The sequence below is a fragment of the Chaetodon trifascialis genome, chromosome 10, assembly GCF_039877785.1.
Source record: "Chaetodon trifascialis isolate fChaTrf1 chromosome 10, fChaTrf1.hap1, whole genome shotgun sequence".
NCBI lineage: Eukaryota > Metazoa > Chordata > Actinopteri > Chaetodontiformes > Chaetodontidae > Chaetodon > Chaetodon trifascialis.
In genome coordinates, this window is record NC_092065.1 from 9,278,702 (window position 1) to 9,329,813 (window position 51,112).

The 51,112-nt window shown below is 42.9% G+C and overlaps 1 protein-coding gene across 1 annotated transcript; it reads left to right on the plus strand.

Moving 5' to 3' along the window:
* The first annotated feature begins 1,276 nt into the window (after positions 1–1,276).
* Positions 1,277–34,136, plus strand: tspan18b (tetraspanin 18b). Its single transcript, XM_070972039.1, has 9 exons — positions 1,277–1,594; positions 20,033–20,113; positions 27,606–27,701; positions 28,805–28,999; positions 29,297–29,371; positions 30,819–30,917; positions 31,179–31,355; positions 32,081–32,164; positions 33,267–34,136. Exons 2-9 carry the CDS (start codon positions 20,111–20,113, stop codon positions 33,312–33,314), a joined length of 777 nt encoding a protein of 258 aa, XP_070828140.1. The 5' UTR covers positions 1,277–1,594; positions 20,033–20,110; the 3' UTR covers positions 33,315–34,136.
* Positions 34,137–51,112: the final 16,976 nt, after the last annotated feature.

Here is a 51,112-nt window from a genome sequence, read left to right on the forward strand (position 1 = left end):
TAGCTTAGCTTAGCACAAAGACTGGAAACAGGTAGCCTCGCTCTGTGCCTACCAGGCACACTAAGCTAGAAGCTCACTAAATAACAATGAACTCATGAACAAAGACGAGGCGCTAGAAGCCAGATTTCCTTATTGCTGGACATTGCTGCTAGGCGAGCTGTTTACTCTGTTTCCAGTCTTCATGTCAGAATAACTTTAAATAAAAGTCTGTGAGGTCACTATCTATCGCCAAATGAGGTAACACAATGGTGGTTGAGCCTACACTGATGAGAGTTTGCAGTAGGCCTATTACGAACTGGGTGTCTGTGGTGACATTTGCAATAAAAATCAAAGCAGACTCGCTCTTCCAGGGTGTCAAGTGGCGTGCTGGTTTTTTGGCTCTTTGCTGGTGTTGTGAGTAAAAGATTACTATGGCAAAGAAAAGACTGATGGCAGATGATGAAACTTCAAAAAACAAGAGCGACTGACCGATGTTGCACAGGCAAGAAACACACCTGAAATGACGACAAAGAGAACAAATTGGTGATTCTTACTTTGAAAGCTAACTGGCTTGTATCACACACAGACTGTATGAAACATGGACGCAGTCTCTCACCCACAGGTCATTTGGCAGACGCTTTTATCCAAAGCAACGTACCTATGAATTCACACACTGACAGCACAGCATCAGGGGCAGTTTTGGGGTTCAGTATCTTGCCCAAGGATACTTCGGCATGTGGACTGCCGAGGCCAGGGATCAAACCACTGACCTTCTGATTGGCAGACAAATGCTATACCTCCTGAGCCACAGCTGCCCCCAGAAGGAAGAAAAAGTGTTTTTGTACCAGGCTGTAAACATGTTTATTCCTGCTGTGAAGCTATTTTAATATGGGAGTCTATGGGGATTGACTCGCTTTTGGAACCACCTTCAAGTGGCCATTCAAGGAACTGCAGGTTTTGCACTTGCTTCATTTCTCAGGTGCAGAAGTTGCTGCTTGGCATCAATCCTCTGAACAGTCTTAGAAAGAAAGCGAGGACTTTCCTAAAAGACTGTACTTTTTAATCTGGAAACTCATTTAAAGCAACCTCACAGTGAAAGAAACAAATCAAGAAGAGTGAAGCGAACTCCTTTGATGAATTAACCCCAGAGACGTTAGTTCCACCTGAATTTGACAGGTGATTCTCTGCTGTTGGCTCAGCATTTTAAAGGCATCACTTCTGCCGCACAGACTCTGTTTCCCACATCCAGCTCGCGCAGGAGAGCCAGTGGAGAAGGTAAACCGGAGGCGTGTGTGTCGGGGGAGAGTCTCCGCCCTCCGGAGCAGAGCAGGCTGCTGGATGAGCCGCTCAGGATTCAGCCACTTCACAAAACTGTTTGCGTACCAGCCTCTCCTCAACACTGCATGCTGTGCAAATTGGGATCGCAGATCTCGGAGCGGTGGATTTTATTAGTTGGACGTTGCGGGGCACAGTTCACCTCCGCGGACATCCCAGCTGATCGGCATTATTTTTGGTTTCATTTGAACACTCACCTCCGACGGTTAGGCTTCTCAAACCGGCTGTTTGGTGACATTTTCACAGGAGGCAGCTCGTCGGCACTGAGCTGCGCTTTGAGGTAAGAAACGCGTCGCTGCTTTAAAAGTGTCTCCAACTACAATGTGCGTTGAACTGAAAGCTGAACGGTCTTTTTCTGGGTCCCTAGCTTGTTTTCGGGACTTCTGTTGAACGGGCTCATTATTTACAACAGCGGGTCTAATGGGCGGCTGTGCGCAATGTTTGACTTGTGCTCACTTTGTTGCCGCAAGTTACATTTTCTCCTCTGACGAGCCGCTGAACGCAAATGAACGCGCTGTAAGAGAAGTTAAATGAAGGAGAAAGCTCATCCTAATGTTTGAAGTCGTTTATTACGGCATGTAGATTTGGGTTAACCTCAGGTCAGGTCCGTGTTTTTTCCTCTCAGGAATAAAACGCACTAAACACCCTCTGCGCCCTGGATCAGGCTGTGATATGTGGTTTAATACGCAGTCTACAGATAATAGTGGGTTACAGCATGAGAAACCTGACATCAGGGGAAATCCGGACCGATGTGTGTCAGTCTCCAAGCTGGCATCCTTCCCACGGGGGTGCAGCCATAGCCGAAGAGGAGGCTGTCTGCAGAGATGTATGGGGTCACCAGATGGATGTCTCTGACGGCGCTACCTTTGCTGTAGGGCAGGAGTTCACTGTCAGTTTGCATTAATCACAGAGATTCATCATCCAAAACCACCTCACCCGTCTCTCTGTGTCTGATCTCCACTGGAACGAACATGACACATTCAAAACTCCCTAAAAGGAGAACTCACCAAGCTTTAGCATGCTTTATTATAAATCTGACTCTTGAGTGTGATTTCATCCTTGGTTCACTCAAACATTTGGACGCCCACAGCTGAAGAAAGTGCAGATTCAGAGTAAAAAGTTTCTACCAGTTGTCTGGTTACAGTAACATCTGGAAATCAGGTTATAATCAGATCTTGCCCCAGGAGACTGGCTCCAAGGGACCTATTAACACACACCAGTGTCCAGGTGAGTGTGCTATCCTGGGTTTTCTCGCCTCAAGTTAAATTCACAACTGCTCTCTCTCTGGCTCCCCATGTCCCCGAGGCCAGTGCAGAGTGTCAGGACGGAGGAGAGGAGAATCGTATCACACCCCAGCAGCTTGGACAGACTGACAAATCAGCTCCTGTCACGATTAATGAGCTGGGCTGCTATCCTGCTGCATCATGTAAAGATTTCTCTGTCTGTCTCTTTTTGTTTCACCCTTTTTTTTTCCTCCCCAAAACCTAAACGGTTGGGAGTTCAGAATTTGTAGAGAGAAGCACACAAACTGCAAACAGAGGCGTGTTTGTTCACCATGTTGTGGGTGAACATTTGCCTTGTTTAAAAAGAAAAAAAAAGAAAAAGAAACAGTAGTATTGATGCTTTTGGAGCAGCTGCCAACACGGATGACTAAACTCCGCCTGGAGCCTTTCTCTTCTCAGCTCGATTCACATGAGTGTTGGGAAATAGTTTTGTTGCACAGACACACAAGTGATGTCTACAGGATAAATACAAATGCAAACAACAGGGTTTGTAAACCTACAGTGTAATTTACACGGGGAATAAAGGTTAGCAGCAACAATGCGGAGGATAGCAATTAGGAGGGAGCATGTTTGAGTGGATTCAAATCTCCTCCGAGCCAAGCTGGTATTTATTCCGCCTACAGACACAGAGCACCTGGTGTGAGACTTGCCACTGGTGATCAGTGCACTCATTTTAATAGTGCCTCTGATAATGTGTTGCTCTTAATCACACAATCGCATCGCCAGCGATGAAACGAACAGCGAAAACAAATGAATAGGAAAGGAAGTGTGAGATGGAGACGGTTTGTGTGTGTGGTGAGTTCGCTGCTAATCCGCCACCCAGTCCTTGGCAGGGACGGAAAAGTGAGAATTGCACTGTATGGCAGCTCCCGCTGAGAGGGACGGGGTGACTGACTTGATGCCGCCTGGCCTGGCAGAGCAGCGCTCATTAAAGGCTTGAAATTAATCAATCTGTGGTTCCACATGGTTGGGTGCCTCTGATTTCTCTCTCTCTGTCTCCCCATCATTTCACTCTCTCACTTTAGGCCTTTCTCTCCTTCCTCCATATCCACTGATGTGCCTGCAAATGAGGCCGCTGCCTTTTTGGCCAGTCATTTGATCACTGGCCCTGATTTCACATCCCTGATTTATCCGGCCTGACCACGGCCTCCTTCCACCTCCTCTATCCGCCTCCCCCTGTATCATCTCATCTATTATCCTTTCTTGTCCCCATCCTTTCTCATCATCCCCTCATCCAGCCTGCAAAGCACGTCTGTGTCCATATCGATGGGTTCAGAGCAGCAAGGCAAGGCTGGGTCATCACTCTGCACTCGCTCTCCCCTGTATCAGCCCCACTGCAACAGCAGCGGTCCACAGAGAGCCTGGAACTAAATGGAGTATCTATTGGCTCAATGAGAAAATTGCTTTTTTCGATTGCTAGAGGACCCTTCATTTAATGTGTGTGATGCAGAAGCCTCAACCAGTAATGGGTTCACCATCTTTGTTGTCAGGAGACATGAGAAAATGAAATTTGCTTTTCAGCTGGCAGAAATAATTTACTCCTGCAAAGGTGTATTTTTCATCAGCTGTTTAAAAGCCATGTAGGTGTGTGTTGTTATTATATATGTCTGCATTATGTGCTGTGAGTGCTCAATGTCCAGAGCCTGGGGTCGTCTGCTGAGGGCAGTTTTAGCTTAAGGTCAGGTACTGATAGCATAAAAGCAGCCTGGTTTGGTGTCTTCCTAGAGCTGGCTGCTTTCAGTTGTTTGTTCAGAGGTTATGGGGCAGCTACAAAGCCCACGCACACCATAGCTGACATGCACCTCCTCAAGAATATAACTACTCGTTGGGGCTTTGGTGTCCAAATATTCTTATTCTTATTTGTTTATTCGGGGTATGCCATATCATATAGTTCGTGATAATATCGCTCAAAAAAATTCATATCATCATAATGCAGATCTTCTGACTTGTTACACACAGCAGCAACAAACGTGACTGAAAGCGAAAGTATCATTGCTGCCGGCTCCATGGTGGAGGAATCAGGTCCAAAAAGGTGAGACTAGTGTTTTGTTCCAAAAGATCAGACGCACAACAAACCAAGGTAATATGTAAGACGTGCAAGAAGACTGAAACACCTGGCTTAGTACGAGAGCCAAAAATCCTCTGAGGAGAGCTTAACGGCTATTCTGTGTTCTCAACCCAAAATATTTTTCAGTATATTGTCCTATAATCAAGAATAGCATTACTACAGAAATACTCTGAAATATCATGATATTATTTAAAGGCCATATTGCTCTCACCAAGTGTTTGTCTGGATGCATTCAACCTCCTTTCTGAGAATTTGGTTAAAATTTGGGCTAAATTTGAACTGAAACTTTGGGCTCATTGTGTTTCTCTGCAAGTTTCTGATGATGATGGTTGAGAGTGAAGACAACATGAAGCAAGCTTAAAAAAAGACTCATCTTCTTTTCAGTAACACACATCTAGAAAAGACATCTCCACTGCGATTGTTGCTCTCTTTGATGAAAGAACGTAAACAATTTATTTATCATGGGACTCCTATGATAACCTCTTGAGTCAAGCATAAACTAATCTTTGGATTATCTTTTGGTCACTTTCCCACCTGAACACAAGAGAAAATGCTCCATAATCCAGTGATATTCACACATGCACGCATTCCTTTGGCTCTAGCGTGTCTCCATATGGGCCAGGAAGCAGCGTGACCTAATAGCGGGGCAGCTGGCGGCCCCGGAGTTCACCGAGATCAGGAAGCTGAGGGGCCTCTCACTGCTGACACTTCCTTTTTATCAGGAGGAAGCAGGCCGGCTGTTTGTGCTCAGCCCAAGAATTCTTTGTGCTTATCTTGCGTTTGCCCTATTTCCCTCAATAATGGCCGTGCTGAGCAGGTAATGAGGTAAAAGGTATGTATTTGACAAGCTGGGCTCTGCAGATAGCAGGCTCCCAGACGGGCTCGTGGCTTGGTAGGCGCTTAGTTGAGGGTACGCTCAGCCCCGTCTCGGGATGTTCAAATCACATCTATCTCAAAATCCCCCCAGCCATCTTTGCCTCAACATAAAGTCTTTCAGAACTAATAAACCGTGTCACTCAGGTGTCCATTAAAGGCTGCTGCTGAGGACCCGCTGGTCATTACACAGAGCGAGGACACTCAGTTAATCCCTGTGCCTTTGCTGGAAGGCTTCTCCATCACCTCATGCTCTTTTCATCCCCAGATGTAGTCAAAGCTCAGAGAGGGGCTTAGGCTGGCCGGGGAGTCTGGCACTGATAGGTGTGTGACACAGGAGGAGATTACCTGCCTGGCTTTAGAGAGGCTGGAACACAACTCTGATCCACTGAATGATGCTGAAGTTTAAGCACATCGCTGCCCGGAAAGAACACCGAACAAAATACACAGCAGAGCAGAGCACAGCTGAATGCTTTATGTGAGCACAGTGGGAGTATTTGTTTCCCAGATGAACAACCAGTTCTTTACGAAGTTCACACAATAGCGCTGGGTTGACTCACATCGGGTTCAGTGTTGGCACACTGGGCAGGAGGAAGCTGGGTGCTAATCAAGTAGCACCAGGGAGGAAGAGCTCATTTCATGGACGCGTGATTGTTCTCCACACTCGCTGCCTAACACTGGAGCTTTTCACTATAGATGCTGCTTAGTGCCATTTTGAACATTTTACAGATAAAGAATTATTGTAGAGACTCGCTTCTTGCTTCTTGCCTTAATTGCTTGGTTCCTGTGAAGGATTTTGATAAAGACTCAATAGTCAGAGGAATCATTTTCAGCATAAAAGATGGATTGTGTTTTTGAATCAGTACAGGAACGATGATGTTTGATGGATAAAGCGAATCACTGTATTTCCAGAGTACACACTGTGAGTAGACTCCATGTCAGGGAAGCTTCTTCATCCGAAGGGAAGCAAATGTGCACAGGTGTCGTTCAGAGATGCTGTTTTTTTAACGCTTTTACAGATTTTGGGTACAGTGTTAACATAGCTGCTTGTTTGACAGCTCAGCACGTGTTGTTGAGATCTGGGGGCCATACTCTAGATATGAGAGTGCATTAGATAATGTCTATTAACAATTAATTGATGGAAATCTTATTTGAGTGTTTCGAGTGTTTATTGAAGTCATTTTGCATTTTGCATTTTATTGAAGTCATTTTGCAAAAAAGCCAAAAATTTTCTTATTCCTGCTTGCAAAAATTCTATTTGCTCTGTTTTAAATACTGTTAAATTGAATCTTTCTAAACATCTTTCTACAGTTTTCCTCACCAGACAGTTAATTGATTAATTGAGAAAATGATGAGCTGATTCAGTGATAAGGAAAATGATTGCACGTTTGCCCTCTGCAAACCTTAGTTACCCATAAAACCCTGCTCTGTGCAGACCTGCACAGGCATTCACATGCACTTTTACAGGAGTATAAATAACATGGGGATTCACTGCTGGAAATCCCTCATTGTGCTTGATTTTGGGCCACTGTTCTGCTCCTCCTTGGCTGTTTTTCGGGGATGGTACTATGAACTGAGCTCAGCCCAGATCTGTTTTTACAGCCTCTCCCTGTGACTCATTGGGCCTAATGGTTCTCCCGTCTCCTGACTCAGGCATTTTTCTGATGAAATGGGACTCTCTCCCGGCTTCTGGTCTTTCTCTTTTTCTGTTGGCCCAGCCACAAGTGTGTCCCAACTCTCCTCTACTCCACCCCTCTATTCCCAGGTTCTCCTCCTCGAGTGCTCGTGCTCTTTCCATCCAAGTTTCTGGAATAGGAGAATATAGCTTTGCAAGAATGCCCTCATTAGTCATCTGGGGATTTTTTTTTTTAATGTGTCCTATTTTGTTACATGTTCAGCTCTGCATTTTTATTTCCTCTGCCTAAAGGGGATCTGAGCCCCTTTAAATATCCTGTTTATTTTTAATCACTGACGATGGCCTGCACAGTATAATGTGATATGGTAATTGTTACCCACAAATACAAACACACACATGCTCTCACCACAAATTGATGTGGTAATTTAGAGTTTATTGTTGGGATGGACAGTAGGTTGTTAATGATGACCTAGATAATTAGCCCATTATCATTTTAAACAAATCAAATGCATGTCAGGCATTGGAGCTGCATGCTGGAGCTCATTAACTCACTTTCTCGTGTTTAGATCATGATTGGAAGTTGTGATATGAAGCCGAGATGCTGCCGTTTCATCAGATTCGTGGACGCACGACTGTTAGCTGGTACATATGACGTACTCTTGTTTGCTGTCTTGGCTTTTCCACTGTGGCTGAATTATAGAGTACCTCCTAGGAGATTTATTTTGAGCTTGATTCGGGTTTGCATCCCAGGCTGCTAATAACACTTTGCCGTTCCAGTCAGTGATAACCGTACAAACCTCAAATACACAAATGTACATCAGGCTCTCCCACACACGCACACACCCCTGCAGTCTGGGTGCCTGCGGCAGAACTCAAGCGGAAATGGTGTTGTTTTATATTTACGGTATAATATGGAACTCATATCTTCTTGAATCTAGGCTAAATGCGGTGCATCCAACTTGTAAACATGGCACAGGAAGACCTTAGCTAAGCAGAAGTGTCTTTATTTTGTGAATGTGAACGTTGTAAACTTCAGACGTAACTGGGCTAATGCGATTCTCCCGCTCCCTTCAATCTTGCAATTTGATTATGTGCACTTGTATTCAAAAATCATGCCAATTTGAGGGTAAGTAAAGCTCCAGCATTTTTCTTTCCGCCAGGCTGGCTGCTTTGTGCTGCCTTTGAAGCCCACACACCTTGTCCACGACGTTGCTCCCTGCAGCTGCTGTGGAATAACAGCGATGTTACAGTCCCTCCCACAGGGCGAGACTCACCGCAGGTCTATCAGACATATGGACTCCTTGTCAGCCTCCACAGCATCAGGGAGACAGATCAGTGTTTGATTTAAAAAAAAAAAAAGAAAATCCACAGCAGGTTCCAGCGTCTACCTGGGGAAGCTTGGAGGAAGGGCCGGCTAATGATGTCTCTCCCGCCAGGATCACAAGCCTCGCAGAAAGACGTTTGTGTTCCACCTCAGCTTGTTAAAGACCAGGAAGTGAAATCTTTAAAGCTTATAAACCAGTAGCTGTGTAGGTGAGGGCCATCTGTCGGTTTGCAGTTAGAGCCTCTCTTGTGGTTTGCTTTGCTTGTGTGCAAATGTTATTTCATCCGAGGCCACATAAAGTCCCCTCGCGTTAGAGTGTGATACAGGTGTGCTTTTTTTTTTGGTTTTGTTGGATTTGTTTCTTCACTGTTGTTCTGTTTATTGCCCACAATCACACCAATAGACCACCTGTGGTTAAAAGTAAAGCACGAAGAGGCTGACAATGTAGCCTTCAAGCCAATTTAGGTCGTTTAAGCGACCCAGCACCCTCCAGCGACCCAGAGCGCTTTGCATCAAGATTGCAGTGATGGTTCCTGAACAGCTCCCCTCCGTGCTTCTTACAGTGATGAATTTGCCCGTCTGAGCGGCCTCTGCATGTCTGGCTGAATAATAGCCTTTTCCTTTTAACAGCAGATCAAATGTACATGTTGTAGACAGTTATTTTTACTCCTCAGAGGGGAAAACAATTAGACAGCAAAGACGGAGTGCCTCACTGCCTCATGACTTTTTGATGGTGCTTTATGAAATTTTTAGCCCACCGCCACTTTAAAAGCACGCTCCTCGAGACAGCGTTCCCGGGTCACTGCACTAAAACACGGCCTCTGTCCTCTGGGCAAACAGTCGGTCAATGCCAGCCGAAGTGTTACGGCCACAAGCAAACCACGCTGACATTACTGCAGAGGGAGCATGCTGCCTTTTATAAACTCAATGGAAGGACGTCAGCAAGGAATGCTTAAGAAGCTGTGGTTTTCTAAGAAGAAAAGAGCAAAAATAGATATGAGGTGGTATTTGCTTCGCTGTAGAAATTGCTTTGGTAATAGTTATTAGGGTAAACACATGCACACTGTGAAGCATAATTCATTTTTTCTCTAATCCTTACCTCGCCCCGTCTTCTTTTCTTTGAAGCTTAGGGAAAAAGGAGAATCCACTGCATAGGAAAGCAAGCCACTGTTTAACCATTTGAAGTATATTAAAGGAGTTTGATATTTTCATGAAAAATGTATTTCAGTCCTTACATTTATGACAGTAGAATCCAGGGATCACCTTCACATGTGTTTTTCAGAGATAGCACAGGCACAGCAGGTGTCTCCTTTTTGTGAAATTAAATTGGCTGCAGTGTTCATTGATTTAAGTGTCAAAAAAAGAGTACAGATGCTCCGAGGGATTTTTTAGTTTTTTTTTCCAGTTTAACATCAGGTTATCTTGGATGGCTTCCCGCTGATTTGTCACCTGCCCCACGTCTGGACGCCAGCAGTAAAGTCATCCAACCTAATCTTGACCACCTGGGTGTGACGCTCAAAACTGTGAAGTGTTTTGAAGAAAAAACAGACAGCTCGGGCATTTCTCCAAGAGTTTGAGCCCTGGAGAACCGGGCCCAGATCATGTTCCCTGATAACACTTGGCAGGAGTCAGCTCCCATGTGAAATGCCTCAGCACCGATGCTGAAGCCAAAGTAATTTTGTGGGTGTCTCTGAAAACCCCTGGATGTGTAGAGGCTTTATCTGCCGAGCCATGCAGTGAAAAAAGAATCATCCGTCTTCTTAACTAGTGGCTCAGGTGGTGCCTCCAAACTGGTGCTTTTATTGGACAGATGACAAAACAGGATTCAGCACAGATAAAACGGCTTTCAGATTAGTTTCTTCAATTGTTAAATAAAATTTAGTCCCAGTCAATAACCGCATATGGTCTCATTTGATCTCGCTGCATTAAAATGATGCACAAAAGAAACAATGAAGGGGAGGAAGCCAATGTTGTGAGCAATTACCAAAACCACTTTTGCTTATCTCTGCAGGCAGTTTGGACAAGCTGATTTTTTAAATGTAATAAGGAACAGATGTCCATCCTTTTCTTATTCTCAAAAACATCTCTGGCTAAGCTTTCCATTCATTTGCCACATCTAGAGCAACCCCCCCACCCCAACCCTGATAATTCAGCCTATACTGCAAGCTCTCAAAACACCCCCCTACAAATATTTGGCCCGCTCTTCATGTGTATGTATTTATTCTGTTGCTTTTGGCCTGAACTAAAGGTCTGTTGTGTTTCCAAGAGGCTTGAGACTTTGCAGACGGTTGGATGTTTTGCAAACTTAAGAAAAAAAAGAAGCATTTAATATCTCCTACTGTAACTCCACAGCTCATTATACTGAATATTTTCTGTAATCTGTGTTCACATCTTCACCATTTGGTGGCTGGTATCAAGTCTCATGTTGAGAAAATTAATGAGTTGCATTTTTTTCTTTGTAGTGTCGGCTTATACGTTTTTTCTGGCTTTTTTTTTTTTTTGCAAAGACTAAATGACAGAAATCCTGAATAGATTCGCTTTCTACAAAGACTTCTAACGATGTGCAGCATTTATCTGTAGCACTTTGATGAACGCTGCTTCGGTTACCTCTACAGGTGATTAGCACTTAAGTCACACAGTCGCTTGGCGTCAGCTAGCAGGACTGCTGTACGTGCGTCTCCAGGGTCATTTTGTCCTTTAACAGTTTGAATTCACATGCATGTGTAAAGAAGCAGAAGAACAGGAATGTGTTTCACCATAAATATCCCAGCTGTGGTCACTCCTGTGGTCCTGTTGCAGTAGTGGAGAGCACTAAATGGGCTGTTTATTTATAACTGTTAGGTTGCAGTGGGCTGATGGGAGATATGCTTCCCCCACTAACGCTGCAGTGCACGCTTGGGTGCATTACTCACAATTTCATCACTACTACCCCCAATTAATACTCAACACAGCATCAGCAGCAGCATCTGCTTGAGCTTGTCATCAGTTCTGTGGAGTTGAAAGAATTTTAAGTGGTGTTTTTGCTTTTCTGTACTTGTTCACGCTCCATGAGCAGGTTCATGGAGAAGCTTCTGTATTGCAATTACGGTTGTTTTCATATTTTCGTTTGTTTCCATCATTTTAGATAGGTTTGACCTCACCGTGTTTCTTTGACCGCATTCATCCCCACACAATTGTCTCGGATCCATCGTGTTTTGTGGTGTAAACCTATCGACTTGTGTTTCTTCAGGGACCTAATCTTGGAGCGCCTCCAAGTAGCTCAGTTTCCATCCTCTCCCCATCTTTCCTCTGTCTCCCATAAATCAATGTGATGTAATTGCATAAACTCCCTTTCCCACAGCTCAGGCCTGGAGGCAGAGTATTCTCAGAGTGAAAGTGTTTCACTGTGGCCAGTTAACCTTAACCCACTGATTCCCACAACTGCAGTGGCTTCCTGGCTTGTGAAAGTTTTATGTTGGCCTTTAAATATCTTTGTTTGCAGAGTTTCTCGCATTGCTAATGTTTGATGTTCCATCCATTGTTTTTCCAAGCAGCGTGGTTGTGGAAGTTATCCTTCTCACAGCTGGTACCGCCTGTTTACATCTGGCTAATACACTGTAAGCTCAGCAGATTAAATCTCATTTCTCTGAGTGCTTTTTGTGTTGAGCCAAGCATGATTTCTCCTGACGTCTCCCCGCTTGTGGCTCCGTCAGCCTATCGAAGGAATGTTTCTTAAAGCACTGCTGCATTTTCACAAGATTGTGCCGTGGAAAATCTCCAACCCCCTTTTTCCACATTGCAGTTCCTCCCGGGGCTCACTCACTGGCAAGATATCTCCCCAAAGGATATCTTTCAACTCCTTGTCCTGGAAGCATCGAGCTTAGAGTGAACCTATGTGGAAAGCAGTGCATCTGAAAGTTTTTGGAGGTTGCAGAAGTCTTACTTACACGGTTCAGAGTCCTTCTTTATCCTGGTTTCATCACCGCTGCTCCAGTAATCCTCCTGCCATCAGTCTCACTCTGCTCTGCTGAAGAACACCACTGATAAAACCATCTTTTTGCCCCCTTGCGCAGAAACACATTTTCAGGCTGTTTGGCCATTAGTGAGAGCATATTTGACAGTGTGAGAGACAGAAAGCATGAGTCATTTTCACTGCTCCCTCTCTCTGTGATGTTGTGAGTTTGTCACAGCTTGTTACCTGCTTTCGCCGCTGCCACCACATACAGGCTGACATAGACGGAGGATTCAGAGGGATTTGGGGTTCTTTGGCACATGTGCAGCTTTATGAGGAGGTTGCAGTGTGGAGCCCCTGTGGGCTGAGGAAATGATCCAGATGCAAAGCTTCTGGCTCTCGTAACCCAGTGGGACAGCTGCCCTGCTGCTCCTGAACAGCCCCCTGCAAAATATACACATAAATGCCGACTACCATCTCTCTGTTTGCAGCAACTTTGTTAGAAAGTGCTGTTTCATACTGGTTTTCTACACAGCTTGTATGATGCTTGTGTGTTGGCTTTTAGTCTTGTTATGAAGTACTGCTTTGTGCTTTTATTAAGATCAAGTCAAACAATGTTCGCACTCAAAACGTCTGTTGAATCAGTCACTGCTAAATGCACCTGAATATAAACTCTGGTAAGTCCAGATTTTAAAGCAGTTTGAATTGTTTCACCAAAATTGATAGTTAAATTGACGTTTACAACATAAGACTTATTTTATTCAGGGATTGCATAGAAAGGCAGTGGTGGAAAGCGCATTTACTCAAGTTACAGTACTTAAATGCAGATTTTAGGTACTCCATTTTATGCAACTTCATACTCTTATTCTGGTACATCTCAGAAGGAAATATTGCACTTTTTCTCCACTACATTTCATGTGACAGCTTTAGTTAGAATTTTTTAGTATGTTTGTGATGAACTGAAGGATTAAGTGTTCCTTTATGGGCTGATAAAATCTTCTCCTTCTTAAGATAAATACTTAAAAACCCTCTGAGATTAGCTAGAAAATGCACAAAACTGAAAACAGGCTGTTTATCTGAGCTCAAGAAAAGTTGACAGATCAAAACATTATTGCAGGATTTATTTGACGGTCTTTATACAGTGACGATAGATGTAAGACTGAGATGATCAGGGGCTACCCGATATATGCTATTGATTCTTGAGGTGCTGATTCTGTGAACTGGTCACTGTGTACAGTCCAATCAGCAACTTGACTTTAAGACTTGACAACAGCTCAATATTTGAGGTAACCTCTATAAACATGCATGTACAGATAAATTAAAACAAAGCTAATAAAAAGCTAAATTATCACATGATAGCTGATAGGTTCAGTGCATCTCCCTCCTTAGCGCTCCAGATGGACTGTTTACCTGCGTTCAACCAAACTCAAACCTGATTGGTCAATGCCACTCTGACAACAAACAGACTACAAGCAGAAACCAGAATTCTTCCAATACCAATATTCTGCACCTGCCGCCAGATTCTGCATTCAAATGCACATATCTGTTTATACAGATTAACATAATTCTGTAAATGTAATTCTTAAATCTGGATTAAGTGGCAGGTTGCTTCTGACTTCTCCTTCTACTCTTACCTCAACCTTTGGGAGAGATTTTGGCTGTGATATCGATGCCATGACAAAGTTATGAAATCCACAATACCACCAGGTCTTGGATATAAACTGGGCAGCAATCCTGCACTTTTCCTCCATGTTTGTTTATGCATTTGTTTAGTAATGTGACCCACATGTTTGTACTCATAAACAAAGAAAGTCAATGCTTTGTTTCAGCCCAGACTTTACTGTGATGTTTTACCTTGTCTGAACGTGGTTGAAAACAACAATTCTATGCCTCAAATATGCCAAATGAAAATATTTGTTCTGGAATCAGTCATTCAGTGACGGATGCTCGCCACTATTATCTGATTTTCAGAATGGTGTGTGAACAAAGTAGTTAGCTTTGCAGGGTGTGCTCACTGAGGTATGCAGTTAAAACCACCAGCAATGGGAACCAGACCCTGTGGGCCTCAGATTTTGGGCTGAAGTGATGTTGTAACTACCAGGCAGCAATCCAAGTGTCCCTCGGCCCATTTCTTCGGTTATATTGCCTTTACTGCAATTTATATTTTATAGTAATCTTAGTTGTGTCAACGTTTTTGGTCATGGAGCAAAATCCAGATTAACAAAAGCAAAACATCACTGCTTTGGCATAGTTTTTCATACATATGAGCAAAGTATCTATTTCAGACAAGCAGTTTGCTGGTGGAGTCCAAACTCAAATGCCCTCCACTGGTTTTAATTATGAAAATAAGTTGCATCTGGTCCCATTGAGCCAAGAAGCTGTTTCCACTTCTTGTGTATCTTCTGCATTGAGATGTTTACCACATTGTTTGTCAGCACACTAAAGCCTCATGAGTCTCAAGCAGGCAAAAGGTGAGGGCACATTAAGGACAATAACAGGTAACCGTACAGGTGCAGGACAGTTCCCTTTGCTAAGGACCATTGCTAAAGTGGCCTTTGCTACAGAATGCAATTTCAGCAAATATACAGAACCTACTGCTCTATGGTATTTTAGCAAAATATAAATGAGACCTAGAAATGGTTCCCAGATGTGTTCATAACACATGTTTAAGTGGCTGGTTTGACTTAAAGGACAACAGTGGCTGCATATTTCTGGATTCAGTGTCTTCTGGAAAATATAAAACCATATGTTTTAGTCCAGAATATGGATTCCCATTGGTCTTCAGGCGTAGCAATATACAAAAACATCAAATGTACTCATCAATTATTGTGATTGAAGTGTTATAACTGTGTTATTTTGGGAGACTTGAACTTGAAGCCTCTTTTTTTCAGGGTGAGTTGGTTTGTGTGTAGTTTCACATGCGCAGGTTGACTGACAGTTTGTCTGGAATGAGTCGTCAACTAATCAGTCATTTCACAAAATTAATTGGCAATTATTTTGATAATTAACTGACACAATTTGCTGCTTTTTTAAACTTGAAAGTCTGTTGGTCAGATTAAACAAGCAAATTTAAGACACTTTTGGCTTCGTGACCAAATGATTCATCTGATAATTGACGCATTCATCGACACGCTAATAAATAATAAACAATCATTTGTTGCAGCTCTAGTTCAGCCAAAACTTCTTTCATAAAAACATTTCATTGTCCCATCAGTTCTCTAATTTGACTTGACTGTCAATCTGGCGCGCTGTCTTTTGTGCACTCGTAGTGTTTTAGCTGAGGAAAACATCCTGGGGGAGGCCTCTATGCAAACTTCCTCTTTGTGCAGGCAGCCTGGATCTTCATCTCCTCTCTAAGGTGGAGCCTCTGTGAGCTGTAAGCTGCGTGATTCTCAAGTCTTACTGGGCTTTAGGATTTAACAGGGATGGAAATGGTTATCATGCGGCTGTTCATCAGCTCTCAGGGCCTGTGGGTGGGGGGCTGTCGATGTACAAACTGGCGAGATCTTAACAGCCCCAGCCCCTTCTGTGTATGTCGTAATGAACTCTTACCTTGGCTTGGAAAGCTGCGCTGCTGGTATCCTTGGTGTGTTTTTGTAACCCTCACTAAAAAAGCCTTGCTCTTAATTGTATCCCACGGGGCCCCGAGCTCTCAGTATTCACAGCCTTTCCTGTCCCTCATACTGATCCTCCCCCTCTTCCAACCTTAGCCCCATCATCCCAATTCGACAGGTCTTTCCTCTTTAATCGCTTGACTTCAAAGCAATGTTGTGATGCCCTCCAGGCCCCTGGCTCCTAAGAGACAGGGCGGCTGGCCTTTGGGGCCCGGGAAGCAAGGTGAAAGTGGTGGTGTATGAGGCAGCAAGTTAAGTTAGACAGGCATGGGTTAAAGAAAATAACAACAAGCGGTGTAGCCGCTGTTCTTTATCACAGTTCCACTAAAGAGAAGTTGGTGATGTGTAATTATAGAAGCAGGTTGCAGATGTTTGAAAGGGTCTATGTAAGATATTTCTCACAGTTCTTTGATGAGGGCATCCTTGGGGAGGTGAAAGATGCTGCCTGCTGCTGCCCGAAGAACCTGCTACAAAGAGAAGAGGCCTGCCTAATGTTTGCCGATGACTTGCCGAAGAGGCGGACACGGCGTCGGCTTTCATCAGCCTCAAAATAACACCCTCCAAACACATTTCCAAAGGCTGCATTCTTATCAGGTTTCCATTTACCCCAAAACAATTAACAGTGAGAAAATAGATGACTGCGTAATGAGTTCAATCTGCATCCTTAGCTGGAATAATTGTGTACTCCAAATGAGTGAATACATTCTTGGCCGGTGTGCAAGAACATGAGAGCACCTACTGTAGTGCAGAGAACAAAGAAAACACTGGGTTAGCGCTGGCCGGAGAGGAGAGAGTGATTAATTGAGCGATGCCCTCTGATCAGAGTTGGGATTGTTTCTCCATCATGGTGGTTTATCTTTATCTCTGGTGGTTGACTCACACAGTTAGATCAATAAATCCAGATGGGGTAAGGTGATAATTCTGCCTCAGTATTACCCTCATTAAAGCAGCTGTTCAGGAGATAAATGGCTGCTGGCAATTGCCTTCTTTCTCATTGCTGTAATGTTATCACATGATGTATATGGACTCTGTCAGAGTTTGCTTGGAGATGACCAGGGCGAGCTGCCACCCAGAGCTGTAGATTTTTCCTTTTATTAAGTGTTTTTACAAAGGTTTGATTCAGGGCGTAAAAAGGCCCCGTAGGTCATTATCTCTAAATGTGGAGTTGCCTCTGCAGTTTAGAGGTTTGCTTTTTTTCAACGCTGGTGAGAAATTGAGGTCAGAACCAGCTGCGAGGTGTAGATGGAAGAATTGTCACTTCCTCTCTTGTTTTCCTGTCCCTAGAGGAAGTGTCACTGATCAGACTCCCTGCTGTTCTCTGACCTATGACATCTCAGTCAAGGTTGCCCACTGATTGGCAGGATGAGGTGACTTATGGAGGCAAACAGAAAAACATATCTGATGAGTCCCTGATGAGGCAATAGATAGTAAAAGCCAGGGTATGCTTGAAATGATGGCGGGTTCGGACAGACAAACGTGACCCGAGCCACACTTTAGTGTGCGGAGTGAAAAACAAGAACTTGGGAGAGAAGTTTAAATCCCTCCTACTTTCATCATCATCACATTAGAGGTCTTCATGGGGCCAAAATGTTGTGCCCAAACCAAAACAGACCTGTTGAAAACCTACTCAAACTTAAAAAACAAACACCTGAGCAGTCAGACCCAACCTAACTTGACCAAAAATGCAAAGTGCAGTTAACCTGTATGGAGCATAATGCAGAGAGAACACCAACACTGCAGCTGCATGAAGTCCAGTACAGTCCTACATGGACTGGATGCCAGTGGCACTAAAATGAGACTCAACCCGACCTGATTAGATTATAATAGCATAGTCTAATTTAGACCTGGTCTGACTTGGTTCCCTTGGCTCAGGTCTCTGATCCTCAGAACAAAGTAGACCGGTGAAGACCACACCAGTTGCTGTGTGAGGTGGATGTACTGTGACGGGTGAGGAACCCTTTGTTCCTCTTAGTCCTTTATGTGCACTGCAGTTTCCTCTGCTATCTATACAGTGAATTGGACTGTGGGGGATAAATACAGTATATACTGTATGTAGAAGTGGATGCAGCTGTCTGACACACAGCACAGATGCTGGTGATGCAATGATATTGTCAGAAGCTGAAATATCAGCAGAGGCTAATCAATTAGTGGCTGCCTTGATGTTTAAATTGCCCACAGTGCTCGTGAGCTTAAATGTCAATGACTAGTTGGCGAGAGAGCTTTATTTAAAAGGAAAGCCATTGAGTGGATGTAGATGAAACCTTTTTTCTAGTGTTGAGTCGTTCCCCGCTTTGTTGGACCCTCAGTGGCCTGGCCTTTATAGTCTCCCCCGAGGGTTCGTCCTATTGTTGTGCATTCTCAGCCGTCTGCGCTGATCTCTCTTCTCACCCCCATAACTGATTCAATGAGGCTCTGCAATCCTATTGGTGCTCCACTTTCCTGTGAAAAGGTTTCCATGGAAACCAAAAAATAATGCAGACCCTCACCACTGTTGCTCTTCACCAGCTAATAGCTCTCTAAACAGGGGTTCAGGAGAGACTACCTCTGCAACAGGCTTCAGGACAAATTTTGACCACTCTGCTGCTCAGTGCCAGATTACAGACATGAGGAAGGCGATTATGCACCTATCTGCTGCTGCTGTAATAGACTGAAACAATGTAGAAAGGGATTACAGTGTTGTATTGCTTGGGGATATGTTTACTAAGCCATATGGTGAATATTTTGTAGATGCTTCCTTCAAACGAGCTCCATCCTTTGGCTCCCCCTGCCTGTGCAGCCACTGTGCAGATGATATTGATTCCCCGAGCGTGCGCTTTGTAGTGAGTGAATTCACGGCTCAGTGATAAGAGAGGGTATCATTCCGGTGCATCTCCCTACTTCTCAGATCTGTCCGTTTCCTCACTCAGGCTTTGATTGCCTTTTCTAGATGTAATCAGAGCCCTGTATTCTGGATGGGGGAGGGTGTGTTGCTTCCACTGTCAGTTGGGTTTTGCATCCTGGTGAATCTGATGTCTGCTGGCAATATGGTGTGTCGGCGGGATGATGTGGCTGACTCCATCAGCCAGAATTCTCCTGGGATATTCTCCATCCCCAGCCTCTGTCAGAATGAGAATATCCTGCCTGTATTCCACCATCGAATGTGGCAAGAGCTGCATGCTTTTTATGCCTCCGTGAGGCAGCTCTCGCCATATTTGACGCTGTCGTTGCTGGTGCCAGTGCTTTGAAACCGGCTCCAAAGTATTGTCAGTCAGAACCGTGCTGCTGACTATTTTTTGCAGATCGAGGCTGGAATACCAGCAGTTTAATTGGCTCTCATTGTTATAGTGTTATTTTCAGATGGGAGACACTTGTGGCAAAGCAGTTTAGAAAGTTTAAAGCGTTTATGGTCATTAGACACACTCGGTTGGAGATATATTGTACGTTGACAGTTAAAGCCAGCAACGTCTAGTAAGAAAGCAAGGTATTCTTCTTTCTTTGAATAATGCATGACTTCAGATGCTCATCAAGGTCACGTCAGAAGATCTATGAGGAGACTGTGGTGTGTTAGGTCTTCTAATAAATGATAATTAACCAAGTGAGAAGGTACATAGATTCTGATACCCCAAGGCAGACATTAAATTTTTACCTGGCCAGAGCACGCCTGGATCGCTGCTGTTAAAGATGATTCTTTTTTTTATTCTTTCCTTGTTAATTTTGCCTTCCAGCTGAGAAGAGGAATATTCACACAGATAAAACACAGTTGCAGTCTTAAATTAGCTCACTGCTGTGAGCCAGTGCTTCATACATAATAAATGCAAACTCTGTCATTTTAAGTGTCCTAGAATTTTATTTTCTCTTATTGCAGCTCGCAGTCTTATTCCGCTTAAGTGAATTACACGTTCCAAGACAAATGTGGCACTTTTCTGCCTTGTTGCCGGTGCCTCACTGTTTATTCATCTCAGCAGCTCAGTCCTGACCTCTGCTTCTTCCCTTGTACTTGTGTCCAACAGCCCATGAAAACAGGGGAGGAGAGAAAACCGTGAGAAGTCATCAGCTTCACCTGAACAAAGAGGCACACGAAGATACACATGGTATGATGCTTTTTTTCTATAAATTAAGCACAAAACCAACTTTTTATTTTCAATGCATGTTCCTGCATGAAATGCATTTGAGCCCTTAGTTTTCCCTCTGTAATGTGGGGGTGTTGCCACGAATGATTTCCACCAAATCCAGCAACAGAGAAATTGGCGAGAGAAACAGCAGAAAGAGCTTGCTGACAGACTCTTTTCAGCAAGATGCTGACAGCACAGGCGCAAAGCCATTGTTACCGTCGACAGGAGGCACGGTGCAGGCGAGAGCTGGTGCATGAAGCCGGTCCTGCAAACAGGCAGACAAGTGCTTTTGTCCCATTCCCCTCACAGCAGGCCAGCACTGGTCTTTGTTAGCCTCTGATTTGCATTGGCATTCGTAACATTAGTATTCCAGGCACGGCTGAGTAGCAGACATGTATAGATTGAGAGGTTAAAGGGGAGTTTAGACCCAGACACATCAGCTGTAGCCAGTCATAGCACATAACCATAAAGGCAGCCAACCAGACAAATACATGCGTGGGCTACATTTGCAAGTGGCATGTGAGATTATAAGAGCTGACCACAAGGATAATACTGGTTCATTACAATTTGAGCCTTGTTTTCTGAGTTTTGGACACTGGTTGCTGATACCTGCAATGCTGCAACATGTTAAAAAAAGAGGTCACACAGGGTAAGAAACACAAGCAGTCTGATGACCATACCTGTTTGAAACAACAGTTTTCCTGTGCAATGAGAGATTACGCAACATTTTGGGTGCTCACTCTCAGTTTATGTGGTTTAGATAATCAGGTTATGACACTGAAACTGCTTATGTTTGTTGCCTTGCTGTACTAAGTAGTAGCAATATCACCAAAAAAATGAAAGGGTCATCAAAATCAGTATAGATTAATGAGATTCAAAGTTCAAAACCTTCACTTTTCTGTCAGTATCATGTAACTCAACAGGCCCTCTGCAAACTCCATCAGCTGAGTAAGATTGTGTGATACGATTAAAAGCTCCAAAAACAGCTACTAAATGGACCTTGCGGTGAGATTGTCTTGTCAAATATAAATGAAAATAAAGTGTAATAATGCAAAATGAGTCATAAATCCCTCTAGCAATCATGACCTCCATTGATATCTCCAAAACCATGCAGTCTCCTAGTCATGGAGTCACATTAATAACCATGTGCAGTACAAGGTGCTTCTGTTGCAGCAAAAGGCACGAACATGAATATTTTGTGCTACACTGTTGATGCACAGACATTAGCACACTTTTGATTTTTTTCTATGATGTAGTTATTTGCAGTGGGGTCTCCAATGTGTCTGGATATCTCTTTCATCTGAGGCTCCCAGAAAAGCGCAACCGTTCACATGCTTTATCCTCAAGGCTTTGTTTTAATCTTTGCATTGCGCTTGAAACGCCAGCCTGCACGAAAAATTAGGTTACACTGTTCCTTTTGCTGTTTTTCTTTTTCTTTCGTTGAACTTTAGCACAGTGCATAAAGGTTCAGATGTGTGTATGCCATCAGTAAGCGATAGCACATCTTCAAGGCTCTCTGTATGGGGGGAATCTAGTTTTATTCTCACATATGGCCTTGCAACTGGGTGTGAGTGATCATTGGACAAATGGCTGGCCAGGCTGTCCCCCCGTCGTAAAGTGCTCGGCTCTGCTTCCCTTTGTTTTCCAACAGGAACTAGTGTTAAGTGGAGATGCCAAACACATCTCCGCAGACAAAGGCCACTCTCACCCCATATCCGGGTTGCCGTGGAGACCAGAGTCCTTATTGGAGGGCTGGAAAGATTCCAACATGTGCTAAAAACAACCACAACAGCTTTCAGAAAATTATGTATTTCAAGCGTAAGAAAGTCACAACTCTGATTACTTGTTTCATCATAATGCGCATTTTTCTGTTCTTTGTCAAGATTTGGTGACGTATGAGCACTGTTGTGTGTGATTACCTGTGTATTTTGTGCTCCTGCGCATGTTTACACTCCTAAGTGTCCTTTTGTGTTTAGTCCCCTGAGGCTGAAAGCGTTGTCTTTCCTTAAATCTCCCATTGTCTGTTTCAGCCAAGGCCATCTGTTGACCTAAACTCTCTTTATATGTAGATTTGAAGAAGATGAAAACCTCAACGTGAACGGTGTATAAAATACGGTCTGGAGAGAACATCAGCAACATTTGAAATGTCCCTTGCCTGAGGGTCAAACAGTGGTCAAAGTAGAGTTGGTGAGATTATTGATTGGATTGAGATTGCGGGAACTTTGTAGAAAAACCCACTAAAAAAAGAACAAGTGAAGGTAGGAGGAGGATCGCAGTGAATGAGTCCCTTGTTGTCGTCACAGTAATTATTGAGCGTTCAGTTTTGAATTGAGTTATAGCTCATTTTTGTGAAAAGCCCCAATGGCAATGTGTCATCCTCCAGAGCACCCTGTGGGAAAAGCCTGAGAAGAGTCCTAACAGGCGGCGGTGCAGAAGTGTTTATGTGTTCATTGTGTGCTGCTACCACATGCCCTCAGTGCCAGACAACCAGCGGAGTAAGAGCTGGAGCTCCGGGGGATCAATGCATCATTGATCAGGTGCCTGGGCCTGGTATTGATCCAGCCCCGTGCAGCCAGTTTGTATCTTCACTCAGCCAGATAGAGGTGCCGACACAATTAAGTGAGAATCTCTGCTTTGAGAGAGCGAGCATCACACATGCACACACGCATGCACTAGTGTTCGATAGAAGCCAAAATCTGCTCATCTCAATCACATCTCCCTGCTCAAGTTAACCAAGAAGCTATCGCTGCCCTTCCTCCTGCCAACCTTTCTTAACCAAGGAGCTGGAGAATTGATTCCACAGTAGGAGTATGAGCAACTGCTAGCACTGACCCGAGAGCTGGATGTGTGCCCAGTTGGGATGTCAAGAATGTAGCCTGCAGTGCTGTTGACAACACATGGCTCGTCTGTTTCTGACTGTGCGTTTGTTCATTCTGGGAGTCTTCTCTAAGTTAATCAGCCTGTTGTTCAGGAGTGTGTCAGCTGCCTGGTCAGAGGACTTCTGCCCTCGGGGGTTCGCACAATCTCATTTCCAAACCGAACGGGTCAGGAGAGCGCCACGCACAGGCTCAGATAAGAACTGCTTTACATTCACAGCACGTCTCGGAACAATGGACTGAAATGATAAATGGCTTTGCACGGCAGAGCAAATTCATCAGAGACTGCCCACTTTTTTGTGGTGAACTAGCAATGCCCATAATGTGGAGAGGCTGATAATGTTCACCAAGCCTATATATGTACTGTGAAAACTCATTAAGCTAAGCCTGCCCGAGGGTAGCGTATTTGTATGTTTCCACCTGAGCATCTATCTAACATTAGGACCTCTGCTGCAAGCCTAGCAGTTTCTCCAACTTCCCAACCCGGCTGAGTTTCTACGCTCTGCTCTCTGTGTGAGCTACACCCACACACACTGTATGCTGGGTTGCCTTTGAGCTACTTTCATACACTTTCTCTCTGTGGTTGTTCCCTGTTGTCTGCAAGCTGTATGCCCTCTAAAGCAGCATACAGTGCTATAGCTGCTTAGCATTCAGTGCACTTCAAAGCTCCTCAGTGTGACAGCACAGCCCCGGGCTCATTCTCTCCTAATTGGAGGTTCATTAAGGGACATGGTGCGCCTCAGGGGAGCCCTGCTCACTGCCAGAGGAGCCTGTCTTTATTCGGATTTTGGGGTGTTTACTTGCTGTGGCTGATTTAGGAAGTCATGGAGAAATATGAAAATGGGTTTTTAATTGAGATAAAGGGTGATGTGGCATGTGTGTGGTCCCTTAGTGTCATTATCAGAGGGTATTAGCACACTCCAGAGAGAGCTTAAGAGTGGCATTGGGTAGATGGAGAAACACACCTGCTCCAGCTGCCTCAGGGAGCCAGAGGACAAAATGTGTCGTCCCCAGGGTTCAACTACAGGTGATCATTTAGAGGGTCAATGGCATTTAAAAGGGTCAAGCTCCAACCCTCATAATCTCAACGGGGTTTCAATATTAATGATTATTTGTTATGCAGGCTCATGCTCAAGATGAAGTGGACTGGCTGGTTATTGGGGGGATGGAGGGTGACGACAGTTTGGTGAGGAAACAGACACAGCGTCCTTGTCACACTGATCCATTTGTCCGGGGCGGTGGCCAGTGGAGCGGGGGAATATGGACTCACTTCATTAATCGTGCTGAAAGTGTCAACTTCAAGGAGAACCACCCAAGGGTGTAACTATTTATACATGGCACACTCTCAATGCAGGACAATGTCTTCCTTATCTTTTAATTACAATGAGTTGACATGACCAACATGGTTGATTTTGTAGATGTCAACCAAATAGACCTCCGGTTTTCTGAGTTAACCATGAAAACAGGCCTGTAGCAGTGTCTCAGAATTCCTCATCCTCATTCTGAAGAAGAATTTAGGTCAGATGGGTTTGCCCTCATTACAGAGCTCTGGCTTCTGTCGGTACTGTGAAGTTGATTTAGAATCAGTTCTCGTTAATCCACTATCAAACCCAACCATACCAAGCTGCACGGCCCAAACTGGCTGTGCATCAGTCTTTGCCAAGAGTAAACAATGGGATCTTAGCGCCGTGTGGCATTTCATGATGTCAGTAACGGGAGATGCTGCAGACGTACAGTTGGCATTTACTAGATAGCTCAGGGCAAAGACTGCCACTCACATTGTCAGATTTAGGACAAACATACAGTATTCCCAGCCAACAAACACATTGTCTGCATCTATAGCAGAGCAGCCTTCCTGACTGCTGTGTGTCATGTTTGTTCATAATGGCGTTTTGTTTTTTTTGTTTTTTGTGTATACAAACACAGTTCCACACAGCTCCTTATCTTGACACACTGCGAGCTTAGCAAAGCAGTACACCTGAGGAAGATCTGCCTTTAATCACGCAGTAATTTGTTGATGTTGTTGCAAAGCTGCAACTCTCGGGGTGTGAACCACGCTTCCCTTGTCTAAATAATGTACTCTGCAGAATATTCAGAGAGACTTAGTGGTCTGATCTCTACGGCTAGGCTGTGATCGATGAGGACCTGCGATCCCATGAGAGTCATGGGAAAGACCAGTTTGTTTACTCTGCACTTTCTCCGAGGTCCCTGTGGCAGTTTGATTTATATCATGCTGGTCTGCACCATAGGCTCGCTATTTACAGCCCGCCTCGGCTCATATAGTCCACTTCATGCTTAAGCATCCAATGCATTTTAATGCAGAAAATAAAATTGGCTCCAGATCTGACAGTTGGTTTGACCCAGAGACGGATGCAGAGAGCAAAAGGGTGAAGCTGGAAGAGAAATCAGACATTTTGTTTGGAGAATGAGATGTGAGCTGAGCCCTGAGAGTTTTTCCAGCAGACCCCTGCCTCCCCCGTCTGCCTCCTCGTTCCACTCTTCATCCCCTGCTCCAATAAATACAGTTTGCACTCCTCATAGGGGCCCAGGACTAACAGTGGAGAGCAGGAGGGATGAGAGAGGCCTTTCTGATGCTTTTTTTCTGTGAGACTGTAATGTATGCAAATCTCAATTAAGACCTCCTGTGCCCTCATTAGGCCTTTCAGTGGGGCTTAGGAAAGGGAAGGGTTAATTAAAACCCATCTCGGGCAATGAGGCTGTTGGTTGCTCTCAGAATACCACGAGGAGGGTGATCAATACCTAAGCATATCATTATGATTTAGAAGAGCTGTTTAACCATAGCTCTAAATCAATTTCCTTGGGTCTGGGGAGGGAAGGAGAGGAAAATAATAAGCCCTCAGGCTGGTGAGAGGAGGAAATGTTCTCATTCTGTGTTCGCCCGCTCCCACAGCAGACAAAGACTGCCGTCACATCTTTAGTATTGTTCAATTTTATTGTCACGGAACTTACACAACTCGACAGCGCGACAAAAAAACTTTCTCCGGAGCTCTCAGCACATTGAAATTAGAAGCAGAGGGAAAGGGAAACCAGTGTGAGAGACAATAAAGGAAAAATAGACCTGAAGAAGACATGGGTTATGACTTATTCGCACAATTGCCACACTTCTGTGTGGAATAATTGAAGCAACCAGTTGAGCAGCTCTTGTTAAAGACAGTGGTTTGGGGAGATTATGGTTTATTTCACCCGAAAACGGGAATTTTCCCGCTCGAAGGGCTGAAAGGGTCGAGGCTGGATCACATTTGAGTGACAGCAGAGCCCCCTTCAAAGATGGATAGGACTCAAAGCTGGCGTTGATCATAACCCGAGCTTCACCGCTGCTTCAGAGAGAGATCACCCAGAGGAGTCGTTTGACAGCACATCAGGTGCTGGAAGACTGCCTGGAGATTATGAGATTACACCTGACGTACGTGCTGCAAAGTCTGGACAAAAGGAATGAAAAGAAGGCATTTCGGCTTTTTTTGTTTTCAATTAGAGGCGTCATTGTGTAGCTGCCTAGTTGTGTAAACCTATTTACAGTTCCTCAGAGAAATCGCTCTTTAATCCGTTTGTTACCCAGACTCAATCCTGGATATCACTATGGGAGAGCAAATTAATAATCACAGCTACAAAGCAGAGTGCCGGTTCATTTCTGCCAAATAATTAATTTTCGTCTTTGACTGAGACAGCAATTATAGCCACCCCACAGACTGTGTCCATTTCAGTTTTTGCAGAATATGTAGCGATGATTCCTTAGACAGTCCTGTCTTCCCTGAGGCAAAGTCCTGTTCATTTGCAGCACGGTAGGTTAAGCTAATGCTTCAATGAAGGCTTTGTGGTGCATCCGATATACATTATATAGGCATACAGGGTCATGGACACTGAGACTCCTATGTTGTCTCCTAATATTGGAGAGGCGTTCTTCATTAACCAGGAGTGCTTCTAGGATGGACCCTCATCAGGCAAAGTGTGTCCATGTCAGATAGAGGGCCGGCTGATGGGACCACCGGGCTTTTGCCTCTCATTACATTAAGAAGACGCAGAAGCTCCACAGTGAAGGCCATACCTTGTTTGTTAATGCACATGGGGCCCCAGTCAGGACTCATATCCTTAAAATGCTCTGAGATAGACAGCCCCTGGAGTCACACTGAACCCAGGGAACCCATCTGTCCATGGACAGGAAGTGCTGATAGGGAGTCAGGCCATCTGACTGCGAAAGGGCGTTTTAAAATTACCTAAGTTGTCACTGAGTGTGGTGAGATGAGTTGTGTCAGGTTGGGTTGACATTGTGGAGCCTGAACTTGTAGTTACTTAGGGATTGCTGAGGAACTATGGCTTGTACAGCGCGCCTGAGGGGATCATACAAGGATTTTCAGTTGAAATTGAACCAAATGAACTGACAGGCCGGTGTGCGTGTGTTTTATGTTTGAGTGGCAGAACTCATTAAAAATTTGAGCTGGTTTTTGCAGACTATTATTTACCTGGCAGTTTTGTGGAAATGCGCATCCAAAGTGCAGGAGAATGGGAATACTGTGAGCATTTGGCAGGATTCATTAAGTGGCACGTTTTATGTTGTGTTTTGTGTTGTTTTCTCTCAGGGGCAGGGAGAGGCTTCAGCACGAGGGACAACCATGGAGGGGGACTGTCTCAGCTGTATCAAGTACCTCATGTTTGTCTTCAATTTCCTCATCTTCGTAAGTATTTTTCATTTCTATCTCAAAGACACTTAATCTGGCTATCTCAGAAGTTAGTGTCAATCTCATGATTTAAGATGGGCTTCTGGCTGCCCCTGCCCGACTCACTAATGGAGCCACATTTGCATTTCATTAGACGGAGGCAATCTTGATTCTATCAAATTCTCTTTTGATTAGATTTTAGTGTGCTGACACACATCTGAGGCACACTGTGCCAGGAAGACTTTGTGACTGGCACCTGAGTTTATCAGTCTTGATCAGACAATCAAGAGTAATCCTGTTAGTCTGAGCCTGTAAAGGGGGGGGGGGGGGGTCAGAGTAAGAAGGTTTGTCTCTTTTGCTGCTTTATTAAGCGCAACCAAACCGTTTAGAGACTCCACTCAGACGTGGCTGTTCAAGGCTGGGGCAATAATGCAAGCAGCAGAGCAAAGAATGAATTTGGCTGCTAGCATCACTCAGTAATAACTACTGTTTTCCGCTGCCATCTCTTTGCTTCTTTCCATGACCATTTCACACTCAGGTAGCACAACAGCATTTTTCAATCCCACTGAGCTTTCAAAATGGCTTCCTCCGCTCCTCATCCCACAACCCCTGCCTCCGAGATGAAGTGGCGTTCATTTGCAGAAGCACAGGTGTCTCTCTATGACAGGAGGAAGGGGGTTGGTAGAAGTATAAGGCTCAGATCTCTTCCCCCGCACTCCCTCAGTACCTTCTTTTCTTAATCACATGAGTCACCCCACGGTGGCTGCAGATTGGGCTTTAGTGAAAGAGGATGGAGGCTGCAGTGCTGTGCAATTCTGCAGGAGGTTGGGGGTTAGTTGAAGCAGGGAAGATATCTCCACCCACCCCCCACAAAGGCATTATGGCTCTGTAGATATCCAGCCTTTTATCTGCCCTCAACTCTCACCCCAACCTCTCAGAGATTTGCATTACCAGCATGTTTTCCTGGAAAAAAGCTCACATTTATTTTCCATTATATGACATCTTGTTGAATGTTTCGTGTGCCACTGGGAATGCAGAGCTATCCTCTGAGTTCCCATTAATTTTTAAAATGCAGCCAATTTCTGTTTTGTCTAACTCCGGTCTTCCTTTCTCTGCATCAGCTGGGAGGCTCTTTCCTCCTGGGAGTGGGCGTGTGGGTGCTGGTGGACCCCACAGGGTTCAGAGAAATTGTAGCAGCCAACCCGCTGCTATTCACTGGTGTCTACATCATCCTGGGCATGGGAGGCATGCTCTTCCTTCTGGGCTTCCTGGGCTGCTGTGGAGCCATCCGCGAAAACAAGTGTCTGCTCCTCTTTGTGAGTCATTGGACAAATTTAAAATGTGGTACTGTTGCTAATCTTGTTTGTGTGCATGTGTGTTGATTATTTTATCTGTCAGTTTTTGGACTGTCGTGCTTTAAGCAGAAAGCCAAAAGAGCAAAATGCCCTTCGATTTGCCTTCGTGCCTCGAGCTTCATGCATAGTTAATGCTGAGTGAAACGGGCACATCCAGAGTGTGATTTTTAGTGACTGACGTGCACTTTTTCTGACACTCGTCCACTTTGTCCTCCTCTCTCTCACATTCTTTGCCTTTTTTCTTTTGTCTTGTTGCAGTTCTTCATGCTCATCCTCCTCATCTTCTTAGCTGAGCTGGCTGCTGCCATCCTGGCTTTCATATTCCGGGAGCATGTAAGTTGCAGCAGTATTCACCTCACCTTTGATCACCAGTGTCCAGTCGGGCTGGGTGTCAAATTTCTAAACCAAAATGTGGTCATAGGACTGAGGATCAAAGTAGCTGACATTTATTGCCCGCTCAGATTCATACTTTTCTTTACTTATTCTTTCAATAGATAGTTTTATATACCATTCATCATCCTTCTTGTATGATTGTTTGTGCCTAAAGGTGCAATATATAAAATATGGCCCAATTTTTTGTTAATTGTTATGAAGTAACAGTTCTTACATTATGTCAAAGACCAGTAATATCTACCAAAGTAAGCATGCTAACATGCTAGCCCATCCTGTCTCATAATACCACTTAGTAGCCCCACAAAATGTCAAGAAAGGAACTAATCTTACACCTATTTTCCTTATTAAACAGAAAAATACAACCGTACACCTTCCGAATTCAAGTGTCTCTCTTTTACCAGGCTAAGCTTAATTGTGAGGTTAACTCATCATAAAACACATTTCATTCAGACTCGACAGAAACCAAGTTAAACTCGCCAAAACTGTCTTGTCTCTGCCAGTTCACATCCCTCCTGTCCCGGCGTGCTGTGTCATTCGGTCCTCGTCTGGTCATGTTCACTGGGAGGCTGCTGGGCCCAGTTCCGCTAGCCACAGTAAAAACCAACAATCCCCTGGGGCTTTCACTAGCTGCATGGCTAACTGAGCTAACTAGCAGCTAGTAGCTAAAGCCAAAGAAAGCTAATGCAAGTTAAAGGTTGCTTTGGTGATATAATGCACCCTATATGTTTGAAATGACCATCGACAGGTGGCCAGTTCTTACACATTGTAAGTTAAACCACATTAAAAGAGTAAACCGCCATTTTAGCGTTGCGCTCCTCATGTCTGACTCACGATGAACAGTGAAAAAAGGATAAACATCGACACAAAATCAAATTCCATGCGTTCTACTTCCTTTTCAAAACCTGGTGGCTACATTACCCACAATGCAACTTGACTGCTGAGAGTCGGTCAGAGATTTAGGTGTCCTATGCTAGTAGCAGATAATGTAGCCAGATAGCCTCAAGATGCTAGCCTCAAGCAGAGATGATGAGTGGGCTACAGAAGTCTGGTAAGATCACTTCACTTTAGCTGAGTGTCAACAGATTTTTTTCATTTTCAAACTTCTTCCTCAACTGACTGACTTGTTTCAGTTTGCGTCACTCAGCGACATTTATCAGATTTCCTGAAGCTCCGTCTGGGGCCACAAAAAGCTTTATACGTTTTTCACATATGCAAAAGTTCTCCACAGACCTAAACAGACTTTGATGTGTTCAATTGGTGCAGTTCCCCATGAAAAAGGTACCCAGCCCTTGTGTCCAGTGATCTGTTCTATTGTGAAAGAAACAGGTATTACCCTGCGGTGACACTAACCAATGCGCTCGCTTTTTTTTTTTTTTTTTTTTTTTAGCTGACCAGAGAGTACTTCACCAAGGAGCTGAAGAGACATTATCAGGGCTACAACAACACTGACGTCTTCACCTCCACATGGAATGCCATCATGACTACAGTAAGGCCACAGCACAGATGGCAAAGAGCTTACTTAGTGTAGCTTTTACCAGCTCACTGCTTCCACCAACTGTCTGTGGAAACAGGAAGGTTTGCAGCCTGGCATCAGGGGCTATATTTTATAGATAAAATTCAAGACATTTAGGTCAATATTCATGCTGGATTGATGCATACACACACACACACACACTACAGGCCACTGCACAAATAGGCACTCAGCAATAAGGACTTCTTCTCCTATTCTCCCCTCTCTTCCCATCAGTTTGACTGCTGTGGGGTGAACAGCCCAGAGGATTTTAAGGACAGCCTGTTCAGGCTGATCAACCAAAATCATATGGTGCCAGAAGCCTGCTGCCAGCGTGCCAGTCAGACCGGGGAGATGGCCTATATCAGCCAGGAGCAGTGCTTATCAGGCAATATGATGTTCCGCAATAACAAGGTAACTTCTGACATCCTCTCTCTCCCTCTCTCTTTCTCCCTTCTTCCAAACCACCTCTAGGCTTAATTAGAGTAGGAGACAGTTGAGGGGTGACAACCAGAGGCTCGCTGACTCCTCCATGGCTGATTAGTGCCTTTCCATGTTTTGGGTGCCATGGGAGGCCATCTTACTATGTGCTGTAGTGTGGAATGTATGCATCTGAATGTGTGTGTGTGTGTGTGTGTGTGTGTGTGTGTGTGTGTGTGTGTGTGTGTGTGTGCGCGTACACATACAATGTTAAATTGGAATTTTTCTGCAGCATAATTGTGTGGAAAAATGGAGAATAATGAGTATATGAATATGTGAAAATGAGGTGTGCTTCACAGTTCCACACATGCACACCCACATCCCTTTTTCCATGTGTGTAAAGAAAGCCTCAGAGTGAAATGTAATTACAGTGAAAGCTGATAGGAGGAGGTTTTTGCTGCACTCTCCACCTGTTGTTTTTCAAACCACTAGAACAATGCGAGGTGTCCACATTGTGTGTCTCTTTCTGTTCATTCACACAAAGAAGCCTCATTAAAAGGCAGTGAGGCTGGAGGCCCTGCTTCCCCCTCATTCAACCAAGCCTTTGTTCAAAGCTTCACTCGATTAAAGCTGTGATGTTCCTTTAATTGTATCTGTAATTCTGCAAGTTTATAGCCTATTGATTCTCTGCCGTGCATCTCATTTTTGTCTTTCCACAGGGCTGTTACTCTGCAGTAGTTGACTATTTTGAACTGTACATCTATGTCGCCGGAGCGCTGGCCATTGTGGTGCTGACCATTGAGGTATGAACGGTTTTCATTTTGGTGAAATCATCACATATGCACCATTTTGTCTGTAGCCTCTCCAGTGATGTGAATATTTATTTCAGAAATGGGGAATTCTGCCTTAAGCTGAGAATAATTGCCAGAATATGTGTAGTGTTATTTGAAAGCTCCTGTATGACAAGATCTCCATCTAGTGGTGATCCAGTGGTGAGACTTGGTGCTGCAGGAATGTGGATTTGACTGCGCTGTCTGGTTGCAGTTGTTTACAGCTGGTTATATGCATGTCTCTTTAGTGAGTTCACTTTTTCAAAAGTTCACATTTTCTTCATGCAGTTCTCTTTATAGACACGCAACTCAGCTTATCAGTTAAGTTTATATCCATAATGCACTGATGCAACCAAAACACATCACACACATCCCAGGATAAGCTCCTGCACTCTAACACCGAAACCTAAAAAATAACCTAACAATATTATCACAATTGTCTTTGAAGGAGCTTTTATTTAACTTTTATAATTGTGCATAATTTAAGATTTTATTCAGAATATACTGAACAGCACCTCTTTACTGCATGCATTGTGTGACAGGTGACAGAAACTAATAAGAATGCAGGATGCTTCAGTATGCTGTCTTTTCCAGAAACAAAGTAATACCAGTAATGCATTAAAAAACAATGTACAATATGTACTCACTCTGTATACATGCATATAATAACTACAGATGTAGATAGAAAGAAGTGCCTGTCTTCTGCATTTAGCCTCCAGTTGTCATCTATGTCATGCCCTTCTTGCCCTCTTTCCTCCAGGAATAAAGTGAGGCATTCAATGGTTTTTTTAATTTGTGTGTTCGACGTACCATAATGCAGCAAATTCCAATATAATTCTCAGGAATTTATTTTTGAAATAGCATGTAAACATGTCTAAAATGGACTGTGTGACTTTGAGTGAGAAAACAATTCATGAAATCTGAAAAATTTGGTCATGAAATTCATTTTGTGTGAAGGCGATGAGATTTCCAGTTTAATCCAGACTGAATGCTGTTGTGCAAAGAGTTTAGCAAGTAAGTCAAATATACTGCTGTTTCTGTGAACTAATAATGTCTTTTTTCTTCCTTTCCTCAGCTCTTTGCCATGGTCTTTGCAATGTGTCTCTTCCGGGGAATCCAGTAGAGCTGCTCCATGTTTGAACTTCTTTTTTAAAAAAGGGAATTCAGGAGAAAAGAACAAAATGGACACTTGTAAATTTGTTGATCTCTTTTTCTATTGGCTAATTGGTAGAAAAACAAACTCTCAAACTCTCGTACTTCACAGCTGGACTTTTGAGGTACTGGGTGACAAAAAAAAATAAAAAAACACCACATACACCCATACACACGTAAACCGTAGGGAAAGTGGGAGATCAGAGACAAAACTGATGTAAAAAAGATTTGTGTGTAAAGTGGAAACAGTAGTTTTTGGACCAGGTCTAGCACAGACCGGGTGTAAAGTGGACCAGGCATGAGGACCAGGTGAAGCCTGAGCAGAAGGCACTGCACTGACTTTTGGATGAAGAATATTTATATTAAGTAAAGTTGGCTTAACTGTAAAAAAAAAAAAATGTGTTTCATGTACACTTTGGCTGTTTCCCTTTTTTCCTTTCATACTGTATACTGTAACACACTCCCTCCCTCCATATGCCTTTTTTACAGCCACTCTTCTTTAATGCTGTATTATATAAGCTCTGTGTGCGTGTGCGTGTGTGTGCGTGTGTGCGTGCGTATGTGTGTACATACTTGATGCTTTTTTTGAATGTGTAGGAGCTTGTTTGTGAGCATGTGAGCTCGTGGCTCTTCATGACCCCTTCCAAGCTTGAAAGCCAACCTTCTTCTTCTGTTTGTATGGTGGTGTTTATTGCAGTAGTGGTTCTATGTGGTTTTAGGTGGTGAAATGTATGTGTATGCATTTGTATTAGATTCTTGAAAAGTCAGTGACATAAATGGCATTCTAAATGACTGTCCCTGTGGTTTTTCTTTATTTTGATTTGTTTTTTCTTGCACAAATTCACAAATTCAGATAATTTTTTAAAATGGAGTTAACCCTGTGTGTAATGCTTTGCAAATAATCCTTATAAGCATCCAGAGGCAGGGCCACAGGGACCCTGTCCTGTCACTCATCACTTGACTGACTCACTCAATGTGACTATGTGATATGTGATAATAATCCACAGAACGATATTTTCTCCTTTGAAAAGAGCAGGCGATGTCCTCGTCTTCCATTTGTCTTCTGTGATTTCCCTGTTACAACTTCCAGAAAGGTGTACAGATGTTCACTATCTTGGCTCTAGTTACTCTGTGAAGACTCACATTTCAAATGACACCTCTTTCAACCAATCACGATTTGCCATAGGAATCCTCACAACCAGAGGAGCCAATAACAGTGATTTGTTTTTTTGCGCCCGCGGACACAAATAGCAATATTACACACAATTTGAAGTGATAAATATAGAAAATGGCCACAATATAAAGATCTATGACCAAAATATAGGTACAGATAATATAAATATGAATATAGACATCCAAAACTTAGATTTCATTCAATATAAATATCAATATCTATGTAGATAAATATATCAAAAATTGCAGGGGTTTTTTGGAGGACCCCTAGATATACCATTTAATATTGTTAGCAGTTTTTATTCAGCTTGGACTGGCATACGGCTGTGTGCTGTGCTCCCATTGCCTTTTCTAAATATCTATTTGCAATAAAAAAAATATTCAGACAGAAAAAAAAGTTCTTCAGTGTGTTCAAACTCAGTGCGAGTAGAGTGATTCTGAGAGTGGGTAAAAGTTCAGAGCGTTACCTGTGAAAAAAGATTAAAACCATATATATATTCCAAATGGTTCAAGAACAGCCATCGACTTACTTTCAGTATGCCTTGGATAGGCATTTTACGCTATTTTTGACTGGTTTAAAGTACACAGTGCTTGAATAAGGCTCAAGTTGCAAAATATATGCAAAGTTATAGAGTCACTGGCAGACAAGGAGCGACTGGTGAAATGTACACCTTACTGAGTAAGGAAATCTGCAGGGATGTTGGACATATACTTGGCCACTCTGTGTAAAATGTGGTCCCTTTATGGCCCCTGATTTAGAAACATCCTGCCCCAACTCATAAGTGCATACTAGTATAGTGGAAACACACATGGTAAATGAAGGTATTTGCAAGGATGAATGTTTATCCAGCCTGATCAACCGAGACCAACTCTATTTTGACAAGAGACGCAAAAACTTGAGAAACAGCTTTAAGATGTTTTGCATTAGGCCCCATGCTAAAATCCATTTTCTAGTTAAACTGCAAAACCAAGGTATTTGTCAAAGTAGACAGTTATAAATTTTCTGCCACAGCCTTGTGGCATTGGTGACTGGTCTCTTGTAAAAGCAAATCATTCATCTCTGCTACACTTTTTTGACATCTGACGCACTGAAGCTTAAAAGATGGATGTTTCACATAATGGCTCTTGGTGTTATTGTGATAATGAACTCGATTTCACCCCAAATACACGAGCGTATTGATTTTTTTTTCTTGCGAGAAAATCCACGATAAGTGGACAGAAAGAATAAATGAGGGAGGGTAACTGAGCCTTGCATTGCAGCAAGTGCAGCAAATGGTAAGAGAATGACAAGAAAAACTGAAAGTGAAGCAGATGAGGAGCATTAAACACGGCAAGGGTTACACAAAGAATGAAAATGAACCGCAATGTTTGTGCAATTTGTGTAGACATTAGTTTGGCATATGCAGGCAGGAAATGAATGAAAAAAAAATGCACAAAAAACTACACACCCACATAGGCTTCCACCTGTTCTTTTCTCTGTGTGATCATTTTATCCCCTGGGCATTTTATTGCAGATAGTGTGGGACAAATTCTTCCTTTAACATTCTTACTGATACCTGGAGTTTACCCTCATAATTCCCCGCATGCTAACCTTCAGGCTGACAAGTCTAATCTGCCAATAATGTCTGAAAACAGGAGAAATTAGGCTGTGACAATTTGCAAAGCAGAAAACGTGACCCGTGGTGTTTTACAAAAAGCACAATTTCACTAGAGCTTTGATCCAATAAGATTTAGGATTGACATCTCAGACTAGTTCTAGTGTCTTGTCAAGAATATTGTAAGTCACACTGTGGAAATGAATACTGTCCAAACTAAAAAAAAAAATTGACAGAGCTTCAGATCCAGCTTTGTTCACTTCAGTGTTTGTACCTTGTGACAAGTGAGAAAAAGAAATACCTAAATACAGGCACATGGCTGACACTTTATTTATTTATTTATTTATTTGTCAGCAGGTGACTGACTGTCAGGTGCCAGCAGGTGTGACTGATTGCTGCAATGCTCTGGGCTCAGACATAGCCTGGGGACAAAACAGGGCCTGGATTAGAATTGAGATTATGTTTGTGCATCTGAAGGTGCAAAACTGCTTCTGGCTCCACAGAGCAGTCATACAGAAGAGCAACCAGCACGGTTAAAAAAAATCTGTGTATTCATTTGAAGCTGATGGATTTTTGGCCACTAGGGTGCAGAAAAACATAAAAACAAGAAGGATCCCTCACATAGCCGTCGCCTGTCCGTCCTCAGTTGGAGTCATATTTCTGGGCACCTGATGAATGTAAGTTCAATGTTCAGGCTGCATTTATGTTAGCTCTGTTTTGGTTCAGATACATACTGACAAGGGGCAAAGGAAGAAGGTGTTGGGCCACCATGTGCAGCCAGAACAGCTTCAGTGCACCTTGGCATAGATTCTGTGGAGTCCTGCTGGAGGGTTGGAACAATGTTCTCCCAAAAGATATTCCCTCGTTTGGTGTTTTGATGAGTGATGGAGAGGGCCGTCTTAACACATTGGTCCAACATCTCCCACAGGTGTTATATTGCATTAAGATCTGGTGACTGTGAAGGCCACACCATGTGATTTCATACTCGTCAAAGCTTTCAGTGACCCATTCAGGTCTGTACTGTTCTCTTGGTGTATGAATAATATTCTCAACAAGTGGGTATTATGGTGAAGGATGTGTCATCTGACTATTTCACCTTTATCTTGCTGGATTTATCCATTAGCACACTGTGGTCATGAAGGGAACAACGCTCATGCAGACTGTGGAGTTTAAACAAGGCTCAGATGGTACTAAGAGACCCCAAGTGTGCTAAGAAAATATCCCCTACACCATTTAACTGCCACCACAGCCTGAACCATTGATGCTTTCATGTTGTTTATGCCAAATTCTGACCCGACCATCCGTCTGTTAGCTTGCGAGGTGTTTAATGGCCCTACGTGTGACCTCTGCACTTGCTGTTAACTTCCGGATTCGAATGTTTGGAGTGCACGATGTGGCCAGGTGTTCAACAGCTAACTACTGGTTTGCTTCAGTGACAGTAGTTTAATATAAGCTAATAAAAACTCAAAACAATAAGTTAAAAGAGTCTACAAAGCTCCATATAGACAGTGATTCTCACACTACAAGGAGCCATGATTTTGTAAAAAAGGATAAAAGAATTAATAGCAGGGATACCAGGGATTTTGATAACTGCTGAATAATTTAAGTCATTATGATAAAATGCCAAACTTTTCAGGTTCAGACAGAGCAATCACCTTCTCTTAACTTCCGTAATGTCCCACATTACTCCCACTGGCCTTTAGACGATAAGGACATTTAGACATCTGCTCACAGGCACAGAGCACCGTTGATAGCAAAGGAAGGAGCTGAAGGTGTGATGCTGAAGACCGCAGCGCTCAGCTCTGCCTCCTCAGCTCTCTTCTCGCTCACCACACAGACCTACACTTCAGGGTTTGTAAAGTGGCACTGTTAGGATGGACTGTGGTGCCCCAGTCAAGCAAAACAGGTGTTACTCATTCACTCTTTGGTGGTTGCCCTCCATCATTTGTCCTGGCTGCTTGCAGGCGGAGATGTTTGCCATCTTTCTCCACAGCTCCCTCGCGCTGTCCTTGGTTTCACTCATCTCCCTGTGCGTGTTCTTTCCATCTTGAATTTTATTCAGTTCCCTCTGGGGTTGGTTTCTGAAAGGCACACATTGAGTCTGGCTTACATCTAACAAACAGTAAGTCTTCAAATAGACATCTTAAATTCAACGGTTGCAAATAGCTGTCTAATTCTTGGATAGGACTTGAATTCTGGGTAAATTGGGACTGTTTTCAAACTAAAAACACAGCAGAGCGAGGCTCCAGCCTGAAGCTGCTCAGCACTCAGATGACTGAAGAAACAGCAGGGCTGAAAGTTTGAAGGGCTTACTGAGCTCTGCAATAATTCCTTCCCTTCATTGTTTGAGTCACAAACCACAGGTTGGCTACGTTTTTGCCTATTTTTGCCAGCAGGTGACTGGTTGAATGGAAACACTGCTGTTATTTCTGGGAAAGCTTGGCATCACGGCGGCTTACATGTTAGTCTTACAATAAAATCTTCATTTCTTTGAGACCGTCACACTCACATTAGACTATTCTAGGACTTTGAAACTCTATAGATGACTCTAGCATGTATTTGTGAAACCAGACTGGGAAAGATATGTTTATATATATGTATTGCCATCTTAAGGGTCCAGTTTGTTTTTCCAACAGTTATTAGTTATACGTACATATCAGGCAGCTCCTATTCCCACTGCTTTTCTCCTAAAGAACCTAAACCTGTTGTGGCCTCTGGCAGACAAACGTGTCAATGAATACGTGGTTAACAAACATCTTTTTCAACTTCTATTGCAATAAACTCAGGTCAAGTAACATATGATTTGCATTTAAGACCAACCATATTTATCTAGTATGTATATGACACAGTGAATATTCTTTTAAATACAATCCAGAGATGTCCAGTGTTTCCTTTATGGTCATGTGATTTTGTTTGATATGGCAGGGCAGATTTTTCTAATTTAATTCAATTGAAACTAATAATCATCAGTAATACGTTCTTTCATAACAATGTGTTTCTGAGATCTTATTTATATTTGTTGTTCCATCCTATTTTCAAATAATTGGGAACAATTAAAAAGAATAGTCAAGATAAAACTATGAATCTTACTCAAACCTTCACACAACATCAACATGTGATTACAATTTTCCTAACAGGTTTATTAAGAAGCACAGACTTTTGGGAATGTATGAATACTTGTTGACCTCAAGGTGAACCGAACCACAGCCAAGTGACTTCATTTAGTTTCCCTACCTCACTACCATACACTGGGGCTCATTACAGTCACCTCAAATAAAAGGAGAAATTTGCAGCTCTGTGCCTTTTTGCCATATACACCGAGATCAATCAGGAATAATTACAAAACAGCAACCAGAGGTGTTAAATGCATCTCAGCAAAAAACTCATTTTTCTTAACTATACAAAAATTTACAATAACTTTTAATTACTGTCTTCTGTTTGGCTCTTATTTATTAGCTTGCACTTGAACCATTTATGTTCATTTGCCAGTACTAAATATAAGATGCAATAATTTAATTCACCACCTGAGGGCGGTAGCATGCCTGCTAAGTGTCCATGCATTGTTTGTAAATGTTTATTTTCTTCTAAGCATCAATAAGAAGAGACCTTTCATATAGAGATAATTTGTGACGTAAACATGAGGGTTTCAGTATTAACTTGTCATTATTTCTTATACTGGTTTTTTAGTATTTAAAATGAACCGTCAAGTGCATTCTCCTCATTTTCAGATTACAGATTAAAAATGAAATATGGATGTTGCTGCTTGCCACACACATATAGCATATTACCATCTGTATGCACATGTTACACGGTGCCCTTTCACTGACTCAATAAACATTAACTCCAATGCACCAACTCTCAAGAGGGCTGAGGTTTTTACCCTACAAACTGACTGAAGCAGATTTGAAATGACTATAAGGCCAGACCCTCAAATTAAAGCAGTATGTGTCTTTGGTATTTTAAGCATATTTTGTGTTTGACCTGCTGATCAGAAAGTAAGCACCAGTAGCAGTCGGTGTGTCAGAGCACCCCCCGCCAGCAGCACCACCCTCCCTCTCAGTTGAAGCGTCTGCACTGGTTCAGGTCAGGATCGAGTGTTTAACAGCTGCTAAGTGTTACTGGTGGTCAGCATGAGCAGCTCCTGATCCCGGTGGTTAACTCTCTCCAGCACGCTCCGGTCACATCACGCACAAGTGGCATTAACACAAGCCTGAGGTGTGCGAGCATCCCCGTGGCATCACAGCAGGCTCATACTGTTGCAGCTATGTTGTGATGCTGCTGCCATAGCCTCTGCTTCCCGGATGACGCCACTTGAATCAAATTTAGACCTGTGAAATCTCAAAAATATGGCAGAAATCAACCTGATGCAAATATTGCATGTTGACATACTGTGAGGATTTATTTCTGTTTGTTATATCATACACATTAAAGGCTGCTTTCATTTTACTGCAGAACGCCAAAATAAAGGATTTATTCTGCTTTGAATTTGTTTATGTGAATTGACAGTTTGCGGTAAAACTTCTCCCCGAGCGTCTTTGCTTATGTCAGCGTTTTCCATCTTAATTGTGGCCGCCAGAACATCCCTGCAAAAGCTTTTGGATGCTCTCCATAGCAACAAATCTTAACTGAAGAGCAGACACTGAACAACATGCATTCAAGAATGCTCCTTTGTTCTCATTATGTTACCAGTTACAGGGATTTGTCGTCTTCCTATTGCCGTTAAAGGAACTTGCGTAAAAGCCCTTAAAATGATGCTTGATTTTTTTTGTAGTTTGGGTTCACTGCTAAGGATTGATGTTGTAGTATTTACCTCTTTGCTCTTGTGTCGCCGTGTACTACTACGTCTCTTCTTTCCTCATAAAAATTCCTACCAGGAAAAAGGGAGAAGTGAGCGAGGGATGGGGGGGGAGGTGGGGCTGAGGGGCTCCTTGTTCAGTTTGTTTTAGCCCCCTGTTTGGAGAGGAAACTTTCATTGCTTGATGATTTATGAGTGGTTAGACTCCCAGGGGAACTAGAGAGTCTTTTTTCCTCCATGTAATAACCCTCCCTCTAACATAAAACGTACATTTCTTCTTTGTGTTGTGTTTATCCAGTGTGAAAGGTGTTAGGTCCGGTGGGGAGTTGAAGGGCCTGGAGAAGCCCCTGAGGACCGTTCAACAGAAACCATACCAGGGGCAGACGATTCACATCTGCTGCTATGTGACCGCAAAACCCATTGTGAAAATGTGAGAATATACTCAACGACACAGTTTGCTACACAGGACATGCAATAAACCAAATAATGTTGCAGCGCGCTGTGACAGATTTGCTGTTGTGGCATAAAACGACTGTCCCACAGCCACCGGGTCCCACAGAACCAGTGGCCTCGGACTCGACCGGGCAGTCTTTGTGACGCACAGTGTGGTGCCCATGAAACAGGAAGTGAGCTGGAAAGGCCAGGAAATTAGTCTGCAGGGATGGGTCGTTTCTCATGCCGAGCATCACCACTGTCTTGAGAGATCTCTCGTGCTCTGTGACTCACTTGTGGAGCATGTGTTTTCAGTCCACAGGACTTGGATTTAGATGATGACTACAAATAGATGGCCCAAGCTATCCCATGTGAGAAGACCGCAGAGTGCTCTACGGTTACAAAGGAGAAGAGTAATGCTTAGCAGCCAGCTGTCAGCCGAATGATAGTGACTGTATGAAGCCACTCAGTTTTCCATATTAGTTATCTCTTTGTTTTTCACTTTCTATTTCCCTCTATAAATGTTCCCGTGTTTGAGTTTCCTCACAGCTGGAGGCTAATGCAACGCTTAGCTCCTCATTGCACACCAGATTTTTCTCACCCTGTGGCCTTCGCTGTTGAGCCGTCACGTCTGCCTGTCAATCAGGTCCAGAGTGACCTCGGTGTGCATGAGTCTGCGAGAGGTCAACTGTTGTGTGTGTCTGACCTTTGAGCTCTGCAGCAGGAGGGCTTCTTGTGTAAATGCACCGAACAAGACCGGACTTGAGTGCGCAATAAATCAGAAGGATGCCTCGCCGCCCCCATATTCACAAGATTCATAATTGGAAGCATATTGTGGAGAGACAAAATGCTCCAGAGCAAAGAGGTTGAGGGGGTTAGAAACACAGCCTGATAACAAAAATAAAGAGTCTTAGGGGGGAATCAGTGGACATGCTGCCCACTCAGTGTGTTGAATCTTAAATTTTAAAGGGCTGCATGTAAGTAGAGGAATCAGCAGCATGAGTCATTTCATTGCTACAGCATGCCAGCTGACAGTTGAGGCATGTTTTATCAGTAATATTATGTTCTACCATATGTGTCTTCTAAATAAGAAAACTGCTTTTATGAACTTAACAATGCAGTCTTATACATAATGCTTCTCCAAATATGCTCTTTTGTATTTGCCCATTGCTTTAACAGAGCTGCTGTTCTGCAACAATACATGATTTAACCCATTGACTAACCCGGTGGCTGGATGCACACCGTTCACCTCTTTTAGCCTGGCAAACCTTTCACCCATGTGTTAGTACCACTTTAATTCCTTTCCCTCCCTGTTTATGTTTGCATGTCAAAAAGCCACACTAGACATTTCCACACGCTAATAAACTGGAGTTTTATTAGTGGGAGTCAGTGAATGATGTGAGCCATCGTGAGGCTGCCTCCATGGTTACAGACCGCAGAGATGCCTGTCAGGCAGCTGGCAGGCCATTGGCTGCTCGGTGGCCACTGTCAGCTGATGGGAAAATGGAGGAGAGGCTGGAGAGTGACCACAGATTAACAAAGCAAGCCAATACCTTCACAGACATGGGAAGATGCTCGCTCTGGTGACTCACTTTGAGCTGGCTGTGAATTTCGATTCTAGCCTTGCACACTGACCGCTAACTGCAACAGGACTTTTTGGTTGTATTTAAACACGAGTTTCCTAACCTCGTTTTTGAACTGAAAAGAGTTTTCATGTTGATGTTGAATAAGCCTCAGTACCAGAAAGAAATTAAACTCAGTGGTGGAAGAAATATTCAGATCCTTTACTTTAAGGTTTTTTTGAAGTAGGGTTGTACAAGGATGGCAGTCAGCACCTCTCCAGAGAGCAATACTGGCACAGAAGCTAAGCCATGTACTGCTGTGCACAGGGTCAGCAGGGAAATGTATTTGAGCCACATAAAAAAACCTAAAATAACCAATGTCAGTTTAAGTGTATGCTATATTTAGAACATTTTCACTGCATTTTCTATCCATCAAACAGCCCGTTCCTTTTGTTTTCTCAACCGTAAGCACCATTTCACAGACGGGTCCAGACAACCTCTAAATCAGCCACATAGACACTAACTGAGGAGCACTGCTATACTCATCCAACACGTTATCTAGTGCCTACCAATAAATGACCAAACGGCCAGTGAAGACTTGCAATGGCCACAGAAGTTTCCCCTCTCTCTCTTCTGGCCTGTTCAGTCTGCAGAAGTTCTTCTTCTGTACACTCTGATTCATAAAGGTCTCCTCTTGTCTGCACAGTGAATGTAACTTCATCATTGTGGCTGTCATAATCAATTATTTTGATTTGCTTGAATTTGTTGTCTCTTCCACAAACGCAGTGCGAGGCACAGCTGTGCCTGTGTGTGGGAGCATGGAAGTTCTACAGTTGAGAAAATATAGTGCCAAAGGAAAGTGCTGTCTGATGGCAAGGCAAAGTGCTGATTAAGTTCAAAACAGCATGCACTTAAACTGATACTGATTACTTTATGTGGGTCTGTTTTTAGGTGGATGAAACACGTTTTGCTGCTGACCTTGTCACCAGCAGAACATTTCTTGGCTTCCCACTGCTCCTGCTTCCTACAACTGTCTGCTTCTCCCAACTGGAGGCCTGCTGACTGCAGGTAATACTCTGACTAAACATAAGTACCTTATACAACCCCACTTCTGAAAACCCAAACTAAAGTAAAGGTAGCACTTCCACTACCACTACAAGTAAAGGTCCTGCATTCAAAACCTTCAAAACAAAATTAAAGCACTCATTATGCAATAAAATGGTCCCTGTCTGTGTTACTATTAAATGTGATGTTTTTGGATTAATATTCCTGCTGCATCAATGTGCTGAGCTCATTTTAAGTACCATATAGACTGTTGGGTAATTTAATCTGCAGCAATCCATCATATTCTATAAGATCATCACGTGTTTGTAGTGTAAGGTTTGCACATAAGTCAAAAAAGTCAACTTTTCATGAGCTCAAAAACAGCCTGTTTTAAGGTTTTTAAGTAGCTTGAGAAGTAAAAGATTTTTCTCCACCCATGAAGAAACACTGTATGAGTTGAAAAATTCAAAAATCAACAAATTTGGAGATACTTGGTTTTCAAAGGACAGGAAGAGTATGACCAATTGTAATCTGAAAAGTAACTGGTAACTAAAGCTGTCAGACAAAGGTAGTGGAGTAAAAAGTACAATAATTGACTGCAGTAGAAGTAAAAGTTGCATAAAATGGAAATATAAGTGAAGTACAAGCACCTCAAATTTGTAGTTTAGTACAATACTTGAGTAAATCTGCTTAGTTACATTCCACTGAGGAAACTTTCTATGTTCTGTATTTCATTTAATAAATGAAAAAATATCTCAGGACACTCGCATATTACGACGGACTGGTATAGGTCAAAATCACTGCATTGCTGATAAGGTTATGATGGACTGTTTCAAGTTCAAGGTGATTACTACAAAAATACTTCTTGCTAAATCATATTGTCTCCTCGCAGGTTGGTAGCAAATGTTCCTGAGGTCCAGTACTGGTCTGGTGTGTCTTTAGCCACTTGAATATCAAGTGAAGGAGATTCTGCACACTTGAATAGAAGTCCCATAAGTCATCTAACCACATGCACACACATGCACGTTTTGATACCCCTGTATTATTTACACATTTACAACACTGCAGATGTGCTCCACAGTATGAGCATGAAAAGAGACTGAACTGATTTCATTGATAGAGTTGTAGATAAGTTGATAGAGAAGGCTGGCCCAGAGCCAGAGAGCCCATTAGAAGGGAAGTAAGGTATCCATGCTCCTCTCTCCGTAAACCTCCACTCTGATCTCACCTCTGAGCCAAATCCTCCTCCCACTCTTACCTCCTACTGCAGACACAATGACCTGTCAGATCCTGTGACGCACAGATGTGATGACATGCAAATACGCATTTTGGTTTTGGGTTTATGCATTTCTGTCATTCTGAGTTATGTCCGAAATGTGCACATGACGTCCCGGCTCAGACAGTACCACTGTGAGTCTTGCTCATGCTGTTTTTATATTTTGCTTTTTTTCACTTGATGGGCAAATCCGGCTGAAAACAGATGTCACTACTTTTAGATCAGTCGTATATTCAGGCTGTGTTGAACTGGTTTCTTATGTGTGTCAAAAGTGTACCGAAATGTGAGCAGTTTACTGGCGTTCTCGGCTCGTAATGAGGGACGTTTTACTGAACAAAGTGATGTATGTTGTGTTTCTTCCTCCTCAGCCGGCTGCTCCTCTCCACAAAGCCATGCTGAGGGGCTGTAAGGCCGACTTAATGGCCACAGCAAGAGCCTGCTCCGCCTTTATGTCCCTTAGGACAGCATCAATATATCAAGCTTCTGCTGGCTCTTTTGATTTACGGCAACACGTCACTTGAAGTTGTTTGAGTGAGGTAGACTTCGGTTTCATAGTAGCTAACATGGCCTGTGTGAATTTACATGTCTGAGTCTGTTAGGAGGGTTTTTTTCTTCTTAACTGGTCAACGTGCTTGTCATTTGCCTTTGGCTCCAGTACAGTTCACAGGAGTCCCTTCATTGGTTCAAAAGTGAGTGGAAAGATTTGATTTACAGTGCGAGCGCCAGCTTTATTTTCAAACCAAAGGGATCATTTAACAGTGTAAGCCAAAGTGTCAGCTCTAAAATATGACCTATAAGAATTTTTTTTCTGAAAGCTGATATAAGTGCTGATTTACAGCTTTGGCCTTGCTAACGATGGCCCTTAATGAGCAGCTCAAGCATCCACTTGTTTATGGAGCAGGCTGATTGACAGGCCAACCAATGGAAAAATAAAGTCGTGAATGAGGAATTGGATCTGTCCCCTCTTTGGCATATCAGCAAGGCCCTAATGTAGTGGGGTGAACTTTGAAGTGCCCTAATGGTCTTCATGGTCCCTTAACCATGCAGGCTTCTATTAAGGGTGTCAGTGGAGCCTGGCTGGAGCAGCGTGACCCATTAGGTTTAATGAGTGCTGTTCGGGGCACAGTGGGCTGCTCTTCTTCCTCTCTGCAAGTGTTTATTTATGTCATCTGCCCACATTTTAGACGGGAGGGGAGTGTAGAAGCAGGCTTTAATGTCTCTTTAACGAGTGGCCCATTTTGTCATGTGGGTCTCTGATTGTATCAGTCCTGCCTCAGCAAGACGGTCTCACTTTGGTGATGATTGGCATCTACAACTTTTAATTTGCTCAGAGTGTGTGTGTGTGTGTGTGTGTGTGTGTGTGTGTGTGTGTGTGTGTGTGTGTGTGTGTGTGTGTGTGTGTGTGTGTGTGTAAGTAAGTGTGTGTGTGTGTGTGTACACCACTTCCGGGTGATTTGTTATTGGTTATTAAAGGATTAGTGTGGTGGTATTCTCTGTTTTACTATCAACAAATCCCATGAAGAGACCAAATCCAACAAATCCAAATTTGTTTAACAAATATTGTCTCTGTTGCTGCAGCCTGATACGACTTATTCCTCCATAGGCCTCCATTGTTCAAAACATATGCCATCTGCCGCTGTAAATATTCATCAATGCCCTAAATCTGCTGATGAAAATAGTCCCCAACAACTGCACAATTTACTCCTCTTAAGGATAAGATTTTGCTAAAAGCTACACTGTGTATCTGTTTTAGTATATTACTCAGTCTTTATATAAAAGTATATACTATATCTGTGACTCTTTTTATGGATTCATGTCTTGAGTAGCAATGAATGGGTTTAGGGTTGAAAGCTGCAGACCTGCAGTTGGAAAGCGAGCGGCGGAGTACTTTACTGATAATTTTTCTGTCATTTCATGGGAAATGTTGAGAATACAGAATATGCATTGTGCATTTTAAAAAGAAAGACTTTAAGGTTGTTATGAAGAGTTTCACACAATTCAAGTTTATTGTTATAAGTGTTATGAGGGAAATGAAAGAGTAAAGGGCCATTGTATGTTAAGTACTTGACATGTAAAGCCAGTAGGTCCTCTTCTGCCCTTTCATCACAGTCCTATTGATGATCTCCCATCCCTCCACTGGAGCTGGAGGCTTTAGCGGGTGACAGCAAGCCTCTCTTAAGTTTTCCCGTTCTCGTGCGATCAGAGTGCTCCAGTTAAACTCTTGCACAACTGTGGAAAAGACAGCAATTGTTGCTGGGAGCGAGCAGAAATGGGAGCAAGCAGAAATGGGAGTGCTCCAACATTCTTTACAGGGCAAAGACCACAGTGATGGCAAGATGTGAATTGGCACAGGTTATCATTTTTCTTTTTTGTTTTTTCCTGGCCATTCCTCCCCTTTGTGTTACGTGAGAGTTGTCCAAAGTGGTTGTGCCTTCTGTGGATGATATTCAGCACAGAGTTTGAAATAAAGGCCGGATTGATTACAGACATAGTTTTTGTTGTGTAGGAAAGAAGTTTTGAAGTGATTATAAATGTTTTTTCTGAGGACTGTTTTGTTGCATGATGGAGCTCGTATTGCAAAAACAAAGAACATCTGTGTGAAGCGATGTTGCATACTGTATTGCATGACAGCTTTCTCTCGCCCCGGCCATAGCTCCAGTGTTTGGCCAAAGACCACCTGGAGGTATTTAAGGCCCATTCAAACTATTAGGCTTAACTTTGGGCCTAATGGCTTGGGCAGAGCATCCCATCTGGAAGCTGCTGATGCGAGAAAAAGAATGGGATCACATATCGTCCACCATCAACCACACTCTCTCTCTCTCTCTCTCTCTCTCTCTCACACACACACACACACACACACACACACACACACACACACACACACACACACACACACACACAATTGTGTTTCCATCACTTCTGGGGACGTTTCATAGATTTATACTCATTTCTTGGAGACTATAACCATAACCTCTACTTGCCTAACCTTAACCTTAACTTAGCCCACCTTAAACTGAGTCTTAACCCTAAAATTGAATAATTTACATTATGGGGACTAAGGAATATGAGTCCCCACAATGTGTCCTTTACGTACACAATCTAAGTTGAATCAATTATACATTTAATTAATTAACATTAGTATGCAAGTTTCTGTGCAAATTCATTGGTCTTATTTTGTTGGGGAGTAATTCAAAATTGGCTTCAGGTTTTTCTCTTAAGCAACAAAGGAAGCAGAGTTACAGATTGAGAAAACAGCCTTAGTTATTATTTATTGAAAGAATAGTTTGACATGCAGAGAACTAATTTGCTTTCTTGTCAAGAGTTGGATGAAGAATACCTTGTAAATATGAAGCTACAACCGGAAGCCAATTAGCTTAGCTTAGCATAAAGACTGGAAACAGGGGTAAAGAGCTAACCTGGCTCTGGACAAGGATAACAAAAGCCACCCACTGACACCTCTAAAAGTTTGTTTGTTGTATGACATCTTGTGGTCTAATTCCATGGTATGCATGACCTCAATTCTCAAAAAGTTAGGACTCTAAAGCATGAATAAAAAAGAATGGTTTTGCAAATGATTTCATTCTGTTTTTATTTCTGTTTTACACAGCGCCCCAACTTTTTTGCAATCAGGGTTATATTTTACCTTTTGCTCCTGTAACAATCCCAGAATGCAATGAATTGCATTTTATAGATGAAAATTGCAGTTGTGTGACACTAGACCAGTCAGTGATGACACAAAATGACAGTGATTGTCATCCTGTGTGTCTGAAATATCAGTTTACTGCTCACTGTTGGTCCGCTTCACAGGACTGTGGAGGTGTGGTTAGATCAGCTGTCAGTTACAGTGGCAGGACAACAGAAGCAAACAACCCAACAACTGTCATGAGATTCTGATTAAAGTGTTGATCAGTCCTGATTGGTTCATAGAAGTGTGTGACATCACCTTTTCAAACCAACTGAGAAGAACAGACAAAAAGACAAATACAGAAATAATAACCAAACTATTCCAACTTTCTAATAGTTTGAGCAGGGCTGTGCAATGTGGGGCCTGTGGGCCAAAGCTGGCCTATCATAAGGTCTCATTTGGCCCGCCAGATGCTTCTAGTAGAAAAAGTAAAAACTAGAAAAACAAACAATTATAATTCAAATTGCTGTTCATGCTGCTCCTTGAATGTGTAAGATCCCGAATTATTAATTATTTTCATAATGTGAGCACAGCAGACACTGAAGTCAGTCAATTAAACCCCCGGTTTAGAGTAAAACCTGAGATAGTTAGTTTTCAGGGCCTGTAAAGAAGAAATTATCTGAGCTCATTCAACTGTTGGAGGTTCAAAATTTATTTCAAAATCACTTCAAAACCATCAGAAACAGCAAGTTACTTCTGTACAAACATTTGTCCAGCACCTCAAACAGATCTCACTGATGCTCTTCATGGTGCTGAATACTATGGACGGGACTGCTGGGACAAAAACACCTCTGGCTTTAGCAAAGAGACCACTGTCCCAGTGAAAATCAAAAATTAAAAACTTCTCCAACACTGTAAGTGCAATAACTTATTGCAATGGGACATTATATAAAGTCACAATCAGAAGTAGAAATACTTGATTAATATACAAAAAGCTGCTTAAAGCCACAAGAATTAGAAAGCAATTTCAACCTCTGAAAAAGTCCAGAGCAACTCTCCAGAATAACACACAGAACATCATTTTACATTTCTTGGCAATATTACTGTAATACTTCATTGGTTTATCTCTGGAGGTCCATTATTTGACAAATAAGCAAAACAAATGTACAAGCAAAAGAACAATATCCTCTATATTGTTCACATTCACACAATTATAACGATGGATTTTATTTGCTTTATTTCAGTAGTATCAACATGGATGGAGCTGCAGAGGAGTGGAGCGCTGAGGGAGGACCAGCGAGAAGACAAACACACAAGTCATCTCGACAAGGCAGGAATTCACTCACACATGTTGTCATGCATGAATTTATTTTGACCGCATTCTGCTTTTATCTTGAAATTCTGACAATAATGTTTTTGATTTTTAGCCCTTGCATTCAACAAAGTATATTAATTCAAAATGTTTCTCCTTTCTTGAACGGAGTCATGGCTCTTTGTCTTTTCATTCGATGCCAGTAAACCCTTGGTGTAGAATATATAAACAGCATGAGCACTCATGTCAAATTCATCTTCCTGTTGTCACCTAATCCACTCGCTGCTGACAGAAAATGACTTGATTTGAAGGCAACAACAATCTGTGCTGGGACGATAGAAGGAATTTTAAAATGTTTTTCTTCCTTGTTATGACAAAGAGGAAAAACTTTGTCATTCTTTGTACAGTTTAAAAGGGATTTTGTTCAAGATGCTGAACTCTCGAGTAGAGCTGCAACGATGATCAAATTCATCCACTATATTCATAACAATTAAATAATTTAAGTCATTTTTCAAGACAAAAGTCCAAATAATCTCTGGTTCCAGCCTTTCACTTTGCTCCTTTTCTTTATCTTAAGTGATAGTAAACTGAGTATGTTTAGGTTTTTTAGAAAGCAAAAAAGACATTTGAAGACATCACGTTGGGTTTTGGGAGATTGTGATGGTGAGAAACTGTGATTTTTTTTTGCTATTTCTGGCATTTTATAGAGTAAAAGGATCGATCAACCTGTCAAGAAAATAATCTGCTAGCAGTTGCAGTCCTACTCTCAAGCAGGAGGGCTGTAATGGGCACTCATACTGTATGTTACAACGATCAACCAGCTATGAGGAGCGCAAACCGCCTCTCTTGCCGTCATCCTCACAGGGGAAAGAAAACGGATATGTAGCCCAAGCGGGCGTCACAGAGAGATCAGCCAAAGACTAATGAAGCCTGTCTCTAGCCTCAGCCTGCAGCC

Coding starts and splice junctions, on each gene's coding strand:
- tspan18b (XM_070972039.1), top strand. Junction 29,372..30,818: donor CTTTCATATTCCGGGAGCAT/GTAAGTTGCAGC, acceptor TTTTTTTTTTAG/CTGACCAGAGAGTACTTCAC. Junction 31,356..32,080: donor TGATGTTCCGCAATAACAAG/GTAACTTCTGAC, acceptor GTCTTTCCACAG/GGCTGTTACTCTGCAGTAGT.